The sequence below is a fragment of the Heptranchias perlo genome, chromosome 30 (genome assembly GCF_035084215.1).
Source record: "Heptranchias perlo isolate sHepPer1 chromosome 30, sHepPer1.hap1, whole genome shotgun sequence".
In the NCBI taxonomy this organism is placed as follows: Eukaryota; Metazoa; Chordata; class Chondrichthyes; order Hexanchiformes; family Hexanchidae; genus Heptranchias; species Heptranchias perlo.
This window is the reverse complement of record NC_090354.1, coordinates 16,095,983-16,168,071: the sequence shown is the minus strand read 5'-3', so window position 1 is coordinate 16,168,071 and position 72,089 is coordinate 16,095,983. Positions and strand designations below refer to the sequence as shown.

The 72,089-nt window shown below is 41.4% G+C and overlaps 1 protein-coding gene and 2 non-coding genes across 3 annotated transcripts; 2 read left to right on the top strand and 1 right to left on the bottom strand.

Annotated features, from left to right (window-relative positions):
- Window positions 1-12,400: 12,400 nt before the first annotated feature.
- Window positions 12,401-12,472, top strand: trnaq-uug (transfer RNA glutamine (anticodon UUG)). The gene has a single exon. It is a non-coding gene; the product is annotated as a tRNA-Gln (tRNA).
- A 1,518-nt stretch (window positions 12,473-13,990) lies between these two features.
- Window positions 13,991-14,062, bottom strand: trnaq-uug (transfer RNA glutamine (anticodon UUG)). The gene has a single exon. It is a non-coding gene; the product is annotated as a tRNA-Gln (tRNA).
- Window positions 14,063-27,857: 13,795 nt separating this feature from the next.
- LOC137300066 (beta-1,4 N-acetylgalactosaminyltransferase 2-like) lies at window positions 27,858-54,246 on the top strand. The gene is given in 13 exon segments (XM_067969162.1): window positions 27,858-27,869; window positions 29,569-29,765; window positions 32,072-32,200; window positions 33,966-34,072; window positions 34,163-34,171; window positions 34,174-34,199; window positions 36,408-36,588; window positions 42,936-43,022; window positions 43,122-43,309; window positions 49,584-49,656; window positions 49,659-49,723; window positions 50,277-50,499; window positions 54,035-54,246. Coding segments are annotated over 13 exon segments (1,509 nt in total).
- Window positions 54,247-72,089: the final 17,843 nt, after the last annotated feature.

The following is a 72,089-nucleotide window of genomic DNA, read 5'->3' as shown; positions in this document are numbered from 1 at the left end:
TGGCACCAGTTTTTTGCGTCTGCACCAAACCAAATGAAAATGACATTTTTCTGGCTTTGAAGTGTAGTGTTTATTGTATAGATAGTGAAACCACAAAGGACATGCCCACACAGTAACTGACAGCAAATAAGGCAGACCATGATAGCCCCTGGATTAGATTCCAAGCTTATACTCACTCCCAAGTGTTAATTACATACAGAAGATAATGAACAGTGTGCATTGAATTGCAGTGAAATTGAAAATTTCAAGTTTGATCTATAAATGCTTCATTTTGCCAATCCATTCATTGTATATAAATTAACTTTGAAAAGTGTAAGCTCAGGTTTAACCCACCTCTGAAATAATTGGCCAAATCTTTCAGGAGCGCATGCCGTTAGTTAGACTCTTTTCTGAACCATTCAGCTCGAAATAATTTTGCACTGTAACTTGCTGGAAGTGCAAGCTGATAACGGCGTGGCAAGGGCAACGAGGCATCTGGGACCTTAGTGAACGGCAGGATCTACGGTGTATCTCCTTAATCAATGACATTTAAGGATTGGGAAAGAAACAGAGGAACGACGGAGAAGGAGGGTGAATTAGAGTAGGTGAATTAGAGTCAAATCAGGTACAGAAAGAGAAATAGAGAGAAAGAAAAAATGGATTAGGAGAGAAAAAAGAGACAGAAAGGAAAAGTAAGAAAAAAAATAAAAATTTAACATTTTTAAAATCTCTAAGAATGATTCACTACCTGAAGGAATAAGACTCAACAGTTTCAAGTGTTCTCTTTCTGGGCCTGAGAGGTTGATTGGCATTGCATTACCAATTATCAAGTCATTGAAAGGGTACTTACACTTTTGAGTTCCAGCCCTAAATTTCTGTGGCGAGTTTAATGGGCAATTAATGTGCAAATCCAGCAAGTTCTTAAAAATAATGGGGAGGCTAAAGGCAAGATGCTGTTTGTGTGAAGCAAACGGCAGAGCGGCGTAAATCGACCGGCAAGTTCTGGAGATTCGTATCTCTTATTATCCTGAATTTGCTGGCTGATTTACGCATTAATAACAGCTTGCATTGTTACTATGCCGTTATTTTTCCAGCAAGATCCAGCCCATTATATGGACCACTTTACTAATTATTAAGTGTTTGAAGCAGCAATGATTTGATTTCTATTGCTGCAGAAATGTTTCATCTGTTTCTTTGGGCCCGATATTAGGAGGGAGGCGAGTTGCCAGCGGGGGGGTGGGGGGGCGCGTGGGTAACCCGCCCAGTAAAATCGGTGGGGGGGAGGGCTGCACGCACACTGATTCGCATCTTTGGGGAACCCAGAAGTGGGCAGGTTGGACCCGGGCTCCGGACCTGCTCCGGGAATCCCCAATTTTAGGAGCCCCCCCCGTCACGAACGCACCCGCTTGGCTATCCGAAAATTGACCCCTTTATGTCTTTCCAATTATTCCACTGATATAACTGAGCCTCCCATATTAACCAGAGCCTTCCACTTTCTACCCATGTTTCAGAGATCTGCAGCATTACTTGGGCCGAGCAACATAGAGATACTGGGAATGATTTTCAATTGCCGGCCACCAATTTCTCAACTGACAAATGGATAATCGGAAGTTGATTTGGGAGGTGGGGGGGCATCTCGGCTGCCCCATTAACACTCAAGGCCTGCCTGATGCAATTTTCAGACGGGCCTGTAAATGGGTGAGCAGCTCCAAAGTGTTTCCTTATTCAAATTAAAAAATGAAGTTGAGTTGTCAAAAATTGCTCTTCCTAATGCTATCTATCCATAATGAAGGTACTTTGGGTTTCACAATGGTTTAATTTCAGCTCATTTTGTATGATGACACTACTGAACGCCATGCTTAATCCCTGGTCTATGGTTGTGGGAATGTCAGGCACCCAGTCAGATAGAGCACAGGTCAGGGTGTTGGTACATACACAATAACTTTCTGGAACTAACTTCTGTAGTAACACTACAAACATCTCCAAAACAGGTAGTAGCTTGGAAAGAAATATTTTCACAGGTGAATTCTTATGTTTCTATCCACATGTAAGGGAAAAAAAAATAATTTTGGGAGGAGCTGCAAGGTTAAAACATCACACTCATAAAACTACTGAAAGAGAGACAGAAGCTTTTATTTATTAATAAACCTTGGGTGAAGGGCCAACTCTCATGATGTAGAATGCCAGCACAGGTGAAAGAAGCAGAAGAGAAAATGAGTTAAAGAGTGATTAGGCGATACCATGTTTACGTTTTAAAACCCTGTAAATCATAGCAGAATGAACCACGAGAATCATTCCCAGTTTAAAACACCTTAGCTGCCCAGATAGGCATAAGTAGCTGGATCTATATGCTTTAGAGAAGCCTAGACTCAGAGACGAACTGATTGAGGTCTACAAAATAATGAAGGGACTAAATTGTGGACACACTGGTAAATTACTTCAATTTGATAGGTTGGGGTGGACCAGGTGATCATGCAGGTATAAATTATGCAAAGGAAGAAATAGATTGGATATTAGGCGGTTCTTCTTTTCCCGGGGAGTTGTAGACCTGTGGAACAGGCTGCTGGCTTGTGCGGTGAGTACTGATTCACAGTACTCAATGCTGCGGCGGGGGCGGGTGGAAAAGATTCAATGTGGTCTCCTGAACTAGTTTCGATCATCTGGAGTGTTCGGAGAGGAATTTTCCAGACTTGTAAAATTTCCCGTCAGGAATTCCCCCTCCCCCGCCATCTTCCCAGCTCCTGGTTAAAATTTAGGCCCATATGTCTGTTACAACCATTCATCAATCAAACAGTAAACATGAACTAAAAATATAGGCCGTGTAAATTTAATGATGTAACTCACAGGTTTGCACCTAGACCCAGTGCAATATTCATTATTAATTGCATATTAATAAATCACTTTTTACAAGTAATTATATTTGATTTTCTATCAATATTTTATATTGTGATCATTTACCATATTCAGCCCACAATCTTGTTTGATCCATTTTGTGAAAGTATTTTGTGTAATGAGAAAAGAAATGTATTAATATGTTTAGGTGATTTCATCATTCAGATTCTTTGACAACCGAACTTTGAGAAATGCAAAGGCCATTCCACCTTTGGTAGGTATGAAATAAATGGAATCCAATATTGGGTCTTCACATCTTTTAGTGGAGAGTGCTATCCGTTGTTACACTTTAACATTTAACACACTGTACATGTGTAAATGGATGCAATAGATGTAAGTGATGTAACTAAAGACATTTATGATAAAGGCACTATTCAATATTATTTTCGTATGATCAGTTTTTAATACATTACAGCATGATGCACAATTAATACTCCCATTGAACAAACACAATTTTCTCCACTCTTGTAACATTAGGGGGTCAATTTTAGGATGGCCGAGCTGGTGCGTTCGTGACGGGCGTTCCTAAAATTGGGGAATCCCAGAGCGGGTCCGGAGCCCGCCTCCGACCTGCCCACTTCCGGGTTCCCCAATGACGCGAATCGGTGAGTGTGCAGCCCCCGCAGGCGGGACTCCTACCGGTAATTAAAGCCGGCGGGATGACAGTTTAGATAGTTAGGGAGGTACTTGAGATCGTTGACAGACCTCATTGGGAAGAGATTTTAGCAGGGATGTGATTTTGGACTCTCCTCAGCGTGTTTCCATGCTGTGGGAAACACTCCCTGTTGTTGCAGACATGTTTCAGTCAGCAGCCATTGGGAGATGCAGAGGATTCCTTGACAGTTGGGGGGAATATCTCATTCATTGCAGCAGGGCACTCTGTCACCTCAGACAAAGTTTTGCCTGCCATAGCGTTGTCGCCACACTCAAAATTATTACATCATACCCTAAACTTTGCTGTCCAAACACATTTACCTATTTTGCGAACCCCCTCACACTCATACCGTCAGGATGGGGGAGGGGGGGTTCCATTGCTGCATTCATCACTCCATTGGAGGACAAGCAACATCACCAGCCTCGCCAGGCACACCGTCCACCTCCGCCACATGGAGCTACACAACACAGTGCTGCGCAACAGGCACCTGCACAAAGTAGTCGTGAAACTACACATACACTCACTGTAGGGTGACCCAATGGGTGGCATCAAGGGTGTTCATGGAGAACCTCATGAAAGGGCCTTATTGCACAAGCTAGTCAAGAATGGCTAAGACGTGGCAGTAGTGGTGACAATATAATATGTAATGTGAATTGATCAGAAATCAAATATAAGTAAAAACCATTACAAACCCTCAAACACCCTTGTGAATCCCCTTCATGCTCACAACACATTGGCCTTATGCTTCCTACTACATACAGGTGATGCATGCCCTGTGGCTGCAGCACAGGTAGTGGCAGGTTGGGTGAGGCTGACCGTGAAAGAGATGCATCAGAGGGTGAGTATGAGACAGAGCCATGAAATTGTATGAGGATTGGGTTGAGTGGTAGTGGTGGGATGAGTACTGAGGAGGTGAGGAAGTGCAGGTAAGATGAGGATGAGGGTTCAGTGGGTGTGAGGAGTGATGTGATAGAGTAGTGTCGGCAGTGCAGAAGGAGATGTGGGATGGGGGCAGTGTTGTGGCAGACAGAGTGTAGGGGAATGAGTAAGAGTACTCACTTCGGCTGACCTGGTTAGGTCATTGAAGCGCCTCCTGCACTGTATGCAGGTGCGTGATATGTTGGTGGTGCTGGTGACCTCCTCTGCCACCTCGAGCCAGGCCTTCGTGGTGGCAGAGGCAGGCCCACTACCTCCCCTCCGCTAGGTGGAGGATCTCCCTCCTACTCCTCTTCCTCCTCCTCCTCCTCCTCCTCACACCATCCAATAAGACCAGGAGTGAGGCATCATTAAACCTGGGAGCAGCCTTCCCCTGGGCCGCTCCATGCTGTAATTTTGCCTATTTTCTGCAGCATCAGTCAGTGGAGGACTGCCCCTTTAAATAGGGCTCCTCCAGCTGACAGCCTATGATGCGGGTGCGCAGTCCGCCCACTGCGCAGCTTTCCAGCGCGAAACCCAGAAGCCAGGGTAAGTGGCTTCAATTTACTTATGATCGCGTGGCAAACCCACTGATTTCGCTGGGCGCGTTACCCACGCGCCCAGTCGACTCCCCGCTGCCAACCCGCCTCCCTCCTAACATCGGGCCCCAAGAGTTCTGGTATCCTGACACATGTTAGCAGATATCAAATATTAATTACAGCAAACGAGGGAGAATTTGTTTTCAATTTCACACTATTTGAATTCTTTAAGACAGTTTTTATTCTTATTAAAAAGAGAGTTTTTCAATGTTATGATTCAAATTTTTAAAGACCCGTATTTTCCTCGTTATTAAGCAATTAAAATTTTTTTGAAATGTTACCATCGTTTTGCATGTTGAACGTGAGCAAGAAAATGTCTGTTCTCTGACCCAGCAGTTCTCCAGTATTGACAGTGTTCTTTGACCTTCATGAGTCATTGAGCCTTTTGGCAATTTCTGAGCCTGTTCAATATACAAGTATTTTCCCACAGATTTTTAAATGCTTCTCCTTACAAGGCTGTTTTTTCCACAAGTCAAGTGCCAGCTAAATCACCATAGCCACCATCTATTTCTGTATCATTCTAAATGGGTACTATCATTTTTATTGAATTTTATTCATTGTGTTTCATCTGCCTTTTTCTTTGAATGGATCTTAACGTCTCAAATTCCTTTCAACAAATGATCCATCAACCTTCAACCTCCAACCCAATCTTATAATTCTGCAGTGTGTTTCGATAACTACCAAACCAACACAATCTATTTTATAAATGCATAACTTTTCAAATTGTTATATTAGCCTTAGCAAACATATTTTGTGCAGTAAAATTAAATATTTGGGTTATTCAAAAGTATACAATGGAAATAAAATAATCATTCTGTTTGCATAACTTTTCTAAGATGTTTGATTTCCATTTTTGAAATATCCTTTTCTGGTAAATAACAAAAATATTTCTTAAGAATCTTACACATGATTGGTTTGAATTTTACATTATGGTATCATTAACAATTTTAAGAACACTTGCACATGAAATTAACAGCAAAAAAAATTCCCTTTTGAACAATCTAGCCAGGCGTACCTGAAAATGAGGTGCCAACCTGGTGAAGCTATAACACAGGACTATATGCATGCCAAACAGCGAAAGCAGCATTCTACATACAGAGCTACCCAATCCCACAACCAACGGATCAGGTCAAAGCTCTGCAGTCCTGCCACATCCAGTTGCAAATGGTGGTGGACAAGTAAGCAACTAACGGGAGGAGGAGGCTCCATGAACATCCCCATCCTCAATGATGGCACAGCCCAGCACGTGAGTTGAAAAGTCAAGGCTGTAGCGTTCGCAATCCATCTTCAGCCGGAAGTGCCAAATGGATAATCCTTCTCGGCCTCCTCCTGAGGGTTGGTGAGTGTGTGAGTATGAGTTGAAGGAGGTGTTGTAATGTGTGTGCAGTGATTGTAAGAGAGTGAAGTGAAGCAGGGAAGGGGGAGTATTGTGAGTAATGAGTCTGGAAGTGGTGGAGGTATGAGCAGAGTGTAAGAGAGCAGGATTCTTACCTTAACAACTCTGGTGAAGTCAAACTTTTTCCGACATTGCAGCCATGCCCTTGGAGCTGCTGCTTGCATTGACGTCCTCTGCGATGTCTGTGCTGGTGAAGATGTTGCCTGGAGGACTTTCTGCCTCCTGGGAGGGGGGAAGAGGATCTCTCTCATACTGCCCACCATCAGTACCAGGGCCTCCATAGCAGTATCAGAGAAACTGGGTGCCCTGTTAGTGCTTCTTTCAGCCATTTTTCTCTTTCAAAGCTTGCCCTGTTGTCTGCAGCCAGAGTGCACTTCCCCTTTAAGAGATGCTGGCTGCCTTTAACTAGCATCAGTCAAGCCCGATTTCTGGTTCCCCAAACAGGCATGGAGGCAATGAATAGTGTGGGTAGTGCTGGCTGCACACCTGACTCATTATAAGACACAGCACAAATATTACATGCTGTATGGGTCAAAACTGACAGGCACCTGCAGTGCGCGCCTCACCCCCTGCGTGCCCATTTTCGGGCGCAATTGAATTTCTACCCATAGGTCTGAATCCCAGCCTAAACCGATCAAATAAAGGTCTCCAGTTTTTCTGCTGGCTAAATGGACTTAAGTGAAACAGGTCTGAAACAGTTTCTGAGTAAGCACAAAACTGGTTGAAATTTACCTCAAATTTGCACCTTAATTGTAATGAAAACTGGTGCATGAAAAACAACACATTAGTACAGTAGAGGGCGCTCTTGGGCAGATTAAGTAGCATTGTTAGAAAAGAGTTCAAACAGCTTTACTCTGACCTGACCTGGAAGTGCTAGAGATTAACACTTGACACCAAAAGTGGGAAAGTACTCCATTTACCAGCACTATTATCTCTCATAAAAAAGAGGAAATACATAACACACCCATCAATATCTGAAAGAAAAGGCAAGTTAGCATTTTGGGTATGGTCCCTTTGTCAGAACAGGATCTGCACCAGAAAACAGATGGACATGCTGTGCATTTCTTTCACTTTCTATTTTTATTTCAGAATTCCAGCATTTGCAGTTGTTTTCGATATTAACAACTGTGGAGAGTGCAAAAAAAATTAAATCTCTTATATAATTAAATAGAACCTTGAGTAATGCAACAGGAGCTAAAGTATGAGAATTTACTGGGACGGTGGTCACTCACTAATCTACTGTCACATTCTTCTCAGCAAAAGTACTCTTCAACCCATTGGTTCTTTGATGCTGATTTATTTTGATATTTTTTATATATTTAGATTTATTCCCATTCTTTCCAATACAAAAGGTTCATTTTAAATGGGAGTTCCTGTTTTTAAAGTCCCCTTATCACATTACCATCTCTTGTTTTTAATATGTGAAATTTTAAAAATGATCTTGTGATGTTTCCTAATACTTTTTTTCACAAGCAGGACCTACATCAGGAGTGTGATGGAATACTCTCCACTTGCCTGGATGAGTGCAGCTCCAACAACACTCAAGAAGCTCGACACTATCCAGGACAAAGCAGCCCGCTTGATTGGCACCCCATCCACTACCCTAAACATTCACTCCCTTCATCACCGACGCACTGTGGCTGCAGTGTGTACCATCCACAGGATGCACTGCAGCAACTCGCCAAGGCTTCTTTGACAGCACCTCCCAAACCCGCGACCTCTACCACCTAGAAGGACAAGAGCAGCAGGCACATGGGAACAACACCACCTGCACGTTCCCCTCCAAGTCACACACCATCCTGACTTGGAAATATATCGCCGTTCCTTCATCGTCGCTGGGTCAAAATCCTGCAACTCCCTTCCTAACAGCACTGTGGGAGAACCTTCACCACACGGACTGCAGCAGTTCAAGAAGGCGGCTCACCACCACCTTCTCAAGGGCAATTAGGGATGGGCAATAAATGCCGGCCCCGCCAGCGACGCCCACATCCTATGAACGAATAAAAAAAAACCCGTCTGTCCCAGGATAATTTATTAACTTGTGAAGATAAAAGGGTGAACCACAACTTCCAGCAGAGTAGCAGTTTATAAGAGTGGATGCACTCAGCTCACACCAACCGCACAATCTGCACCCCACCACCAACTTCCTAATGTTAGTTGAACATAGTATTTGGACACCTTTTAAAGGAACTGTATTGCTGAATTTAGTGTAATTATTGATTGATCAACTTCATGCAGTTGCAGAAATCACTGCTTTTCATTCCTGCACTTCAGCAACCTAACCACTTCTCCCACATGACAGGTAACACACTTACAAGCACAATAGTGACATTTTCACCATCACATGAATTAAAATTAAATCTCTATTCCCCGGAACATTAAATAATAAATATTTTTAAAGCAAATATTCACGAGAGAAAGTGCATATTTAAAGGCATGCAGTTGGCTGCACGCCTGTTTGGGGCAGCATGAAATCGGGCTTGACTGACGCCACTTCTTAAAGGAGAGGTGCAGTCTGGCTGCAGACAGCAAGGCAACTTTAGTGAAATGTAGAAATGGCTGCAACAGGTCCAGAAAGGCCACTCTCTGGACCTGTTACAGCCATTTCTACATTTGAGGCCACTCAGGTTCTCATATGAGAGATATGAGTTAGGAGTCTTACCTTAGCAACCCTTGTCAGGTCATTACATTTTTGCGACATTGCAGCGAAGTCCTCGGGCCAATGCTCTTGGCTCTCACCCGCTGTGTCACCTCTGACCACTTGTGCCGAGTAGCTTTATTTGAGAGCTTCCACCCAATGAGTGGAAATAGCACATCCCTCCTCCTGCTGACCTTCTCCACCAACACCTCCAAGGCAGCCTCAGAAAAGTAGGAGGCCCTTGCAGCTTCTCATCTCCCCTCCCATTTCAGCTTCTGTAAATTTGAATTGAGTTGACATCAGCATCTGTACACCTCCCCCTTAAGAAGTGCAGGCTGCCTTTAAATGATGTCAGGGATGCCCTATTTTCCCGTCTCTCCCGATTAGGAGATCTGCAGCACTAGTAGTACTGGCAGCCTGCCTATTTAATTTGAATAAGATCTGCGCCCGAAATGGGTTTAAACCGATCTCTACTCCGTTATTTTTTATGCAGCTCTTTATCCATATGCACATACTTTTTTTTTAAACAGCAGATCAGGTGCAAGATCAGCTGTTATAGTACGTGCTGGTGAGAGACTGGAGAATGATGTAGTAAAAAGGGATTAACTTGATTCATTCTTCACAATAAATAAATCTTCTGCTTAAAGGAACAGCAAAAAGATTAAACAATGTGGTGTTAAATTAATTTTATTCACTACTAAGCAAACTGAAATAGAAAGTGGGGGAAGTTAAATTGATCAAATTCAGGGGATATGACTTGCTTTTGTTACACGCAACTGAATGCTGTACTTCAGTCCTTTACAGTGAGGTTATACTGTACTAATTAATGATTTTATATATAGTTGGTGCTAGTTACTTGGGATATAATTAATGGCTTGCACTTTGGCAGGTCTTTTTCCCATTGATTTGCAGTACAGGATGTACAAATCTGCTATTGCATTATTCACACTGTTAGATCCTGTTTAGGATCTACATCAATCCCCTCTAGAATCTAGAGCAGGCAAGCTGCCAACTAGTTGGGCTAGATTTTCATTTTCACTGTCTTTGGACAATTTCCCAGTAACTGTCAAATGTAACATTTTTCAAGATCATTTCAAATAGGTGAAGCAAGAAGGCTCTGTGTTTTCCTTAACTGTAAATTTAAAGGCATTAACTACATGTTACACTTCCACAATGCAATAATTTTACCTGTTAAATGTTTTGATTTTCTTGTACAAAAATATCAGTGCAGATAATTTTCAAAATGAATAAATAACAAACTGAGATAAAACATTTTTTTTTAAATTGCAGCATTCATTTTAGTATTAATACTGGCAAAAAAAATGTTTATTTATCTCATCTTCTCTCCTACTCTTTTCTACATTGGTCCAATTCTCCATAATGTGTCTTGGACCTTTTATCTAGGTTTCCCAGTTTAGAACAAAAACTCAAGTGGGAGAGGAATAGCTAATGGTCGCTCCTGAGCAGACTGCCCAACTGCCTTTATAGTAATCTGTTTGTCTTTGGAGTGACATTTTTTTATTGCTCAGGTTTAGGTGGTTGTTGCAGCAGATTTATAGTCCTAAGGTTAGGGAATTTTGCCTAATTTGCAGAAGTTAGAATTTGATTAAATTAAGAATGAAGAAGTTAGTCTATTTGCAGAAGCTAATGTTTGCTTGCAGTAGCTATTAGACATTGTTTACGAACCCTGCAATGTAGTCTTCAAGCAATTACACTAACGACATAACAAGCTTGTTTGATAGGAACACAATGGGTGGAGTATGGTTGGTAGGCATTTCCCGAAAGGGGGATGTATAATCTTATTAATGATCACACTGTGAAGAGACTGAGCACGACAGCTGGAACAGGCTGCGTAACCGCAAGGCGGTTGAGATAACAGGATATGCCTGATGTATATTCGTGCTCGCAATTGGGGGGGTGGGGGTAGTACCATGCAACGCATGATGGGATTAGATTGTGAGCTCACGTAACAAGGGACTGCCCCTTGGAATGTGGAGACAGGAAACCGGGATGCGTAAATGTTGTAACTTGTTCAGAATGAGTAGAGTTCTCCCCTTGGGAAACTAAGAGGGGTCTCTCCTTGCATATGCTTGAATAAACGATCGATCAACCCTTACTGATGTGTCTGCGTAGTTGATGATCGAAAATCACCACTACAGCGGTGCTGAAAAACATCTAGAAGCAATACAAGAGCCAATGGAGACAGAATAAGAAAGAACGCTATTGAATGCGGTCTGATTGCTATATGACTACATCAGTTATAAATATCCCTGTTTATTTGTGCCATCAAGACTACAATAATGACCAACAGCATCTGAAAATTGTGGACTGCAGTGAAAGTACTGCATAGCAATCAGACCACATATAGGGCAGGCAAGCTACCAACTACTTGGGGTAGATTTTCATCTTCACCGCCTGGGCAGTAATCTGGCAGAGCAGATCACCCGCCCTTTATAGAGCCCACCTAATTTTTATTTTCACTCAAATCAAAGGCAATGAAAATCAGGTACTTTCTATAACTAGCAGCCGATCCACAACTCCATGGCGGCAAGTTAAAAATCTACCCCATTATCTGAGTATAATTAAATAATGGCCGCCCACTTTAAGTGTTACCAGTGCTGGCAGTTTCTTTAGCAATTTATTAGTTTTGCAGTGTGCATGATTCTCAAAAATGCAAGGGAGAGAAAGATCATTTTTCTCTCTTTATTTCTATCTATTACAATAATGCAAAATCAATAAGTAGTTAACTAAATCATGAGTTGGCAACCCTATCTGTTATCAGTCCTTTTTTTTTGAGAGGTTAATCTGGACTCCCTTCTGTATGTTCTTGGGCATTAAAAATCTTGTGGTATTACTCAAAGAACAGCGGGGAATTCTCCTAGTGTACTGGGCAACATTCCTCCTTCAAACACCACCAAAATACAACTACAGAAATACAGAGAGGTTGTACAGAAACAGGCTATTCAGCCGAACCAAACTATGTCGGCGTTTACCCTCCATGTGAACAAACAGTCCCAATCACATTCACCTGTTCTGTTCCTATACCCCTTTATTTCTTTTTCCCTCATCCACCGATCCAATCTAATCTTGAATGTTCACATCAGGTATCAGCCTTAGCTCAGTGGTCACCTCTGAGTCAGAATGTTGTGAGTTCCTATCCCACTCCCGGGACAAGCGAATGATCAAGGGCTGATACTTCAGGGCAGTATCTGCTAGTGCCCTCCCATGTGAACACATTGGAGTTTGTGGTATCAGTGTGAGTTCCATGGTCTAACACTGGACTTTCAATCCAGTGATCTGAGTAGTCACCTCCTCTATTTTTATGTGGTCCCATGGTGTAATGGTTAGCACTCTGGACTTTGAATCCAGCGATCCGAGTTCAAATCTCGGTGGGACCTTACATGTTTTAATGATGGTTAGCACTCTGGACTTTGAATCTAGTGATCCAAGTTCAAATCTCAGTAGGACCTTGTCTTTCTGCTCACAGTACCAGCATATAAACTAAAATTTGAGTTCAAATCTCAATGGGACGTCCCATGTTTACTTGGGAAATCTAATGCCACCTTTATGAATCAATTTTTTAAAAGCATACATCGTTTAGATTTTGTTTTATTTTAAGCTTCTTTCAGTTTAATTGGACCACATGTTAGACTGTTGCGTTACTGATTCCCTTCGAAAGGGGCACTTGTGGTACTTATTTCTGCCAGATGACACTGGAGCAACACAGTGCCACCCATATCGGTGCAATTAAAATAGGCATCCCTCATTGGCCAGGGAAGCAAGAATGCCAGCCTAGGGAGTCCCCTGTCTTCTAACGTTAGCCTGACCTTGTAAGAAACGGATGAAGGCTCCATCTCTTACAAGTAAGGTCAGGACCCGGTGTATCTTGGTCACAGCCTTTTTCCAAGCCGCTCTGCTGGATTCCCACCGGAGTCCAGCTGAACTGCTGAAAATTCAGACCCATTATATTTTTACCATTGCACATTTCATATTTCCAGTCATTTCAAAGTCCAGAGTGCTAACCATTACACCAATGTTCCCTCTTCTGTGGCATCCAGTGCAAGTGCCATTGAATGGTATCCATCTCATTTCATAAAGCTTTTTATGTAATTATCAGTTTCTCTTTATGTTGATAATAGAATATATTCATTTATATTAAGTACTTTAAGTTGAAGGTAGGGCCGATATACAGCACTTAAGGCTGTCATTTGCTATACAGCAGAGAGGTGACAGGTGATTCCCAATCCCACCGTATGACTGCGGTGAAGGGTTGAGAAGAGGGATTGAGCACCTTTTCAGAAGAATAAAGTTAAATAACACGGCAAATCGCTTTGGTATTGTCACATCTTATATCATCCATAAAATATCCTGAAGGGTTTAAGATTTATTTTAAGAACTACTATCTTAAAAAGAAAGAATGGAAGAAAGACTTGCATTTACATAGCGCCTTTCAGGATGTCCCAAAGTACTTTACAGTCAATGAAGTACTTTTGAAATATAGTCACTGTTTTAGCTTTAAAATGTTACCTATTTTGTAGAGTTGTTTAGTCCTAAACTACTCACGGGGCAGTACAGGATAGTTAAAAAAATCACTGTGCACAAGTGCAAAACAAGAACTGGGTCAACTGCGCCTGAACACAGCGTTATGTGAATAACAGCAATCTTAAACAAGGACATACTATAAACATGGCACACATTTAGAAATGTAAGGAATCTTACAACACCAGGTTATAGTCCAACTGTTTTATTTTAAAATCACAAACACATTTAGAACACAATAGTAAAACAGAAGAATTCGAAAGTCCGAAAAAAGTGGCATTACTGGATTAAATAAAGACTACCATTAATAACAATGCATTAACATACATTGTGATTGACCCTTTATCCATTTCTGAATTTATGTACAAAAATATGTGAGGTCCCACCGAGATTTGAACTCGGATCGCTGGATTCAAAGTCCAGAGTGCTAACCATTACACCATGGGACCGTCTTGTGAGCAGCTGCGGAATACGTCCTTTAATAAATAACATTTCCATCCCTTCCCGTTCCACGAGTTAATTCAATCTAATTACAAAATGTGCAGCAAAGGACTTGCCTTTAATAAGCGGCAAATTCAGGGTTTTCAGCTTCATATCGTCTCCTTTTCCCGATGCGACGCTCACAGACCCGGAACTTGCCGAACGCTGGTGACGTCACATTGCGCTCGGCTCTTTCCGCTGCGGGAGGAGGCGGAGCCCGAACCCTGCTCACTCCCGCCAGCCGAACAATCGCGAGAGTTACAAACACGCCTCGCACGCTGGCGCGAAATTTAAATTAATGAACCCCAGACAAGAGTAATTTACATATTTAAAAAAAAACTAGGGAAGATACAGAGAAGAGTTAGATGCCCAGTAAACGTAGTTTTTTTTTAAAAATGGTTCTGAATTTAACTTTTATATTAGTAGAGTAATAAATCTACCCCTGAAATCTTTTTCAGCTTCACAATGTCTGATGGTTGAGTGAAATAGCTATCTACCTACAATAGAGTTGCCAACTCTGGTTCGAGGAATTCCTGGAGGTTTGATCAGATGACAGTCCGACCAGATGACATCTGACCATGTGATGTCTGATCGCCTGGCATTTGATCACATGACATCTACAAATGTTATTGCATTTACCTTATAAAGGTTGGGTCCCCTGTAATTGAGAATCTTTCCTGGTGGTTTCGTACCAGCAGTTGTGTGCAACAAGTTTAAAGAACTAGGAGGCCACCTATGAGCAGGCGAAGAGGAGAAACCGAGGGCGGGGAAGTGGGGAAACCAAGGGTGGGGAAGAGGAGAAACAGAGGGTGGGGGTGCGATTAGCAGAGGAAACCAGAGGTGGGAGGAACTTTGATTCCACCAGTAACTAATGGTAACTTACTGAAATTGCACTAATAACTAATAGTAAAGTGGTAACACTGCAGTTATACAGGGCCTTGGTGAGACCACATCTGGTGTATTGTGTGCAGTTTTGGTCTCCTTATCTGAGGAAGGATGTCCTTGCCATGGAGGGAGTGCAACGAAGGTTTACCAGACTGATTTCTGGGATGGCAGGACTGACGTATGAGGAGAGATTGGGTCAACTAGGCCTATATTCACTAGAGTTTAGAAGAATGAGAGGTGATCTCATCGAAACATATAAAATTCTAACAGGACTAGACAGACTAGATGCAGGGAGGATGTTCCCGATGGCTGAGGAGTCCAGAACCAGGGGTCACTGTCTCAGGATACGGGGTATGCCATTTAGAACCGAGATGAGGAGAAATTTCTTCACTCTGAGGGTGGTGAACTTGTGGAATTCTCTAGCACAAATGGCAGTGGAGGCCAAGTCATTTGATGTATTCAAGAAGGAGATAGATATATTTCTTAATGCTAAAGGGATCAAGGGATATGGGGAAAAAGCGGGAACAGGATATGGAGTTAGACGATCAGCCATGATCATTTTGAATGGCAGAGCAGGCCCGAAAGGCCGAATGGCCTACTCTTGCTTCTATTTTCTATGTTTTCTAACACTCAGATTCCCCTCATACCAACAGTAATAAAATAACTCACAGATCGTCTATACATAACTGGTAGTAATAGGTGTAATGTCCCGATATCCTACCTATAACTAGTACTAATCTTATAACCCACTGTTATTCACCCTGAAACCATAGCCAGAATCCCCCTGCACTGCACAAGGTGCCACTTTTAACAGGCCCCATCTCTCTTCCTATCTCATTGGACTCTGGTTGCGTGTGAAGGTGACAACTCTGAATTGGGAACTTCACTCAGAGCTGATCTGTACTTGGACTTCACGTATCAAAGCCGAGCGGCACAGACCGATCTGAAACAAACCAAGAGATCACACACAGGGCAGTGGGCCCAGTATTTGGGGCACTTCTCACAGGGCACATCGTCCGAAACTCAGCTCAGCACCAACATTTCTAAACCATTCCCTAACCTTGGACTCGATGAAAGAAAGGTTTTGTAGAATGATAAAAAATACAGCACAGGAACAGCTGCTGGCACTGTCTCCTGTAACCCCATTCCCCGACAAAGGTCTTTTTATATTCCTCCTTTTCAAATATATTCCCTTCAAAATGAAGTTTTAGTCTCTACCTCAATAGCCACATGTGGTGAAGTATCCCATGGTCTAATAGGCCTCAGTTCAAGAACTTTCCTCCTCCCTAGCCCCTTGTTTTTCCAGTGAGAATCCTTGGTTTCCAATCCCTAGTTCCTCATTCGCCCACCAGTGGAAATAGTCTTTCACTATGTAACCACAGTAAGGTCCCTAGGTTTCACTTACCCCTTTACTGGCTGCTCCTCTCTCAGCGCCGCTCTCACTCACTCACCGCATTGCTGCTGCTGCTTCTGGCTCTGCGCAAAATGCTGTTCCCCACACCACCATCAATACATTTTCCCCCTCCCCTGCTTGAGCCTCAATCCCCGACCCCTAATCCCCTTTTCTCTCCCGACCTCCCATCCTCTAATCACCCATCCCATCTCCCTTGCTCCAAAAGCCCCCTTTCTCCATCTCTTCCCATTGCCCAGTCTCCCTCTCCCCGAGCCCCCATTTTCCAGTCTCCATCTTTTCTCCCCACTCTCAAGCACCCCCCGATCTGTGCCCCCCCATTTCAGAGTCCTCCCCATTTCAGACCTCCCCCGATTGCTGAAACAACCCCCCCACCACCATCCAATGCTGACACCTGCAATTCCCTGGCCCTCCCAATTCCCGACTCTCCAGCCCCCTCCCGACTGCACTCCACGGGCACCCGGCGGTGGTCAGATGATGTCACATGCTGCCACTGCCCAGTTGTTGGGGTTATTGCAAGATTTCAAAGAGTGTGTCTACAGAGTTTCATCTGCCCAACTCTGTTACAATATCTGAAATGCAGCTCGCCATAGAAGACAGCTTTGGGAATTCTATAATGAGGCATGTGAACAACATGCCCAGACTAACGCAACTGGGCCTTTATGATTGTGGCCTCATCTCCAGTTATATTGCAGCACTTGAGGACATCAGTGTTAGGTACCCTGTCCTGCCACCTGATGCCAGCGAAACGCCATAGACAGTGCAAGTGGAAATGGTCAAATCACTAGCGGTAGCAGTGCACGCTCCGATCCATATAGTAGGGTGGCGACGACAACAACTTGATAGATAACTACTTTTGTTGGCAGACCATCCCCTCGTTCCTGCCAGAGTCTTTGGTCGCTTGAGTTTGCCAAAAGCAGAGCTGGTCTACCCATCCGATGAGAAATGTCATCGGCAATTAGGGCATTCTGAGAGAGAATGCTATCCATGTAGCAGAATCTTCCGTGACCTTAAGTGGTACGTTACCGATCGTAACCATAGGGATTGTAATTGGATGACTAGGTATGAGCTGGACCATGACTTCTGTCTTTTTTAAAGTTGATTGTAAGGCCAAAACGCTGTGCCGCCTGAGCAAAGCAGCTGGATAAACAGCTGAATGTCCTCGGCTGTTTGAGTGAGTAACTTGCAATCGTTGGCAAAGGGCATATCACATCTAGTTGAACACTGTACTGGACTTACATTCCACATAATGTCAAATGGAAGTGGTATAAGACCAGCTCCTCTGATTCTTTCTGGTGTCAGGTTGGACTCTGATTGTAGATTTAAACTATGTTAGCATCTTAAAGTTCATGGAATCTTACAACACAGAAGGAGGCCATTCAGCCCATCGTGCCTGTGCCTGCTCTTTGGAAGAGCTATCCAATTAGTCCCACTCCCCTGCTCTTTCCGCATAGTCCTCCAAATTTGAATGGCATTCTTAGAGGTAGATATGTCTAGCTACTAGCCATTTACCATTATAACTGCCTTAACATTTATAGGAAGGAACATTCCTTTCACACAGAGGTAAGCATGCAATTACAGTTCTGAAACTAGATTTTGTGAATATTTGTATCTATAGACCTGGCTGTTTAAAATTGTTTTTGATTTAATTCGAGAGCAATGCCTTAGAGAGACTTCTAAACTTAATATCCAATTTGTATGGCATTATGGAGTTGGGTTTTGGTAGTCTGCTTTGATAATATAAAATAATAAATTCTGATTTGACCCGTATTTGATATTTCAGATTATGATGAAATAAACAATGAAAATTCCAAATTGTGTCCATCCTTAATTGTTCACAACACACAGTCTTGATAGGATTATGTAATTAAGTCATACATTGGAATACATTTTACTTTTGAATCAGTAAGTAGTCCCATGATATTACATAAATATTGCAGAAAAGAACAATACTACTTTATACATTAAAAGTCTGGAGCAGTGACATAATAAGAAATTTTCCAAGGCAGAGTTTTAATCAAGAGCACAGCAGATTCCTCTTGTGTCCAGATGATGCTTACCTTGTGCTAAAAATCAAGAGTTACTTGCAAAGTCCAAGTAAGAACCAGTGAGAATTTATCTTTTTTGACTACAAAGCAATGATAGTCTGAAGTTGGAGTCTGGTACTGAAGTTCTAAAGTATCATTAAAAGGTATTCATCTGAATTAAGACATTTTATAAGAGATTCTGGACACTTACTATTGCTTGTTTGTCTGTCAGTGTTCTCCTGTTTTGTGCTTTAAAAATTGCTGGTCATATAGGGAGCAAATGTTTTTTGTAGAATCCCCCTTCCAAAACATAATGGACTTTCTCTCCAATTACTTTGTCAAAAGTGGGGACATTAGTGGTGTTATCGAATAGGGTAAATGTCATTCTAACTTCTTAACTGTCCCATTTTAACCTGGATGTCCTGATATTAAACAGCACATAATTCCTCTCTCTACATTCAACCACCTTTTCAAGACAATGCAGATTGAGAACTGCCAAATTACCTCGGACAAGCACATTGATTAAAAAAAGTTAAGTTACAGCCATGAGTAAATGTACAAATATCTCCCTTTAAAACAAGAAACAGCACCAACCTTGCAAGTATCTCCCTTTAGTTTTAGTTATGGATATTCTGTGTCATTGCTCAAGGTCAGTCATTATATGTATCATTAGTGATAGAGAATGTCCATGTTGCTCATGGGCGTTAGTCAGCAGGGCTGATACTTCACTGGGAGAGGCTTGTAAGGTTCAGTATGTATCACACAGGTGAAGATACTATGAAACCAGTTGCATGGCTTTCCGCACAGCAAGATCACTGTAACTTGCTTAGTATTGTGTATTCTTGGAAGGTATGACTGGGTCATCTCACCTTGCCTGCCCTGGTAAGGTCATTAAACCACTTTCATCACTGAATTGCCATTTGTGTGGTAGTCATGCTGGCACTGAATGCCCTGGCCACCTCCTGCCAATGTTGCTACACAATTCAGACTGTTATACTCTTTAAGAAGATTATTTGAGCAGGCCAGGTCTCAAGACTCTTGATGCACCCATTTTATATGGGTCCCCTGAGGGCATCTCACTCTCCAACCAGTATTCAGTTCTGAATACTGTGAGGGAGAGGGTTCCTCTGCAGAGTGCAGCCAGAGCCAAGATCATAGCAGCATGGGTGGCCCAGCTGTACGGGGTCGGGGGGGGGGGGGAAGGAGAAAGGTCAGGAGAGCAATAGTGATAGGGGATTCCATGGCTAGGGGAGTAGACAGGCATTTCTGCGGCCGCAGACATGATTCCAGCATGGTATGTTGCCTCCCTGGTGCCAGGGTCAAGGATGTCACTGAGCGGCTGCAGAACATTCTAGGGGGGAGGAGGAACAGCCAGAGCTTGTGGTCCATATCGGTACCAATGATATAGGTAGATGGAGGGATGAGGTCCTGCAGGCAGAGTTTAAGGAGTTAGGAAAGAGATTAACAAGCAGGACCTCAAGGGTAGTAATCACCAGTGCCATGTGCTAGTGAATATAGAAATAGGAGGATAGAGCAGATGAATGCGTGGCTGGAGAGATGGTGCAAGAGGGAGGGCTTTAGATTCCTGGGGCATTGGGATAGGTTCTGGGGGAGGTGGGACCTGTACAAACCGGAAGGGTTGCACCTCTACAAGGCCGGAACTAATAACCTTGCAGGGAGGATTGCTAGTGCTGTTGGGGAGAGTTTAAACTAACTTGGCAGGGGGTTGGGAACCTGAGAGGAGATTCAGAAGGAGAGTAACAGAGCTGGAAGTGGAAGGCAGAAAAGTAGTAAGTGAAATTGGAAGGCAGCGTAAACAAAGGCCAGCAGCAAATAAGGTCAAAATAGGAAAAAAATGTTAAAAAGGCAAAATTAAAGGCACTTTATCTGAATGCACGCAGCATTCGCAACAAGGTAGATGAACTGATGGCACAAATAGAAGTAAATGGGTCTGATCTAATTGCCATCACGGAGACATGGCTGCAGGGTGACCAAGGCTGGGAACTGAATATTCAAGGATATTCGACATTTAGGAAGGACAGGCAAAAAGGAAAAGGAGGTGGGATAGCACTGTTAATAAAGGATGAGATCAGTACAATGGTGAGAAAGGATCTTGGTTCAGAAGATCAAGATGTAGAATCCATTTGGATGGAGCTAAGAAACAGCAAGGGGCAGAAAACATTGGTGGGAGTTGTTTATAGGCCACCAAACAGTAGTGGTAATGTAGGGCACGGTATAAAGCAGGAAATTAGAAGTGCATGTAACAAGGGTAATACAGTAATGATGGGGGACTTTAACCTACAAATAGATTGGGCAAACCAAATTAGTACTAATACTGTGGAGGACGAATTCCTGGAATGTATACGAGATGATTTTCTAGATCAGTATATTGAGGAACCAACCAGGGAACAGGCTATTTTAGATCTAGTATTGTGCAATGAGAAAGGGTTAATTAATATTCTTGTTGTAAAGGAGTCCTTAGGGAAGATTGACCATAATATGATAGAATTCTTCATTAGGTTTTTAAGTGATGAAGTGCAATCCGAAACTAGGGTCTTAAATCTAAACAAAGGAAACTACTAAGGTATGAGGCGCAAGTTGGCTGTGGTTGATTGGGGAACTACATGAAAAAGGTATGATGTTAGACAGGCAGTGACTAGCATTTAAAGAATTAATACATAATTTGCAACAAATATATATTCCTTTAAGGCACAAAAACCCAATAGGAAAAGTGGTCCAACCGTGGCTAACGAAAGAAAGTAAAGATAGCATTAAATCATAGGAAGAGACATATAAAGTTGCCAGAAAAAGCAGTAAGCCTGAGGATTGGGAGCATTTTAGAATTCAGCAAAGGAGGACCAAGAAATTGATAAAGAAAGGGAAAATAGAATATGAGAGTAAACTAGCGAGAAACATAAAAACAGACTGTAAAAGCTTCTATGGGTATGTAAAAAGGAAAAGACTAGCAAAGGCAAATGTGGGTCCCTTACAAACAGAGATGGGAGAATTTATAATGGGAAATAAGGAAATGACAGAGAAATTAAACAAATACTTTGTTTGTCTTCATGGAAGAAGACATAAAAAATCTCCCAGAAATACTAGAGAACCAAGGGTCCGGTGAGAACGAGGGACTGAAAGAAATTAGTATTAGTAAAAAAATAGTACTCGAGAAATTAATAGGACTGAAAGTCAATAAATCCCAAGGACCTGATGATCTACATCCCAGGGTTTTGAAAGAGATGGCTATAAAGATAGTTGATGCATTGGTTGTCATCTTCCAAAATTCTATAGATTCTGGAATGGTTCCTGCAGATTGGAGGGTAGCAAATGTAACCCCACTATTTAAGAAAGGAGGGAGAGAGAAAACAGGGAACTACAGACCTGTTAGCCTGACATCAGTAATAGGGAAAATGCTAGAATCTATTATAAAGGATGTGATAACAGGACACTTAGAAAATAATAATAGGATTTGGCAGAGTCAACATGGATCTATGAAAGGGAAATCATGTTTGACAAACCTATTGGAGTTCTTTGAGGATGTAACTAGTAGAATAGATAAGGGGGAGCCAGTGGATGTGGTGTATTTGGATTTTCAGAAGGCTTTCGATAAAGTCCTACACAGGAGGTTGGTGAACAAAGTTAGAGCACGTGGAATTGGGGATAATATACTGGCATGGATTGAGAATTGGTTGACAGACAGAAAACAGAGAGTAGGAATAAACGGGTCTTTTTCAGGTTGGCAAACTGTGACTAGTGGGATACCGCAGAGATCGGTGCTTGGGCCCCAGCTATTCACAACCTATATCAATGATTTGGATGAGGGGACCACATGTAATTTTTCCAAGTTTGCTGATGACACAAAACTAGGTGGGAATGTGAGTTGTGAGGAGGATGCAAAGAGGCTTCAAGGGGATAGAGACAGGTTAATTGAGTGGGCAAGAACATGGCAGATGGAATACAATGTGGAAAAATGTGAAGTTATCCACTTTGGTAGGAAAAACAGAAACGCAGAGTATTTTTTAAATGGTGAGAGATTGGGAAATGTTGATATTCAAAGGGACCTGGGTGTCCTTGTACATGAGTCACTGAAAGCTAACATGTAGGTGTAGCAAGCAATTAGGAAGGCAAATGGTATGTTGGCCTTTATTACAAGAGGATTTGAGTACAGGAGTAAAGATGTCTAACTGCAATTAAAGAGGGCCTTGGTGAGACCACACCTGGAGTATTGTGTACAATTTTGGTCTCCTTACCTGAGAAAGGATATATTTGCCATAGAGGTAGTGCAAAGAAGGTTCACCTGACTGATTCCTGGGATGGCGGGATTGTCGTATGAGGAGAGATTGAGTAGACTAGGCCTGTATTCTCTAGAGGTAAGAAGAATGAGAGGTGATCTCATTGAAACATACAAAATTCTTACAGGGCTTTACAGGGTGGATGCAGGGAGGATGTTTTCCCTGTCTGGGGAGTTTAGAACCAGGGGTTCTAATAAAATAAGGGGTAGGCCATTTAAGACTGAGATGAGGAGAAATTTCTTCACTCAGAGGGTGGTGAATCTTTGGAATTCTCTACCCCAGAGGGCTGTGGAGGCTTAGTCATTGAGTATATTCAAAACAGAGATCGATAGATTTCTAGATATTAAAGGCATCAAGGGATATGGGGATAGTGCAGGAAAATGGCGTTGAGGTAGAAGATCAGCCATGATCTTATTGACTGGCGGAGCAGGCTCGAGAGGCCGGACGGCCTACTCCTGCTCCTATTTCTTATGTTCTTATGAGACATATGTTGTGGACAGAGCTTCGCCTAAAGTCAGAAGGCTTGACATGGGAACTGATTTGAATAATTATGCCATTTTAGTGAGGTTATAGTGTAACTTCACTTCCCAAATCATGCATCCAAATACGGCAGCTGTGAATCAAGTGAATGAGTTGCATACCCAACTTTACAAACTGCGCACATGCAATCGAAGGCTCCACCAGTTGTGCAGAACTTCATAAAATCGCCCCAAATATATATTCCTTCATGGTACCAATTAAAACACATTACACTGCACCCTTTTCCTGGGATGTTTTCAATCAATAACTCCCACACCAAGGTCACATAAACAGCAATGAGATGATGACCAGATAATGATCCAAAGCTTCATTACTGCTACTATACAGAATTGCTATGTCTTTATGCACACTTAGCACGTGCCTTATCTTAAATGTACAAAGGATTGCCATCACTGCATGCTTTAATAAGATTTCATTTGTCAGGACTGACCAGTATATTTCAATACAATTTGTTGCTGTAACTAACTTAGAATTTTATTGTTTATTCTAATAACATCAGTTCCCTTGTTACAATAATAACAGACATTCTTAAAGTATCAAAATATGGTGACACAATTCCAGTGGAAATGGATTACATAAGTAGAAATGATTAATGGTGCTAGTCTGATGCAAACATAATTTTGACTTCAATTATTTATCAGGTAAATTTTGCAAGGCTTCACTCCAGCCGTGGAGACATACTCAATGGGAGCATGGATTAAATAATTGGGATGGAGATGAATGTGGCCAAGTTGATGGTTCCAATTTTCCAGTAATTAAAATTTACCAAATTTAATCTATTATACACAAACTCAACAATAAAATGCTTCACTGTGCTTTTACAGATGTAATAATGCATTGTTCAATGCGCAGTCCTTCAATTTTTTTCAAGAGTTTCACTGTCATCTGCACTAACATTTTGTTGTTAGACCCTAGTCCTCTCTAATATAGAGCCAATAATACAAATTTGTAAAATTATAGCTGCTCTCATTGTCCTTTCATTTCATGGGAGGTATTCTATTCATTTGATTCATAACTCTACAAATTTGTTTCACCTGCCAATTATGCCTAATTTAATTTTGGAGGATCAGAGAAAAGAGGTGTACTGGGCTTTTGAAAGGCAGAAGTGGGCCCCACCCACTAAGTTATTGCTTATCATTTTGTCAACTGTTTTTATACTACCTATTGTAAACTTGCCTCTTCACAATCATACAAAGTACAGATTTGACACCAGATTAAGTAAATAATATTTAGTATCATTGTATAGTAAATTGTAGGGGACCCAAACCGAACCTCTGCGTGGGACCATCGCAAGGCAAACGCTGCCTCTGATTAATGCACAAGGAAAATTCGGATAAAACTAACCAGTAAGTTAGAAAAAAACTTTACAGACAATACTAAAAACTGCAGCACAAGTTTAAGAAATTTACTTCTTAAGGCCAGCTAAACATGCATGGACAGGTTTTACGTAAGAGAGCTGTACCACAGAAGAGGAGCTGATCAGAAATTAAATCAAGGTGTGGGAGTCATTAACGTCATCTTTAAGGGTATAATGAAGGTCACACAGGTAAGCAATATGTTCTCAAAAAAAGGCAAATTTCATTGCCGTAAAATGTGATACACTACGCACTGGGCACATATCGGGTTTTATGGCGCCATTCCTGGCCAGCAAGGCTCCGCATCTCCAGCACAGCCTCATAAAATTCACCTTTATCTCTTTTGCTTACTATGACTTTCATTGCCACTTCACTGGCCATTATGTGTTTCATACATCTCAGGAGACCCTTTTTTCTGCAATAAATAATACAGCAGCAGGCAGCCCAGCACTGTTGCTAACTAACCTACAATGCAGTAGCTCAAATATTCCAACACCTGGAGTGGTTTGTTCCAAACCACCAGGAAAATGGACCCCTACACTTCCACAAAAACAGCTTAGTTAGAAACCTTTAGCATGGCTTTACAAGAGAGGGAGATCAGTTACCGAGCAGTAACTGGGACAAGGATTAGAGGAAGTGACTGAAAGCAAAAGGCAGGTTTTGAGAAGGCTATGGAAAACACAACAAAATACTACAAAGTAGAGGAGTTTAGGAAGAGAATCTATCAATAAGAGAATAGGCTAGCGGCACATCACTCCCGCCTCTCTGTTGGAGAGCAGCTTGGAGGAGATCAATGACGTCTTGCAAGCCCACATCCAATCTGCATCCCAGCTTGTGAAAGCTGGTAGAAATATTGGCAGCCACAGTCTGCAAGGCCTCAGTCTGGGCCTGCCCAGGGACTCATTTGTGCGAGCTGATACAACTTACATAGAGGCAGCCAAATGCTCAATGGAAAATTGCATGCTCGAAAAGCCCTGCCACATCACTCCATAAATGGTGGACTCCTCCATCCTCTATGTCAATGTGGAAAGTATTCCTTGCAGGACTGCCAGTACCCTGCAGAGTTGCTGCTAAGCATTCTCCTTTTAATTGATGGCCCCATGGGTTGAGCATCTCTGTCAAACTGACCAGGACTTGGAGAGGATTGTGCCTTCTGACAACTGTCCCTGCCACCACTCTCTGCTCATGCTCACTTGTGCTGTGCCAATCACCAGGTGATATCGCATTTTACATGCCCTATCAATGTGCTCGTATCTGCCCTGGTGCCTGCAACGCTCAGCTCCTCTGAGACATCATCGTCCTCTCCGGGCAAACATAGAAACATAGAAAAATTTATGGCACAGAAGGAGGTCATTTGGCCCATTGTTTCTGTGCCGGTCGAAAAAGAGCTACCCAGTCTAATCCCACTTTCCAGCACTTGGTCTGTAGCCTTGTAGGTTATGGCACTTCAAGTGCATATCCAAGTACTTTTTAAATGTGATGAGGGTTTCTTCCTCTACCGCCTTTTCAGGTAGTGAGTTCCAGACCCCCACCACCCTCTGGCCGAAAAAGTTTTTCCTCAGCTCCCCACTAATCCTTCTACCAATTACTTTAAATCCATGCCCCCTGGTTATTAACTTCTCTGCTAAGGGAAATAGGTCCTTGCTGTCCACTCTATCTAGGCCCCCCCCATAATTTTATACCCCTCAATTAAATCACCCCTCAGCCTCTTCTCTGGGCTAGGCTCATGTTCTTCACGTGACAGACCTGGAAGTGAGAAGACAAGAATAAGATTTAGTAATGGAACTTTACAAATATTGAAATGCACATGATTAAAGTGATTATATTTGATAATGTACTGTAGTCAACTGAAGGTGACTTTGTCTTGTAGGAGATGTAGGTCTGAGAGGTTAATGCTGTCACCCTGCTCCAATGGATCACCAATCTCGCCATCTCCGATGCTGAGCAAGACAGAGGTGCTGCTTATTTCAAGAGCCTCCTCCTCCACCGGGTAAAGTTCCACGGCTTGGGTAGGGGTCCACCGCCAGTCCTTGCCCTCTTCCCCTGCAAGGATGGCTTGACAGGCCTGTGAACGGCTCAGAGGCATATGTATATCCGAAGGATGCAGTGCATGTGGTGGGGGTGACAATCAGGCAGATGCATCATGAGTGGGACTGGCATGCATTTGAGGAACATGTTGACAGTGCCATTTGAGGATGTGTGCTAAGAATCAGGGGAGCTGACTGAGGTGTTATCAGTCATGAGGATTGGGATGAGTGACAGTGGTGGATGGAGGAAGGGGAAGGTGAAGATGTGAGGGGAGTGAGGATGAGAGTATGTGCATGTAAACGGAACGATAGGTGCTGCTGAAAGTGAAGTGGGTGTGAGGAGTGTTGTGAATGGAATGTGATTGACAAGACAAGCACTTATATTACCTTAAAACTTGAGCAATTGAATAGCAGATGGAGTCACAGCGACTGAGTGTTGCAGTGTAGTCCAGTGGAGTAGTGTAGTCTTGACGGCAGAGAAGTCCAGGAATTTGGAAGCCAAATTTGAGCAAGGATCCAGTGCTCACTACTAAGGGGGAAAGATTAATTATTGTTTATACTCATTGCCGTAAACCGATAACAAACCGAGCCTCCAGAAAGAGGAAGTGACGATATCAGAAACACTGAATCTTAGTGCAAAGGTTTGTTCTGTTTGCCTAAGTAAGGATTGTACTGGAAGATCTACGTTGAAATTGCAAATATTTTTAAGCTACTTTGTTCTTTGGCGTTGATCATTCTTGGATTGATAGACATAAGGAATATTATCTTTTCCTTTAGCAGCTGCTCGATTATTGACATAAACATAAGGTAGGTCAGTTTGTCCTTAGCAAAAGTAATTACAACATATTGTTTTAAATGCATTTTTCTTTTTATCGATAGTCTTTTAATTTAATTCATTTAGAAACAAGCCTTTAAATTGATGTGTGTTCTGCAATGCTGGTGTTTGATTTTCCGAAGAGATGTAACAAATCTATTTCCTTGTTCCCTAATGCAGAATTGGTCTTCTGCATTTTCCCTTACTGAAGATTACCTATTCTTTTGAAGTGGTGTGCCAGGAGAATTATGCCACTGCCTTTCTTTTCAAGGGGTGCGGGTGGCCGTTTGAGGAAGAAAAACTGCTGTTTTCTCAATCAGCTCTTGACTGCTTGTATTACACAATGTTGGAGAATTAAAATTTTAATCACAATTTGTCTTGTCAGATAATGTAATGGAGCAGACATCTGGAAGATGGTTGACAATGTAAGCCTAGAAATTCGGACCTGTTTTTCAGGCACCAAACAGCCTCCTTAGCCTGCAATATGCCAGTCATGCTGTGTCATAAATTGGATAGCCAAGTGGTGTAGGATAGAATACTAGAGCTTGCTCTTCAGATGCTTCCAAGCCTTTATTCACCAAGATCAACCTCCCTCACCCTAGATCAGCTCTCATATAAATCGATACAAGAGAGCCCCCAATTGATACGCACCACCTGAACACAATTAACACAAATTAACATAAATCACATGGATACAATTAACACTAAGCACACACTCATTATGAGCCAAAAGTGTGCCGCCCACCGTATCGGTAAAGGCCAAAAGTCGTCGTGCAGTGTCCACGCCTGAAACAAGCATTCGGCCCTTTGTATATGTAAATAAGGGGCCTAACGCCTGTTTGAGTCCCCCCTGCAAGATTGGTGTGCCCTTAGGCAACCAGCGTCGGCAGATAATTACGAATGAGGAAGGCCATTCAGCCCATCTTAATTCATCCATCTAGAATGATCCTAAAGCCCCTCTCCACTCCCCCCCCCCCGCCACCCCGACCCATTGCAGTGTGCAACTCTTTCTAAAATGATTCCAGGGATTTTGCATCCATTATTTTATCTGGAAGTCTGTTCCACAGGTTGATAGCTCTTTGTGTGAAGAATTTCCTGATATCAGTTCTAAAATTATCTTTTACTAGTTTGAACCTGTGTCCCCTAGTTTGCTCTCACAATTTAATTTAAAGTAATATTCCAGGTTTATTTAACAATCTTATGTACATCTGTAAGATCACCGCTCAGATATATCTTTTCCAAGTTAAAAATCCCCTTTGTCCAGTCTTTCCTCCTAACTCATTTTCCTATCCTAGTCCAACACTAAGCTTTGAGGCATCGCAGGTAAATAGTGAACAGCACTTAATCACACTTTAACAAGGCTAGAGAAGGTTATTGAATTCCCCGATGTGGCTGCCCTGCTTAATATGCTGCCTTTGTAATTGAATTCAATGGTAATAGCAAATGGTTAGTGCCATTCGCTTAAAATAGGCGGATGCCCAGGGATAAGCATGGACGGTGTAAGTGGTGGGGACTGTACTTAAAAAAGAAAAAATTTGCAGAGCTATGGGGAAAGAGTGGAAGAGTGGGACTAATTGGTTAGATCTTTCAAAGAGCTGGCATAGGCACGATGGGCCGAATGGCTTCCTTCTATGCTGTAAGATTCTATGATTCTATGAACTCAGCTACAATTTAGGCATTGTTTTCTTTAAAATCTGTGTGCATTAATTTCCTAACCTAAGTAAAACTGCTTGGTGCCTGCTGTTCTAGTAAAAATGTCAGGTTTAGTTCAAACATTCAGTGGCCTCAATCTTGAGCAGGCATGTACAACAGTACAACAGCATACTTGTCCAGACACCAAAATCTCATCTGCTTAGACAATTGTTGAGACTGATCATACAGTAAGAAGCATGAATTATAATAGCTCTCCAAAACCCGTAATTTGTATTTTCGTCATAGATCTCATATTTTTGCTCAGCTAAAATCCCCCTTAATTTTGATAAATAAAAATACTATGAAAAGCAAAATCCTTATTAATGAGTCTCAAAACAATAAAGTAGAAGTCATTCTAAAGGCTTTGAAATGATTTTACATATATTGCTTAACTCAATATTTTATTCTTAATTTGGCTTGTTTCTTTTTCAGCATGCAACACAAAACTATTTGCGGAATCATGTTGATTTAATGGTGGTGTTTTTGCTCCTGCCTCTCACTAAAATTAAATTAATAACATCATGGAATTTAATTCCTGTTATGAAGATGAACAACCCCACTACTAACCTGCACTTAAACCTCACACCATGGGAAAAACTAACCTTTCTGTCTCCATACGGAGGAAGCTGGTAAGCCTTGTTGTATAATATTTATTACGTGAAATGAATCCCATTTTAGAAATTTTTTAATCTATTCTTAATTCTGTCCTTGGAATATTTAAGGAATTTTGTATTGTGTCCACCAGTTGCAAGTTTGCTTTATTTAAAGCAGAATATTGTCAACACTAAATCCATTGCTGAACAGTGCTTTTACAATTGGTGGAGATGCCCCCACTCTGATGACCCACCCAGCACCAATGAGAGATCCGCTCCTGGAGATCCCGTGTACCAGCCCCCAATATTACATGAATGAACGGAGCATCCTCCAAACCGCCAGGGCTGATGGACAACATGCCTGAGTTGGTTCACGATGCCACAGCACAGAATGGCTCGACTTGTCTTTGGAAAGCAATACCATTAGTGAAAAAGTTGAAGGCAGGGTAAGAGATAGCAATGGTTTGGAAGAGAGTTCTAAAGAGCAGGAACACAATGGCTGTGGGAAAGTGCCATGAGCAAAGTGTTATTCAGCAGTCAAGGCAAACAACTGATAAGTAGCTGTTTAAGAACAGGATTGAAAGCTAACAGGAAAAAGATAAATATAAATGATTAATACTTTATGGAATAACATGACTCATTCATTGCTGGAGGCAATTAGCCCCAACTTGATATGGCTGATAAGAAAACCCCACTTGATGCAGCTATCAATGCTTCAGCTAATTAGTCACTTTGTATTTGAGAGAGTTCCAAAAATTCCATCGAAGGTATGAACCATCGACATAGTGCTATAATGAAATAAAACTGTAAGATATCTGACTTTCTATTTGCTGAAAAATGCCCTTAGAAACTAATTTTTTGGTTAATCACAGGCTATTTTTAAATGATACGGATCCCAGCTCTAAAATGGACAGTGGGTTGGTGGGTTCAGAAGAAAAATTATGAACATTACTGACCTTCAAATATGTTCAAATAAAATGATAAAGTGGATGATATAGGAAAGAAGTAATGAAAAAAGTAGCATAGCAGAGACCAAGAGAGAAAATGGAAAAGGAATATAGACAAAATAGAAGTACTAATCTTAAAGTTATTTATTTTTAATTCAGGATATCTTAAATACAGTACATATTAATACTATGACAGAGAAGGTTAAGAGGGGATTTGATAGAAGTGTTCAAAATCATAGATAAAGTGAAACTGTTCCTATTGGTGGAAGGGTCGAGAACCAAAGGACACAGATATAAGGTGATCGGCAAAGGAACCAAAGGCGACATGAGGAGAAACGTTTTTACACAGCGAGTAGTTACGATCTGGAATGCGCTGCCTGAAAGCGTGGTGGAAGTAGATTCAATTGCGGCTTTCAAAAGGAAATTGGATAAATACTTGAAGGGAAAAAATTTGCAGGGCTACGGTGAAAAGCGGAGAAATAGGACTAACTGGATTGCTCTTGCAAAGAGCCGGCACGGGCTTGATGGGCCGAACGGCCTCCTTCTGTGCTGTAACCATTATATGATTCTATGATCCAAGACAGTAATAAAGTTACTCCTGACATCTCCACATCATTTTAATGCATATTAAGTGATTCTTCAGCTTCACAGTGCATGAGCTGACGGAGTTGAAATCTGCCACATTTGTGATGACAATGATCTTCGTTAATTCTTTTAAGTATACAGCAGTTAACATCTGCATATCAGAATGTGATGTGCGTTCACGCCAGCGTGGAGAGCATAAGTCAGCACAGAGAAGGATGAGAGATTCTCTCAGCATAATCATAGTCAAATTTAAAGTGACCAGCCAGATGTTATAAATAGATTAGTTAAAAATACAGAGATTTTCTTAAGATTGGAGATGTGACAGACAGCCAATTTATCACAGAGCACTCAATACTAGGCAGAACAAGTCAATTTGTTCACCTAAACATTGTTATTGCTGATCTTTGAATTTATAGTCTATGTTCTGATGACAAAGGCAACCAAATAAAACTATCCATTTGAAAGTGCTTTGCTCAGTATTTGCGTGTCTCAACCTATGGCTAAATACTCACACATTCCTACCCAAGAGCCTAGGACAGAATGGAATAGCAGAGAAAGCTACATCACTGTGAAGAAACCCAAACCACTTTTAACTGTTCACTTGCCGTTCTCAATTGAGAACGCCAAGTGAACGGTTAAAACCTATCCAAACAAGGTTGACAAGGATAGAGGCAATAGTTGAGTGAATCTGTCTTATGAATCAATGTAGCGATACATACATTGAATGTGATTATAATGAATAACAGATATAGGAATGTCATTTTCTTTTATTTGTCACATTGGCTAATGTCAACTTTAAATCCTCCACAGGTTGTATGGCAAAAATGTTTGCAGCTGTAACATTGGGAGATTATTGCCTTTAGAAAGATCTTATGATCAGAAAGATATTTTATCAGTCAAAGAAAGGAGAAAACTACAATATGAAAAACACTTAAAGAGGTATCTAATTTTGAAAATGCCGTTCTTTGGAGCAATTAGTAACTCTCACAAAGCACACATTTTGTATTTTTTCAGTGGGAAATGGAATTCTTCCCATTTCAGGCACCCAGTATCAGGATCAAGGCGATCGAGTGGCCTCCCCTGGCGTTAACTGAGCTGTAACAGCCTCAAAGTGGGGCCACCGGCCTTATCGCCCATTAACACCAGCGATGCCATTTTAAAATGGGCCTGCTGCCAAGTGTCCAGGGCACGGTTCCATGGCGATGGAAAAGAAGAGGCCCTCCAAAGTTAAGTCGAATTATTTTTGTGGGCCCCGGAGGAGCAGGAGTGCCGGTGCCGCCCGTGACCCCGACCCTCCACAATCGCGACCATCCCCCCCACTCCTCCCCCCTCGACTTACCTTCCTAGCGACAGCTCTGGCCTGTTTATCTGTGCTGAATCTGGTGAGCTGCATCGGAATGCCTGTTGGGAGCCCCCGCAGTTCACCTGGCGAATGTAAATTAGGCCGGAGCCTCAAAATCACAGGGATTACTTTGCCGCCCGAATGGGCGGCCAACCAGCACACTCCGCCAGTCGGCCACCCAAAGGTCAATATATACCCCAAGTAATCCTAGATTAGGATGCAGATTAAAACTCCCGCTGCTCTTCCTCAACAATATGCTTCAGCCCCAAAATGAGAAGGGATCCCCCTCCCCATCCCGTGCTTCTCCACCATGGAAGGGAACTCAGGATTATTCTTAATGGATCTTGCTGTAGCTTATCAGCTGCTGCAATAACATTTTGGGGTCAGTGCAATTTTAACTGGGTTTAACAGCAGACATTTGGGGGTAATTTTAACGGGTGGGCAGTAAAAATAGTGGACCACATCCCGGCTCCAACTTCCAGGTTTGACCCAGGCATGTTTGGATGCGCACACACAACAGACACCCAGAAGTCCTGCCCCCACTTATAGCCGGTGGGCCGATACTTTGTTATTACAAAAGTTAAACAACTTTAACCGTACCTGGTCAGGTTTCCCATCGCTTCCGATTCACGTTAGGTGAAAGTTGGGAAGAAGGGCTGGATCCATGAGGTGAGTGACTTTATTGCACTGCTTATGGGCCTGGAGGAGCAGGAGTGCTTCTTTCAGGCCCAACAAGCGCTCACCTGGCGCAACATGACCCCGCAATCAGCTAATCCCAAACTCCCCCCACCTGATGTTAGACCCCCCTTCCCTACTGATGCTGGACCTCTCCCCCCGGTGCTGAAACGCCCCCCCCCCCCCCCACCGGTGGTGGACTCCCCAGATGGTGGCCTCCCCCCACGACCCCACCCAACATCCGATCCCTTCTGCCGATCTGCAAGCGACCTCCGATCGCGTCAAGCTCTTCAAGCGACCTCTGATCTCTTCCCAGCATCAGCCACCGCCCCCCACCAACCCCATCCACCCACCGCATGTCCTCCATGGCACACGGTCCCATCCTCCCTCTTCTCCGATCCCCGGCCTTCCTGACCAACAGCCAGCCAGCCTATCAATGAGGCTAGCTGCCGGGCGCAAAACCCGGAAGTAAAATTTATGACCTCATTAAGGTCGCGATCGCAGATTACGATGCGCCAACGTGCCTTCTGGTTTTCACGGCTGATTATGTTCCCCCATCGCCCCCGCCCCGGTCCCTTCCCGCCTCCATGTTAAAATCATATGCTTGATTCAAGTTAATTGTAGATGAAAACAAAAGTAGAGTGCATGTACAAAGTTGTATTGTTATAATGACCTACTTCTATACAGGAATGAATCACCCATGAAGGATATAATCATAGCCCAACCCAATTCTCCTCTAAGTTTTCCTATCCAAGGAGTCGAAGTAATGCCACTACAATCGATCATCATCCCAGGTTAGAATATCAATTTCATTTTCAGTAAAGCAATGAACATTATTCATTTTTATATTTTCATTTCATATAAAACTTAATCTCTTCCTTCAGGTTTAGGTGTGCATCATCCAAAAGACAGAACTATGTGGTATGTAAAATCTTAAATTTCTCTTTTTCTCCAAGTTTCACATCTTCTGAAGACACTGACTCACTCTGGGCTACAGTTCCACAGCTATTGGTAGACTTCCTGCACCGCCTTCAAGGTGCTATTCTCGACATGTGTGTCCAGATGATGATTGCCAACAAGGTATTGAGTGTCAGTTAGGCTTGGCTCAGAGATAGCACTCTTACCTCTGAGTCAGAAGGTTTTGGGTTCCAGCCACATTCCAGAATCTGAGCACACAATCTAGGCTAACACTTCAATCCAGTGCTGACAGTGCTGATTTGTTGGAGGTGCTGCTTCCTGGATGAGATGAGTCCTGTTAGGTCAAAATCATTTTTGCACTAAAAAAATTGAATTATCCATTAATTTAAATTAAGCACATACATAAGAGTAAAAAGTGGGAATTTAGTGTGAAAAAATGAAGAAAAGTAGACTATATTCAAAGTGACACTTCAGCACTATTCACTATTGTATTGCTGCCTCATAAGGGCAAAAATATCTAAGGGCCAATTTTGCTAGGCTCCAAATTTTGCAAAAATTGTAAATGTTCTTTGAAGCCAAGATGCCTTCCAACACAAGATCCAGATGTTTGTGCAGTGACGGTGTTTGCAAATTTCAGAGGATTGCAGGTATTGTGGTGTTGTCTTGCTTTGGTCTACTTCCATTATTGACAGGTGGTCTTCCAGACCTACAATAGAAATGAAAATTGGACAGTTTCAACAATGGGTGGCTGATCGGCAATGCCAGTTTTATGCCCAGGCAGCAAATTGAAAATCTACCCCAATGTGTAATGTTTGCTTCTCGTGTATATCTGCATGGGGTATGTGAGAAGAGGGACAAGGCATAAGAGCAGAATGGTTTAACATCTAAGATTGGGGAGGCCAATGCTTCATCTTTTTACTGCTGTCTCTATGCCCTAATATGCCATGAGTCAATGGCCTGTGATTTGTGAGCCTTTCTCCAACTGGAACCCATTCCTTTGAATTTTGTGCCATTTTGTGGTGCAAACAGAAAAAGTATTCATGAGAGGCTTTAAGTTCAAAGGGCACATGCACAGTGACATACATGTGCCCAACCTGCAGGCCAACCTGCGTGTTAGTAAGTGATCATGCATCATGCAGCTAGGCTGTGTTACAAAGATTTGATATGTTTAGCTTATGGAAGATGCGAGTTTCACAAGGCTTTCAGTTGTATGTTGCATCTTGAATATGTGCCGTGCAGAGTTGTGGGTATGCATGACATGCAATGACGGAGATGTAAGATTCTGTAAGCATTTGGCATTGGTGAGCTGTAAATGAACAAATTATCAAGCAACACTTTGTGGCATGGAATGTGTGGCTATCTACCTGAGACATGGTACTTTTGGGTAGTATTATCTTGCCAGATTCCTTAAAGTATATTGTCTTCTTCTACATCTATTGCCACGGGCTGCAGGTACTGTAGACAACACTGAGTCTGGGCTCTACCATCTTCCAGGTTTATTGCATTGTCATCTTGTGGTAAGGATACCCTGGAGTTCTAAGTTCCACTTTACCAACCATCAAACAGGAGATCAGGGGCAGTGCCACTCCACCACTTAGATACAGTCTCTGTTTTGCAACTCCATCTTGGGTTTTCTGTCCTTGCATTCTTCTTCTTCCTCATAAAGCCTTTATAAAGGCTGAAAACTTGTGAAAAATATTTCTGAACCTTAAAAAAGCTTAGACTTTCCTGTAAGTAGATGCATCCCTTTAAATGTGAGCCGCAAGCCTATCCCCACATGCAGTCACACTTCCTACCCAAGGTACCAGCAGCACACGGAGATTATTTAAATTATATTAATAAACCGAGCTCACATTATCCAGCAAGTCTAGCTCCCCGCTGTTGTGCAAAACACATCAGTCAATGTGATTAGATCCCGGTGGGCTATTTAACCAGGATTGCAAAATTGGACCCATAAGGTCTTCTATTATTTGAAATAATACCAGTCTCCAATCCGTTGTACACAGAATCTATATTTCCCCTGAAATTCTATGATTCAATGAATCACAGTTCAAAGTTTCAGAGAATAAAGGTTGTGGGACTTCACTTGCCAAACACTGACTGCCACCATTTTCCCAAATGCTCACTTACATAAATATACTGTATAATGACAATATTGTATGCACTGCTTGACATTTGTGTGAGGTAAATTATCTATTTTTTGTTGCTTAGGTTAAACTGAAAGCTACACAAGGAGTATTTAATACAATTGCTGTAGCCCCTGAGGGTGTGTTAAATGGATTAGGTGAAAAAGAATTGACATTAACAAGCTCAAGTTTGGAACTCATCAATACTATACTCAATTATGTTACTTACACAAGCAAAAAGTATCACATTAATACAGCTGATATAGGTAAGTACAGCCTTTCATGTTTCATTTGTTAAAGTAGTTTTGAATTGCCTTTCAATTCAACCTGAATAAATCCCCCTACTTGGCAGATTCCAAACCTTCACTTCATGTTGTAGACATTAAAAACAAAAACATTTTTTATTTAGTTTTTTGCTCCCTATGATAGGAGACATTCCAATCTAACAAAATGAGGGCTCTTCCCAGATCTCTGCCTGTGACAAATTATGACCAACCATTAGAGGCTCATGAGAGTGCTGTACGGTTACACTTTCTCAGAATTCTTTTTGATTCCACTCCACTTCCTGATCGGAAACACCTTGGACTGGATTTTAACTTGAAGCCAGGAAGAGAGCAGGGGGGTGGGGGCGGGGGGGGTGGGGGGTGGAAGTTTATTGGACCCGAAAGTGAAGTTGGCGGGTCGGAATGTGCAATCGCAATTTGTAGGATAAAAATGTAACTGTCGGGTTTCACACCCAACAGCCAGCTAGATTGACAGGCTGGCTGCCCGTTGGGTGGGAAAGCAGCCGGGGAGAGATCAGAGTTTTTGGGGCTTATGTGGCGGAGAACAGGGTGAGATCAGAGTCTTCGGAGCTTGTATGAGCAAGGTCGGGATCTTTGAGGGTTGTATGGTTGTCCCGATTTCAGTGATGAGGCGGAGGGGGGGGGGGGGCGGAGGTGAGCAGCCATCGTTGAGGAGGTGACCAGTTGGCCATCGTTGGTGAGGTGAGAAGTCAGATATCATTGGGGAGGTGAACAGTCGGAGATCGTTTGGGAGGTGGGAAGTCGGGGATGGTTGGGGAGATGAACAATCGGAGCTCGTTTGGGAGGTGAGAAGTCGGCCATCGTTGAGGAGGTGAGAAGTTGGAAATGGTTGCGGATGTGAGAAGACGGAGATCGTTGGGGGATCTCGGACATTGGAGGGGGTCTCGAACATCGGAGGGGGTCTCAGACACCGGGAGGGTTCTCGGACTTTGGGGGGAGGGGGTCTGATTGTGGCGGGTAAGCTTGTTGGGCCTGTAGGAAACACACCTGCTCCTTCTGGCCCATAAGTAGTGCAATAAAGGCACTTACCTCATGATCCGGCTCTTTTTTTTTATTCGTTCATGGGATGTGGGTGTCGCTGGCGAGGCCAGCATTTATTGCCCATCCCTAATTGCCCTTGAGAAGGTGGTGGTGAGCCAACTCCTTGAACCGCTGCAGTCCGTGTGTTGAAGGTTCTCCCACAGTGCTGTTAGGAAGGGAGTTCCAGGATTTTGACCTAGCGACGATGAAGTCACCGCGATATATTTCCAAGTCGGGATGGTGTGTGACTTGGAGGGGAACGTGCAGGTGGTGTTGTTCCCATGTGCCTGCTGCTCTTGTCCTTCTCGGTGGTAGAGGTCGCTGGTTTGGGAGGTGCTGTCGAAGAAGCCTTGGCGAGTTGCTGCAGTGCATCCTGTGGATGGTACACACTGCAGCCACTGTGCGCTGGTGGTGAAGGGAGTGAATGTTTAGGGTGGTGGATAGGGTGCCAATCAAGTGGGTTGCTTTGTCCTGGATGGTGTCGAGCTTCTTGAATGTTGTTGGAGCTGCACTCATCCAGGCAAGTGGAGAGTATTCCATCACACTCCTGACTTGTGCGTTGTAGATGGTGGAAAGGCTTTGGGGAGTCAGGTGAGTCACTCGCCGCAGAATACCCAGCCTCTGACCTGCTCTTGTAGCCACAGTATTTATATGGCTGGTCCAGTTAAGTTTCTGGTCAATGGTGACCCCCCAGGATATAGATGGTGGGGGATTCGGCGATGGTAATGCCGTTGAATGTCATGGGGAGGTGGTTAGACTCTCTCTTGTTGGAGATGGTCATTGCCTGGCACTTGTCTTTTCACCTCCTTTTCACTGGCAAGATTCACAAGCCCTGGGAAACCCATGCTGGAGGCGTTAAGTTTAAAGGTCAGTAAAATTCCAATTTAAAAAGATCTAATTAACATCTCATAAGGACGTTAATTGCTGTGATAACTACCCACCCAACTGAACAAATTAAGGTCCAGACTGCATCCAAAAGTGCCTCCATTAAACCCGGAAGTGGGCACATTGGACCTGGGTTGCATTTGCACTCAAAACATTTATCATTTTAATTACCCACCCACCCCCAACCCACCCGTTCTTGGGGATTAAAATTACTCTTTGCCTCAGCTCTGAATTTGACCATCCTGTGGAGAATCATGGGTGTAATCCCACCACACTGTATCGCTCTAATCCATCATGTTGGAAATTCTTATTTAAACTACAATTAGGAACATAGGAACAGGCGTAGGCTATTCAGCCCCTCGAGCCTGTTCCGCCATTCATTGAGATCATGGCTGATCTGTGTCCTAACTCCATCCACCCGCCTTGATGCCATATCCCTTAATACCCTTGGCTAGCAAAAATCTATTGATCTCAGATTTAAAATTATTAATTGAGCTAGCATCTACTGCTTTTTGTGGGAGAGAGTTCCATGCTTCTACCACCCTTTGCATGAAGAAATGTTCCCTAACTTCTCTCCTGAATGGCCTGACTCTGATTTTAAGGTGGTGTCCCCTTGTCCTAGACTCCCTACCAGTAGAAAAAGTTCTCTCTATCTACCATATCAATTCCTTTCAAAATCCTAGAAACCTCAATCAAATCACCCCTTAACCTTCTGTATTCCAGGGAATACAAGCCTAGTTTATGTAATCTCTCCTCATAATCTAACTCTTGGAGCCCTGGTAACATTCTGGTGAATCTGCGCTGGATTCCTTGCAAGGCCAATATATCCATTCTAAAGTGCAGTGCCCAGAATTGTACACAGTACTCCAGATGTGGTCTAACCAGGGCTTTGCATAGCTGTAGAAAAACTTCCTCCCCATTATATTCTAGCCTTCTAGTTATAAAGGCTAACATTCCATTAGTGTCTTTAATTATTTTTGGTACCTGACTACTACATTTTAACGATCTGTGTACATGGACCCCTAAATCTCTTTGGATCCCCACTGTTCCTAATTTTTCACCATTTAAAAAATACTTTGATCTATCCTTTTTTTGTCCAAAATGGATGACCTCACACTTACCTGCTTTGAAATCCATCTGCCACAATTTTGCCCACTCACTTAATCTATCATGACTCTTTGTAATTTTATGCTCCCATCTACACTACTTACTAAGCCACCAATCTTTGTGTCATTGGCAAACTTGAATATATGGCTCTCTATTATATAGAATTAAAGCTACAATTCCATGAGCTTTAATTTTAACTACTAGTCTCTTATATGGAACCTTATCAAATATCTTCTGGAAGTCCATATAAACTATATCTGTCGACTACCCTGCCGACTACTTTAATTACATCCTCCAAAAATTAAATTAGGTTCGTTAGACATGACCTACCCTTTACAAATCCATGTGGGCTCTCTCTAATCAGCTCAAATTTCTTTAAGTGCTCAGTCACACTGTCCTTAATTATAGATTCCAATAACTTCCCTACAACAGAAGTTAGACTAACAGGTCTATAGTTTCCTAATTTCTCTCTCTTACCTTTCTTAAATAATGGAGTTCCATTTGTAATTTTCCAATCTAAAGGGACAATTCCTGAATCAAGACAGCTTTGGAAAATTATGGCTAAAGCATCTGAAATATCTTCTACTTCCTTTAAATCCTGGGGTAGAAACCATCAGGTCCTGGTGAATTGTCAATCTTTAGTGCTATTAATTTTTCTAATACTGTTTTCTTGCTTATGTTAACTTTAGCAAGTTCCAGTCCTTGATTCATTAAAAGTTTCCCTGGAATGTCAGGTATATCATCCTCTTCCTCTACTGTGAACACTTACACAAAGTAATTATTCAACAAGTCTGCCATTTCCTTATTTTCATTGGAAATATTATCCACATCTGTTTTTAAAGGGCCCACATTACTCTTGACTACTCTTTTCCTTCTAATATAATTGTAAAAACTTTTTGTGTTAATCTTGATATCCCTCGCAAGTTTCTTTTCGTATTCCCTTTTTGCAGCTCTTACTATCTTTTTGTCTTCCTTTGCTGTTCTTTATATCTCTCCCAGTCCCCTGGATCTATACTATTCTTTACACTTTTGTATGCTTTTTCCTTTAGTTTTAAGTTATCTCTCACCTCTTTTGTCGACCATGGCTGTTTTATTTGGTAAGTAGAGCTCTTGCCCCTTAGGGGTATATACTGGTCCTGTATTAAGCTAAATTCTTTTTTCAACATCTTCCACAGTTCATCTGTAGTTTTACCCAATAATAGTTTTGACCAGTTTGCTATCATCAGTCTCTGTCACATCCCATTAAAGTAAGCCTTACAAAAATCTAGAATCTTAGTAACTGTGTTAATTTTACTCCTTTTCAAACCTAACATTGAATTTGATCATATTATGATCAGTGTTAGACAAATGTTCCCTTACTGTTAGATTATTATCTAAGACTGGCTCATTACTCATTACTAAATCTAGTATGGCCTGCCCTCTTGTTGCTTCTAGAACATATTGCTCCAGAAAACTATCTTGAATGCACTCAAGAAACTCACTACCTTTCTGACTTGAGCTACTCTGCTCTTCCCAATCTATATGAAAATTAAAGTCTCACATTAAACCAACCCTGTTGCTGCTACAAGCTCTCTAATCTCTGAATTGATACATTCTGCCACATCATTGCTGCTATCAGGAGGCCTGTAGACAACTCCCATTACAGTTTTAAGTCCTCTCTTATTCCTCAATTCTAACCATAAGGTCTCCACTGGTTGCTTTCCCTTACCTATATCCTCTCTTACTAACATTTTAATCAACAAGGCTACTCCTCCTCCTCCTCTTCCTCTTCCAGTTTCCATATCCTTTCTAAAGACCTTATAACTTGGAATATTTAACTCCCAATCATGATCAGCTTGCAACCATGTCTCGGTAATGGTCATTATGTCATACCCTTTAAGCTGCATTGGAGCCTCTAATTCACTCAATTTATTTCCTATACTCCGTGCATTAGTATATAAAACTCTTATTTGGGTAAGAGACTCTAACCTGCCCTTCTGCCCTGATGCTGTCTTTCTCACATTATTTTACTGATCACATTTCTTATTTGTCACCCCTGCTGTAACTACTTTAATTATTTTAGTATTCCTTTCACCTGAGGTATCTATATCACTGTTTGTGACCTGAACTCTGCTCTCATCCATTTTTTAAATCTTTAAACTATCATTTCTACTATTGTTTCTGACTGAGACCTCCCCCAATTTATTAGTCCCTTTTACCACCCTATTTGTCCTTTCCGCTAGCACCTTGTAGTGGTGCCAGTGTGCCATGAAATGGAACACCTCCTTCCCACACCACTCCTTTAGCCACATGTTCACCTTCCTGATCTCTGTATCCCTATGCCAATTAGCATGTAGCTCAGGTAATTTTTTTTTCAAAAAATATACTTTATTCATAAAATTTGCAGCAATACATACAATACAGTTGTCATATCACATTCCAAACGTACACAATACAGATTATACAATTTGCAGGTTCCATCAAGTACAGTTCAATGAACACATTGGACATAATTACAGTTATTGACACTCTAGGGAGCCTCATTGCAATACACTCAATACTCATTTTTGATAACAGGTACGTTACAGATTCATTACAGTTACATTACATCAGTTAGAATTTTATATTCTGCCCAAAGGGGTTTTTCCCTGATTGCAGCCCCTCTGTATACAATGGCGGGAAGGCTCTAAACGGTTGCCTTTCCCCACAGAGCCTTTGCGGCGGCCGCACCCATCCTCAGTGCGTCCCTCAGCACGTAGTCCTGGACCTTGGAATGTGCCAGTCTGCAACACTCGGTCGAGGACAGCTCCTTGTACTGGAAGACCAGCAAGTTTCGGGCAGACCAAAGGGCGTCTTTCACCGAGTTGATGGTCTTCCAGCCGCAGCTGATGTCCGTCTCAGTGTGCGTCCCCGGGAACAGACCGTAGAGCACAGGTAATAATCTTGAGATTACCACTCTTGAGGTCCTGCTTTTTAATTTAGCTCCTAACTCCTGATACTCCCTCAGCAGGACCTCAGTTCATATCAACAGGGACGAGCAAAGTCATTCTTATTACAGCCTCATCTTTGAGCTCCTCTACCAATGATATAATGGACGATTCACCAGCAAGATGGTTGTAATAATGGGTTTAACAGTAAGATTCCCCACTGCTTTTAAAATCCAGAATAAAATATGGTTAGCTTTTAATTTGCATGTATCCCATAAAGGAGCAAATGGCCTCTGCTATTTCTGTTACAGTCAGTGAAATGTTATAAATTTGCTACACAGAAAATGTGTTGTTTGGTGCATATTTTACATATTTTTCTTTTTATAAAAGTGTATTTTCAGTTTGAAGAGCATACCGCTGTATTTCCAATCACTATCAGGCAGCCCCCAATGCCACGGTTATTTGATCCCGGAGCAGGTAACTTTGGTTGGAATTTGGGTGACAAGCATCAAAGATTTCAACATTTCAATACAATTTGTTTCTTCAACTAACTTGGATATTTTTTCCTTATTCCAGACAGTGACATCAATTCCTTGGTTACCATAACAACAAAGACGTTCTTAAGATATCATAAGCTTCGAATCTTGATAAATAGCATTCGGAATTTTTACCCAAACATGACAATAATCATTGCAGATGACAGTGAAATTCCTGAAAAAATTGAAGGCCCCCACATTGAACAATACATAATGCCATTCGCAAAGGTACAGTAAAGATTTTCATATTCAATTTATGTATTATACAGACTTCAAATCAAAATTAGATTTTAAAGCACAATTAGGTGAATTGGATTCATATCAGACGAATACCATGTAACCCACTTACTGTCAATCTCAATGTTGATAGTTCCAATGTTTCCAACAGTACAATTTGATAATTATTCACATTATAAATGTGTAGCAGAGGTCACATTTTCAAATAGGTCATGATCATAATTTTTTCTCAGTGTTACTGACTTTCTTGAAAGCATCTGGATTCATGTTGAAAATGGTTTTCCTAATTCAATTCACTGAGTTTTATTATAAAGAGAATATTTGGACGCCTAAACTCCGCAGAGACCACAGGGGCAGAGTTTAGTTTAGTTACATCACCTTCGGTACAGATTTGGGTTCCTCATTCAACAGTCTGCATCTGAAACACACCCCATATGATCTGAAGTCTGCATCTTTTTGCTTTCTGCCCTTGCACCTGTGGGGATTAGCAATTATTCTAATTGCAACAGTGCTTGTGGAATAAGCAGAATCTCGTTCCTGAGCTTCCACAGACACTTTTGATAGACTGAGAATATTATATAAAGACCAAATCAAGTTTATTCACAAAACCATGCAGACTTATAAAATAAAAATCACAGAATTCTGCAATAGAGAAGGAGGCTCTTGGGTGTCAGCCTTCGCTTAGTGGTAACACTCTTGCCTCTGAGTCAGAAGGATTGTGGGTTCAAGTCCCACTCCAGAGACTTGAGCACAAAAAATCTAGGCTGACACTTCAGTACAGTACTGAGGTAGTGTTGCACTGTCAGGGGTGCTGTTTTTCGGATGAGATGCTAAGTCAAGGCCCCAACTTCCTTTCAGGTGAACAGAAAAGATCCCATAGCACTATTTGAAGAAGAGCAGCAGAGTACTCCCGGTGTCCTGGCCAATATTTATCCCTCAACCAACGCCACTTAACCGATCATTTGGTCATTTACCCCATTGCTGTTTGTGGGACTTTGCTGTGTGCAAATTGGCTGCAGTGTTTCTCTACATTACAATTGTGACTATGCTTCAAAATTACTTCAATGGCTGTGAAGCACTTTGGGATGGCCTGCGGTCATGAAAGGCACTATATAAATGCAAATTCTTTCTTCTTTCTTTCTCTGAATGAGGTATCTATTTAGTCCCATTCCGCTGTCTTATTGCCAAACCCTTTTAAATTTTACTTTTTCAAATATTTATCGAAGTCCCTTTTAAAAGCTATTATGGATTCTGCTTCCACCATTGTTTCTGGTAGGGCAATCCATGTCCTAACAACCTTCTGCATAAAAAAAATTCTCCTATCCAATCCTTTCATTCTTTTGATGATGATCTTAAATTTATGTTCTCCAGTTACCAACTCACCAACCAGTGGAAATATTAGGGGCGATTTTCAAATAGCACCCGAAACAAGCGTGAAGTCAGCCAAACGGATGCTCCGCCCGACCATTCGTACCAGCATGATGCCAGCGAGCTGCAGGCACCAAGCGGGTGTTTCACTGCAGCTCACCTGCTCTGGAAGGATGGGAAATTGGCCAGCTTACCTGCTGAGCCAGCCAGCAGGTCATGGCTGGGGAGTGGTGGGAGGTTATCATGGAACTCCTGCTCCTCCTGAGACCACCAAAGAAAATTGAAAGTTTGCTGGGCCATTTTGTGATCGACCTCCAGTGCTCCCTTAAAGGACCGCTCCTTAGGCCTCTCAACACCTGGTAAAATGGGTGGAGCGTGCATGGCTCTGCCCATTTGTACCTGAAAATTGCAAACGTGGTACATCAACCAACTTAGGACCCCAATTTGCACATTTAAACAGCCTCTCGCCTGTCTTGGGCAGGAGAGCTGGGCGCCCATTTACTGGCCTACCTGAAAATTGCATCAGGCAAGCCTTGGGTGTCCAAGTGGTAGCCAAAGTGCCCAACCAATTTTCTTTTTCCCCTCGCCTGTTTTCAGGTGAGAAATGGGCACGTGGCAGTTGAAAATCGTTCCCATTTTCTCCTAATTTACTGAGCATGCAGCAGACAATGACAAATCTGGATACTCACTCAGGGGTGCACTGCAAAGCTCCTCCGGAATGGTCCTGGCGGTGGAAGCGTTGCTTGAACACGCCAGTTGTTTGCTCAGTCACGTTTATCATGGCGGCATGACTCTCGTTGTAGGCCTGCTCAGCGGCTGTGCCCGGATTCCTGACAGCGTTATGAGCCATGTCTAGAGGGGAAAGCCCTTGTCGCCCAGTAGCCAGCTTGTAACATGACAGCCAGGTTGGAATAAAGACGGCACAGAGGACTGGCACAGGATAAAAGGGTCATCACAGCTGCCAGGTTAACGGGCACAGACATGCATGATGCGCTGCCTGTGGTCACAAGCCAGCTGGACGTTGAAGGAGTGGAATCTCTTTCAATTGAAAAAGCAGCCAGGCTGATGATTGGGAGTATGCAAGGCAATGTGTGTGGTGTCTATGGCACCTTGCTCCTTGAGGAAGTCTGCCATGCGGGCAAAGCCTAGTACTTTCTTGACCTGCTTTACTCTGTCCACAGTGAAGGGGCTGTAGTTGTTTCTCATGGCGTGGAGAGTCTCAGTGACCTCCCTGATACATCGGTGTACTGCGAACTGGGAGTTGTCGCTGATGTCACCTGTTGTAGCCTGAAAGGAGCCCATGGCATAAAAATTAAGGGCCACAGTGACCTTGAAACCCACAGGCAGTGATGTCCATGCCCTGGTTCAAGGCTCAAGTTGTGGCTGCAGCAGGTGATAAAGCTCAGTGATAACCTGCTTGGTGAAGCGAAGACACCTGAGACATTGCTGCTCAGTAAAGTTGAGGTAGAAGAAGTGCTCCTTGACTACCCGCTGTGAGTATGGCCTCCTGCGCAGTGCCCTCCACCTCCTCCTCCATCCTTTGGCAGCTGCTCTGTGGTGTCTTGCTTGCTTCTCCCCCTTGTCCTCCAGCCCCGAAGGCAGCCTTATAAGATCACCGACTGCAGCCAAACTATCTGTAGGGCGGCCAACAAAAGTGCAACGCCAGCAAAATCTTGTTCTCTTCAAACAAAATGAACTTTGCAGAGTGATAAAACACACCAATAAGCATCCAGATGTCAAGCAGTAGCCTGAAATGATAAACCAGCAACTAATCTATAAGTACTGCATGATCCCTTTAAATAGCGCTGGTGAGGGGGCCTTCCTGCCAGTTAACACCACGTCGTGCTGTGCATGATGTGCATGAGTGAAGTGCTGGGGGCATTTGAAAATTTATAACGAGTCCAGAAGAAGTGCAAGGCCCTAATTTAAATAAAATATTTGGCCCTTTAAATAATACAGACATGCGCTCCTGAGGTCAATGCATTGACCATAACAAATCTGATGGGTGGCGCACTTCAGGCTGGAAATGTGCTTGCGCTTCTTGCCCGCCACATTGAGACCTTAGTAGGCCAGTTGGCACTCCTGCTCTGCCAGGCTCCATATTCACATAAGTAAACGTGAAAAACTTACCTTGTTGGTTGCAGGCGATCACAAAGTCTGGTTTTACTGAGTGTAGCCAGCACTGACGTGAGCTGCCTTAGGGCAAACCAATCTTGAAGCGTGGGCCTCCAACAGGCATTTGAATATAAAATGGAACCTTATATAAGTGATTCTTTCACGTAAAATGGTTTCGCTTACTATTTCTCAATCTTAATCTCTAACAAAGTGACCAATTGGACAGATAGATGTTCAACAAGGTTTGTTACAAAAATTCAGATGTGTGGTAAAAGGGAAATATAATAGTATGAATAGAAAGTTAGTTAATGGACAGGATCCAGTTCTGATTGGACTAAAAACATACTGCCATGGAAAGCAATGCTGAACTTACTGTTGAAACCCCTCCCCTTGCTACTTATCATAACTTTTTCCTCAGTCTATATTTGGATAATTAAAGTCACCCATTATTATGGTTGTGCATTTTTCTCTAATTAATCTATATATCACCCTACTCCATCTAGAGTACAAGACAATTATGATTCCTCACACATGATTCACCAGAGCTCTTATCCGCCCTTCTCCAGCAGTTAAAAAAAATATTTGGAATGAAATAAAATCTATAAAAGTGGCACAGTGAATGTTAACAGTCTCATGCATCTTGGTAACAGAATGTTGTCTTAAGCCACATCCCTCAGATAAGGAGTTTCATGTGGGTACAGTGTAAACTTTTAATTGTAAAACTGATGTAGTCAGAAACATTATTACTTTATATGTAATTTTAGTTATTTGACAATACCATGCTGTTACCTGTAGCCCACCTATGTGATGCTGCTGTACTCACCTATATCCCAGTGCTCTGATGCACCAGTTGTGTATTAAATGTGCATCCCACTATTTAGATCATTAACTGCACTCTAAATAGGCAGCCTTTCTATCTCTAAATATGTGACACCAACCAAAGCTCATTACATCAGGCATGAAAGTGGCCATGGGTCACATCCATAAGAAATAATATTTTGCCATTACTGATTTCATTTTCAGGAGTTTTCTTGGTAAAACCATAAGAGAAAAGTTTGTAGGTGGCAATAACTTCATATTACAGAAGAACTAAAAAACGAATTCATCTGTTTTCCTGCTTCATAGAAATTAAGTGGATATGGGTTACTTTTATCCACTTGATTTCTATGATTGAAAACAAATGAATCTTAAAGATAATGGGATAGAAATTGCTCAGAGTGGCGAACCAACACTCCTCGCCACTCCATAGATTTATACTAACCCACTAACTTACCGTGGTCTTTTCTTCGGGCACTTCCTCGAATAGGAAGCGGAGAAAAGCCCAGCGTCAGTTCAGGCGGAGCTAGGACCCTGGGGGAAGTGAGAGGAGCAATCTCTCCCCTCAACCAATCACATTGCAGCATTTCTGACAGCTGCGTTCACTGTCTCTGCAGGCTTGGAACATGAAAACCAGGAAGTGAAAAGTACAACATTTTAAATCAATGTAAAAACAGTTATACACAGCAGAAAAAGAGAGGGTAAGAAATAATTGAATTCAAGAAAAGAGACAGAAAGGAAAAGTAAAAAAAAATTAATTTTTTTAAAAACATTTTTTAATTACCAAAAACTATTAAAATATGGATTGATGAGACACCACATTTTTAAAAGTTAATTTTTAGTTGTTTGGCGGTCATCAAGACTTACCACACTGTTAAAACTTAGTTTAGAGCTGGTATCTTTAAGCGTACCTGTTTGATGATGTAATTAGTTACTTTTCAGCTGGGCAGATAAGCACGTTTACACTTTTTCAATGATTTCTCTGATTGCAGTGTGCGATGGCCCTTTAATTCGAAGCTGTCATATCGCCAACAAACCACTAGGAGTAAGTTCCAGATTTCTGCGTTTCACTGCGCGTGTGCAAACGCCGGAACCTGCTCCTCCATTTCACCACTAACAATGGAGAGCGCTGTAGAGTTCTCCATTATTTCGGGAGCGATTTCTGCCCCATTATCAAACAAAAAAAACAATGGGATAGCAGTTCACAGTTTTAAGACAATGCACAGCCATTTTCATATATTAAGTTAGCCAGTTTTAACATGCATTCACAACAAAACCATATTTGACAATGTTTCATAATGCTGGAACTTGTAAATTCCTGATTTGGCTTGGAAGGCTGGGATCAATTTACAAAATTCTATCCCATTAACAGCTACACAATACAGGTCTTGGCATTTAATCCTGCCATTTTAGGGTAATTAATTCAACAAAGAACAAAGGCCTTCTTTGGGGTAAAGTAAACACAGTCACCTGACTTTTAATTGTTATTTGGAAAAATGGTGCTGGTATTTTTTCACAAATGAAACAACACAATTATCCCAATTTGTGACATGTAATTTTAGAAGAATGTGTCCTTCTGGTTTTGATTTAATAAGAGTTAATATTCCTGCTGGCAGTGAGGTTAATTGTGCCTTTTCTCTATTATTTATCTCAATTTGTTTCCTTATTGTAGAAGGGTCAGCAGCTTTAGGTGAGTTGCAGTCTTTGCTACTATTCTTGTTCTCTGTTAACTTACATGTCAGGTTTCCCTTCTATTCCACATTTTGGACAGTGTCCTTCAGCAGTAAAGACTGAGAGATGTACAAGCCTTTTAGTGGAGGGAGGGAAACACTAGGGAGCAGAGCAATCCTTCTTCTATTGCTCTCATGTGTCTTTAAATAAGCATTATCATTTATGTAGCATTATTGAGACCAAACCAATTTGTCCACATTTACTGACCTTGAACTTCTTGACATTTTTTTCTCAGGGATGGTTTGCTGGAAGAAACTTGGCAGCTTCTCAGGTCACAACTAAATACCTTCTCTGGGTGGATGATGATTTTTATTCACAAAAGCAACAAGGTTGGAAAAGCTGGTAGATGTATTGGAAAAAACAAACTTGGATGTGGTAAGTATGGAACTGGAGGGAAGTGGAGACGTGTGTTTCAGATACTTCAATCTGATAGCCATTTCAGTTTAAAGCTTTCCCAAAATGAATCATCATTTATATAGAAGATATAGCTATTGATTTTATGTTGAATTTTTGTAGCAGCAAAAAATGATTTGCACCTATTAACTTGTGGCCCCAAGTCATTCATGGAATAATGAAAGAATGAATATATTGCCTTTCATGACCTCAGGAGGTCCCAAAGTGATTCACAACCAATTAAGTATTTTTAAATTGTAGTCACTGTTGTAATGTAGGAAATGCATCAGTAAGGTAACACTAGCGGAAATGAGGTAAAATGCTTCCATTATAAAAGATCTGAAAGACAATTCGCTGTAGTCAAAGTAAAAGAAACTTACAAAAACTTTACTCACTACTTTACTCATGTCTGCTTCTTTAAACTTACCCCAGAGAGGAAAACATAGACCTTAATGTTTACAGATATGGTAGATAATATGAAAAAACAGAGACAATGTACCATTTCTCAAATAACAAGAAATATAATTTCCTATAGGTTGGTGCCTCTGTGGATGGTAATCGATTCCAGTTTAAGATGTGGTATGAAAAAGGAAATGATGATGGAGATTGCTTGTTTTCCCAGTCTGGTGGCTTTCAGGCACTGGATGGGTTTCCAAACTGTGTGGTAACCAGCGGTGTAGTGAACTTTTTCCTGGCCAGGACAGAAATGGTACTGAGTGTTGGATTTGATCCTCGATTGGCACGGGTAGCTCACTCAGGTAAATGAACATTCAATCGTGCTGTTTCTCTGTTCATAGTGGTACTGGATGGTGATAATTAGGTTTTAATCAGGTTTGTTTGTCTTCATGCCTAGGTAACTACCTTAGTGAAGCAATATGTACCATGGACATGGTTTCAGGCAGTCTATTTGGTCTGACAAAATATTAGACTTGTTTTATCTGTAGATCATATGACTAAAAAGCAAAGATTAAAATGAACTTCAATATTTTGAAAACTGTTTGTTAATCGGAATATTGCAACTTAATGCTACCTTTTGTCTGTTATCTGAATGGTTAATTCGGTTAATTCAGTTAGTTCAGGAATCTTTACAACTGTTAATGTTTGTCATATTTTACCATAGCATTAATGTCTGTATCTAATCTATTGATTAGCATTTTGGATGATGTTTCACATTCAGCTGAAACTTTCAGTTGATAACCTTTAGAAATCATTGGTTAGACCTCAACTGGAATATTGTGTTCAATTCTGGGCATTACACTTTAGGAAGGATGTCAAGGGCTTGGAGAGAATGCAGAGGAGATTTACTAGAATGGTACCAGGGATGAGGGTCTTCAGTTATGTGGAGAGACTGGAGGAGCTGGGGTTGGTCTCCTTAGAGCAGAATAGGTTAAAGGGAGATTCAATAGAGGTGTTCAAAATCCTGAAGGGTTTAGATGGAGAGAAATTGTTTCCTCTGGCAGGAGAGTCGATAACTAGAGGACACAGATTTCAGATAATTAGCAAAAAAACCAGATCGGAGATGAGGAGTTTTTTTATATGCAGCAAGTTGTTATGATCTGGAATGCAATGCACGAAAGGGTGGTGGAAGTAGATTCAATAGTAGCTTTCAAAAGGGCATTGGATATATATATGAAGAGGAAAAATTTGCAGGTCTATGGAGAAAGAGCAGGGGAGTGGGAAATAATTGGATAGTCCTTTCAAAGAGCCAGCACAGGCACAATGGGCTGAATGGCCTCCTTCTTTGCTGTACGATTCTATGATTTTGTGATAAACAATCAACATCTTCAATTCCTTTTCCTTTTTTAAACTTTTCTAGTGGACATTCCCTCATGTAATGCAAATGTTTGGAAAAGGAACTGATGATACTCATTAATCATACGTTACCTCACACTTATCTGCATTATAATGATTGGAGGTTGGAGTGTTTGATACCGACACTGAATGCAAAACCCAAGGAAAATGTTTCATTCACCAGCACTAATGTCTCTCATCTTTATCAGCACAAGATTTGCCCAGATGTTTACATGTTAAATAACTTTGCAGCAATTTTGGGGGTTTGGCCCAAGTTCAGAGATGTGACCTGGAAGATACATTGCTGAAAGATCCTATCATTTGTTTTTCATTCTTCTTTTGAGATCAAGTGGCCATTGTGCATAGCTTGGTGTGATTTTATTTATTCAAATTATGATGATAACCTTTGTAGAACCCCGGAATAATAAAGTTGTAGTGGTTCTCACGCAAGTGGGCAAAAAAATCAGCAGGTATATTTCAGTGTAAATAAATATTAGGCAATGTACATTGGGACAGGAAATATGGTGTTCTTATTTTAGGCTGGTGGGACTGTGTGATTAGGTGAAGTCCAACTCCACTATGGCACATGAAGTGCCTTCCCATTCGGGGCAACACCATTAAAATTATATTGAGCTCTCAATCAAAACAAAACTAAAAAAAAGTAGCTAAAATAACAAAAAATAAATCAAAATAATAAAACTAGGAGTTATACGGGTTGGTGGCCATTTGCAAAGGTGCAGAAAGAATTCAGACTGATCAGTGATCTTTCTCTAAACATTACAGTAAATATGAAACTGTCAGCGATAATGCTCATCAAATAAACAGATTAATCACTATGAAGATGAGTCAAAGCCTATTATTCTAACCTTGTACTGGTAAGACAATATTTGGATTATCTTGTGTGATTTTTTTTTGGCATATTAATAAGGACATTGATTCATTGGGGAAGGTTAAGAGAAAAGTAATAAAGTTGACTCCAGGACCTAGTTCTCCAAGTTATGAGGAGATGTTCACAGGTGTGAATTTGTTTTCATTCCAGGAAAAAAGTTTGAAGACTGACATGATTCAGGTTTATGAAATGCAGAAAGGCATAGAGGCTGCAGATGTAAGCAGACAATAGAATGGATGTTCTTCTGCTATACCACCCGAAATTGGACAGTGTAGTGGCAGAAAATGAAGGGAAATTGGGTGGGCAAGCATCTCCATTCCTACCAGTGCCACAATTCATTTGCTTCTCTCCCATGCCACAGGGATCTCTGCCTCCCAACCCTTGCCCACCTCACTGCATTTAAATGATGGCAAGGGGCAGGGCCTAGGAACCTGGCTGATTTTCCTGCTTCTACTACAGTCAACCCAGGGATGAACAGGAGAGGGCTGATGGTAGACCTGGGGCAGTGATGAAAAGCCCATTACTGCCACTGTTGGCGGGAGCGGGCCTAGTAGTGGGCATCTCTGCCTTTCTTCAGGGCCTGTTTCTGTTCCCGGAGGCATTATTAAATAAAGAAAAAAATCTTCAGGGTGTTTTTGCCCCTTTAACTGTGCCTCCCCCTCCTTTGGGTGCTGCAGCATTGCCGACTTTTTGCTCTCTTGAAGCAGCAGGCTCCTTCTTGGTGGCCTAGATCCTGCCGGGAGCCCACCCTGTATGTAAAATGAGGCCCAACTCAGAAAATAGGGCGTGTGACACAGCATCGTAAGGACGGAAGGTGGAAATCCTGCCCCAAACCTCCTCCGGTGGCAAACCCACACAGGATGAAAATGCAGCCCTACTCTTATACTATGACCACAGAACTAAAGGTCACAGGCTCAAAATTGAGAAGCCTCAATCAAGAAGAAAATTGTTGCTGGCAAAATTATTTGAAACTATGTTGTTTAACTCTTTCAAAACAAGGATCAGAAATCTTTGGTTGGGGATATGATTGAAATTTGCAAAGATGGATACAATATAAGATAACAAAATATTGCACGGGAGACAAAGGCCTCAATTTTAATCCCCTTCGGCCTACGAGAATGGTGCCTGGGAGGGGTTAAAATTAGGCTGAAGCCACCCGGCCATGCTCCGATCGCACTGGAACCTCAGCCCCCGATCACCTCGAACTACTGACTACCAGGGACCGCTCCTACGGGTGTGGCCTCCTGCCGCCAAATTCCTGCTCCCACCCGCCGGCCAGGTAGTGGATCAGGCTGGGTGACAGGCGGGACTCTGGGAACTTTTATATAAACGAGGCTCTGCCGTTTAGATTGGTCGGGTTTTTAAAATCAGGGGCAAGATCTCAGGATGGAAAAAGTCTTATGGATCACAGCCAGCCAAAGCCAATGAACTTGGCTTGATTTAATGGATGCAATAGATTTCATGATAGGGTAGATTATATATAGTGTGGGATTATATAAGTGGGATTGACGGATTGAATTGCCTTTTCCATTCCGTGCTATCTTAGCACTAAGTTTAGTTTTTCTATAACAATAATGATTTCACCAACAAAATTGAATTTGAATCAATCCTAGAATTTTTCATTGATGGTCTTGGCAGACTGCTTGTGGGATCATGCAATGATGTCGTCATTAGTCATCAGAAGAGGGACAAACCAACAGAGAATTCACTGAAAGCAGTTGAAGAAAGGTATGCAACATTTAGACGGGGCAGCAAAAGTGAAGTTGATTTCAAACTTGCTCTACATTATTTCAAAAACCGCTTAAAATGTTATACCAAAATGTAATGGCTATGGTTGAACACAACTCTAGGCTCCCTATGTGAACTGATGACACCCAACTCTATCTCACCACTAACTCTCTCGACCCCTCCACTGCCTCTGTGTTGTCAGACTGATTATCTGACATCCAACCCTGGATGAGCTGAAATTTCCTCCAATTAAACATTGGGAAGAGCGAAGCCATTGATTTTGGCCCCTGCCACAAACTTCATCCCCTAGCCAGCAATTCCATCTCCTCCCTACCCACTGTCTCAGGCTGAACCAGACTGTTCGCAACCTCTGTAACCGACCCCACATCCCCTCCATCACCAAGACTGTCTACTTCCACCTCCACCCCTTCCTCAGCCCATCTGCTGCTGAAAACCTCATCTATGCTTTTGGTACCTCCAGACTGGACCATTCTAATGCTTCCCTGGTCGGCCTCCCATCTTCCACCCTCCATAAACTTGTGCTCATCCAAAACTCTGCTGCCCATAAACTAACTTGCATCAAGTCCCATTTACCCATCACCCCTGTGCTCGCTAACTTACATTGGCTCTCATCCACCAACGCCTCAATTTTAAAATTCTCATCCTCATGTTCAAATCCCTCCTTGGCCTCATCCCTCCTTATCTCTGTAACCTCCTCCAGCCCTACAATCCTCCAAGAACTCTGCATTCCTCCAACTTTGGTCCCTTGTGCACCCTCCACTTCCTTCACCCCACCATTGGCAGTCGTGCCTTCAGCGGTCTAGGCCCTAGGCTCTGAAATTCTCTCCCTAAACCTCTCTACCTCTCTTTCCTTCTTTAAGAAGCTTCTTAAAACCTACCTCTTTGACTTCACCTGTCCTAATGTGTCCTTCTTTGGCTCGGTGTCAATTTTTGTCTGATTACACTCCTGTGGAGCACCTTGGGATGTTTTACTCTGTTAAAGGCATTATACAAATGTATTTGTTGTTGTTGTATTGAATTGTCTTTGCACTTGACGGCACTTGAATGTACTATTTTTGTAGATTAAAAGTTACAAGGATTAACCAGGTGCAATGGTTTCCCTGGGCACAGCGAATATCGCAGCCCGAAAGGAACACTTCCGACTTTTCCAATATTCACTGTGTCCACATGATCCGCTGCACCTGGGCACAGACCCAGGAAAATCTCCCCAATAATTCTATGGCCAACAACAACTAACTGGGTACCTCACTCAAATGGCAGTTACTCATGGGTGAGCCCAGATTGCAAGTGCAAGCAAGTTATTTTTCTATGGAGGGCAACTCAACCAAGCCTAATAGTATTTTTAACTAATGTCCACACAGAAGCATTTTCCAGCAGGGGGTCAATGGAAGTGACCACCTACGGGAGCACATGCTGATTTATTTCCTTTGCTACAAAGGGACACGTGTCAGTGGTAGCACCTCAACTGCTGTGCAGGTTGAAATCAGATCATGCAATAAAGATTGAGATTTGAACCTAGGACCTTCTGGTCTGTGTAACTTAGAACTATGTCACTCAGTGCCTTTCTCGGCTAGGCCATTGTGAAATCAATCATAAGGAATTCTAAAACACTAAATCGTTGAGTGGGAAAAGAGAACACAACAGGGTAAGAGTTCTGCTGATCACCCCATGTGCAGCAATATCATAACTGTCGTTGTGAGGGGTTCCTTAATTTGGTACTTCTAGTGAGGTCCTAAAGACAGGACCAGAGGATTTGATACTCCCTGGTTTGAAGAATTAGCTGTAAGCATTCTCTTTAATCGTCCTGGAAACCAGTTTTAATGGGGATTGTGCAGTTATTTGAAATAATCAAATAATAATATAAATAGCCTTTTGCCAATGTTATCATGGGCTATTTTTGGTACTTATAAGTTTTGGTGTATTGGTTAATATAATGTTTGTTGAATTCTGGGATCTGATATGTTACTTTTTGAAAAATTAAATACAGTGTGGTTGTTGTGAAATTTAATTTAATTTCGAACAATAGAAAATTTAAATGTTGAAAAATTATTCTTTCAAATAAAGTTTTTTGCGTGGTCAATGCAAATACATGTTGTGATTTGAATCAATAAAATTATTTGTATGACTATATTCCATATTGATTCTTGTTTTGAGCAACTTTCTCAGTCAGAACACTCTAGAGTGATGGATTTTATTAAACTGACAAAAATTATCTTATTGACAGAAATTAGCATTAATGAGCAAGCAAGTGCATAGTAATGGATGAAATCAAATCATTAGGCTTGAAGTTCTTGCATTAAGTTGGGGCTTAACGAGCATTAATTAAGGTTTTGAAGTGTTATCACATGCTCGTGAACCCCCAATTTTACTGATTATCTTCTATGCGAGATAGCAGATGCAGTAATGCTTGCACTATGGGCATTCAATAGAACAGAAGCAACAATAATATCCACCACTATTTTACAATTCTAAGCACCCACTTAAAACATTTAACTAGAAAGAAAGAAAGACTTGCACTTACGTAGCACCTTTCACGACCTCAGGACATCCCAAAACGCTTTACAGACAATCAAGCACATTTGAAGTGTAGTCACTGTTGTAATGTAGGAAACATGGCAGCTGGTTATGACCATGGAAGGAGCCTGTCAGACTGTTCATCCGCCTACAAATCCTTCCACTACTTCACATTCTCCAAGGGAAGAGTGTGAAGGTATGAAAACAACAAACTACCTTTAATAAGATGTGATCTCTGCTCCAGCCAGAGACTGGTCCAGCTGTCTTTTGAATGCATGCAGAAAGTCAGTATTCATTGCATGAGCCAGCAACTTGTTACATAGGTCTGGAAAAAGAAGAACTGCCCAACATCTAACCTTACCCTTGAGTAACTTATATGCATGACCCCTGAAGACATGAAATGTGCTATATAAATGCAAGTTCTTTCTTTACCATTTGGAAGGTAAGGAGTTAAATCGGTGCAGAGAGTTTACTGTAGCACTGGAACTGTGTCATTCTTTTGAAATTTTAATTTAATTCTGTTTTTATCACACAGCTTTTTGTAACTGCAATATATTAGTGATTCAGAATTTACTGGAACTGGCATCCATTACGTTCCCAACCATCTAAGGGTCCTGTTTTCTGTTACTTTTTAATGATAGAATCATCGAATGATATAGTACAGAAGGAGGCCTTCGGCCCATCATGCCTGTGCCAGCTCTTTGAAAGAGCTATCCAATTAGTCCTACTCCTCTGATCTTTCCCCGTAGCCCTGCAAATGTTTCCTTTTCAAGTATACAAAAGACGGAAGATGTTACCTGTTTCTGTGCTGTAAATTTTATGTAATGAGAGAATGAATGGAACTATTTGTAAATCCATAGTTGACACATAAATGTGCACAGGGGTTAGCAATTCAGAACAAATCAATAGGTTACAGATTGAGTTAGATAAATTAGAGGAATGAACCCATCTGTAGTAGATGTCTTTCAATGTGGACAAGTAGTGTAATACATTTGGGGCTATTAAACTCCTGGTATGATTATACTAGGACCATTGAGTATAAGAAGAATACAAAACTTAGGCTATATAAAGCTTTGGTATGTCTGCACTTGGAGTATTGTGCCCAATTTGCCAAAAGTGTCATCGACCTGAAACGTTAACTCTGTTTCCACAGTTGCTGCCTGACCTGCTGTGTATTTCCAGCAATTTCAGTTTTTATCGCCAGAAGTGTAGCATGTGGAATTAATCAGCTCATTCCCATAATTATTTGCAGCTTCAAGTGCAGCTTTGGCCTAGTGCGGGAGCTAGACTAAGGAGTGGAGGAAAGGATACCAGAAAATCTTGATGTGTGAAATTTAAAGAGATACAGCTACTTAAAGGAAGTTGGCTATATGAGAGTCAAAAATTCTTATAGCCTTTAGAAAGGCTCAAAAGACACTTCAATCCTGTGGCAGCATGCAGCCATTGGTAAGGCTGAAGGCTGAAGGGGGAAGAGAAGGGAAAGAAGTGCCGGGCAAAAATGAAGTGAAAGGAAACTCAATATGGAGGAATGATAGAGTCGGCAGGCAAATGACTGAACAGCCTCACACCTGACCCCCCTGTTTAATATCTGGAGAAGTGGGCATTATGCTGCATGAAGTGAGTGTGTCAGAAAGTTTCCCTTGTTGACAGTCCAGGGTACCTTCTCCTTAGGGCAGATATGCATCATGCCTGCAATAAGCCTGAGGCATAAAAGGTATGGGCTGAAGTGCCATTGGCTTTGCAGTGCCTCTGCTGGAGTTTGGTTACAGCCAGATTGCAGCATATAGCGCATCTCTGTCACTGCCTTAGTGTTAATTTGGACCCTACGCAAACAAAATGTTTTAGACAAATCCAGGTAAGTGCTACTCTGTCAGTGTTTGCAGGTTGGATGCTAAAGGCAGGCTCGCACTGTCTCCTGTAGTAAAACCTCAACTGCCTGTCATCTGTCTGTTGCTCCCTCTCTTCCTCCTAAAAGCATAAAAATAGCAGGATTCCCATAACCCCCATTGTTGATATTCGTAGGACTTAAGCAACATATAACAATAACAGAAACCGTGGCACAAAGTTTGCTCAACGAACTGACCAAAAAAATGAAACGCAAAAAACACAAAACAATTTGAAAAACGTCCTTTAAAGCTATTAGATTAACATCCTCTGGTCCCTTAAGTTTATACTTTCATATTTAATAGCTGGTTAGCAATCCTGAATGCCCTTCATATATGGGCATATGTAAGATGCAGGACTGAGTATGAGATGCAGTGTAAATACTGAGAAATAGCAGGTACGTCTACATAACATTAATTTTAATACTGTAATGATGCCTCTGTCCCTTTCTAGCAGGAGCTTCCCATACATTTTGCCTGCAGGAGATGCACATTATGGGCAGAGTTCAAAAAAATCTGATCTCCACTAGTTCCGTCCCTACGGAGCCTAAAATTATGGATCACATATACAACCTGAATCTAAAATAAAGTCTAAATGGAGAAAGTGGGAAACAGCAACTACTTGTTGCTGAAAAACAAAAAGATTGTTTATTTTGTTTTTTGCTCCCTGTGCCAGGAGACATTCCCATCTAACAAAATGAGGGTTCTTCCCAGATCTCTGCCTGTAACACAATTTGACTGTCCATTAGAGGTTCATGAGAGTGCTGTGAGAACCATAGAACCATAGAAAAGATACAGCACAGAAGGGGGCCATTCGGCCCATCGTGTCTGCGCTGGCTCTAAGAACAACCAGGTGCCCATTCTAATCCCACCTTCCAGCACCCGGTCTGTAGCCCTGCAGCTTACAGCACTTTGGGTGCAGGTCCAGGTACTTTTTAAAAGAGTTGAGGGTCCCTGCCTCTACCGCCAATTCGGGAAGTGAATTCCATACACCCACCACCCTCTAGGTAAAAATGTTTCTTCTCATGTCCCCTCTAATCCTTCCGCCAATCAGCTTGAACTCTCCGCTAGTGGAAACAGGTACTTCCTGTCTACTCTATCTGGGCCTCTCATAATTTTGTACACCTCGATCAAGTCTCCCCTCAGCCTCCTCTGCTCTAAGGAAAACAACCCCAGCCTATCTAGTCTCTCCTTGTAGCTGCAATTTTCAAGCCCTGGCAACATTCTTGTAAATCTTCTCTGCACTCTCTCCAGAGCAATTACGTCCTTCCTGTAATGTGGTGACCAGAACTACGCACAATACTCCAGCTGTGGTCTTATCAGCATTTTATACAGTTCCATCATTACATCTCTGCTTTTGTATTCCATACCTCGGCTAATAACGGAGAGCATTCCGTATGCCTTCTTCACAACCTTATCTACCTTTACTGCCACCTTCAGGGACCTGTGCACATGCACTCCAAGGTCTCTCACTTCCTCTACCCCTCTCAATATATTCTCTTTTACTGCATATTCCCTTTTGCTGTTTGCCCTCCCTAAGTGCATTACCTCACACTTCTCCGGGTTGAACTCCATTTGCCACTTTTCCGCCGACTCCACCAACCCAGGTTACACTTTCTCAGAATTATTTATTTCCACTCCACTGCCTGGGGGGAAACCCCTTGTCTCAGCTCTGAATCTCCCCATCCTGTGGGGAATCTTGAGTGTAATCCAATTACACCCTACTGCCCTAATCCATCATGTTGGAAATTCTGATTTAAAATACAGCTAATTGCAACAGTGACCAGCAAACTCATTCTTATTACAGCCTCTTCTTTGTGCTCCTTTACCACTGATGTAATGGAGGGTTCACTAGGACCAGCAAGATGGTTGTAGTAATGGGTTTCAATACAGAATTCTTATCACTATTCAGTAAGGTTATCTGCTGCTTTTTAAGATCCATAATAAAATAAATTTTCTCTAAAAAAAACTTTAATCATTAATTTTCCTGTCCCATAAAAGAAGTTCTTCTTTATCACTCCTCTAATTTTGTTTTAAGCTATCAGTAAATTTATTCATTTGGAGTTTTGTACATTTGTTGTGCAGAGATGTTTTATCCAGTGCTTATTATTCATTTATTAAACTTTTTCCTTTTTTATAAAACTGTATTTTCAGTTTGAAGAGCATACCGCTTTTTTCCAATCATTATTAGGCAGCCCCCAATGCCACGGTTATTTGATCCTGGACCAGGTAACTTTAATGAGAATTTAGGTTACAAAAATTAAATGAGTAACAAAAGCCAAAGATTAGCTGATTTTTAAGGCATAACTTGAATTACCTGTGCTAACTTGTGATATATATTAATGACTTGGACTTGGGTGTACAGGACACAATGTCAAAATTTGCAGATGACACAAAATTTGGAACTGTAGTAAACAGTGAGGAGGATAGTAATTGACTTCAAGAGGACATAGGCAGGCTGATGGAATGGGTGGACACATGACAGATAATAGTAGAATAATAATAATAATAATAGAAAATCAAGGGGCTAAGGGGAGGGAGGAACTAAAAACAATCACTATCACTCGAGAAAAAGTACTAGGTAAACTAATACTAATGGGTCTAAAGGCTGACAAGTCCCCTGGACCTGATGGCTTGGATCCGAGGGTCTTAAAGGAAGTGGCTACAGAGATAGTGGATGCATTGGTTGTAATCTTCCAGAATTCACTAGATTCTGGAAAGGTCCCAGCGGATTGGAAAACCGCAAATGTAACACCCCCATTTAAGAAGGGAGTGAGACAGAAAGCAGGTAACTATAGACCAGTTAGCCTAACATCTGTCATTGGGAAAATGCCAGAATCCATTATTAAGGAAGTAGTAGCAGAACATTTGGAGACTCATAATAAAACCATGTTGACTCTCTTTGATTGTATGAAGGGGAAATCATGTCTGACAAATTTATTAGAGTTCTTTGAGGAAGTAACGGGCAGGGTGGATAAAGGGGAACCAATGGATGCAGTATATTTGGATTTCCAAAAGGCATTTGATAAGGTGCCACATAAAAGATTACTGCACAATAAGAGCTCATGGTGTTGGGGGTAATATACTGGCATGGATAGAGGATTGGCTAACTAACAGAAAACAAAGAGTCTGGATAAAAGGGTCATTTTCAAAATGGCAATCTGTAACTAGTGGGGTGCTGCAGGGATCAGTGCTGGGGCCTGAACTATTTACAATATATATCAATGACTTGGATGAAGGAACAGAGTGTCTTGTGGCCAAATTTGCTGCTGATTCAAAGATAGGTGGAAAAGCAAGTTGTGAGGAGGACACAAAGTGTCTGCAAAGGGATATTGACAGGGTAAGCGAACGGGCAAAAATTTGGCAGATGGAATATAATGTGGGAAAATGTGAAGTCATCCACTTTGGGAGCAAAAATAAAAAAGCAAAATATTATTTGAATGGAGAAATACTAGAAAATGCTGCGGTACAGACGGATCTGGGTGTCCTCGTACATAAAACACAAAAAGTCAACATACAGGTGCAGCAGGTAATCCGGAAGGCAAATGAAACATTGGCCTTTATTTCTAGGGGGGTGGAGTTTAAAAGCAGGGAAGTCATGCTACAACTGTACAGGGTGCTGGTGAGACCACACCTGGAGTACTGCATACAGTTCTGTTGCCCTTATTTAAGGAAGGACACACTTGCATTGGAGGCAGTTCAGAGAAGGTTCACTAGGTTGATTCCGTGTATGGAAGGGTTGTCTTATGAAGAAAGATTGAACAGGTTGGGTCTATACTCATTGGAGTTTAGAAGTATGAGAGGAGATCTTATTGAAACATACAAATTCTGAGGGGACTCGATAGGGTAGATGCTGAGAGGATGTTACCCCTCATGGGGGAATCTAAAACTAGGGGGCATAGTCTCAGAATAAGGGGTCACCCATTTAAGATGGAAATGAGGAGGAATATCTTCTCCCAGAGGGTCGTGAATCTTTGGAATTCTTTACCCCAAAAAGCTGTGGAGACTGAGTCATTGAACACATTCAAGGCTGAGTTAGACAATTTTTTGATCAGCAAGGGAGTGAAAGGATATGGGGAAAAGGTGGGAAAGTGGAGTTGAGGTAAAAATCAGATCAGCCATGGTCTCATTAAATGGCGGAGTAGGCTCGAGGGGCTGAATGGCCTACTCCTGCTCCTATCTCTTATGGTCAGATGAAATTCAATGCAGAGAATTGCGAAGTGATACATTTTGGCAGGAAGCATGAGGAGAGGCAATATAAACTAAATGGTACAATTCTAAAGGGGTGCTGGAACAGAGAGACCAGGAGGTCTATGAGCATAAATCTTTGAAGGTGGCAGGACAGGTTGAGAAAGTGGTTAAAAAAAGCATACGAGATCCTGGGCTTTATAAATAGAGGCATAAAAGTATAAAAGCAAGGAAGTTATGTTGAACTTTTATAAAACACTGGTTCGGCCACAACTGGAGTATTGTGTCCAATTCTGGGCACCGCACTTTAGAAAGGATGTGAAGGCCTTAGAGAGGGTGTGGGAAAGATTTACTAGAATGGTTCCAGGGATGAAGGACTTCAGTTATATGGATAGGCTGGAGAAGCTGGGGTTGTTCTCCTTAAAGCATATTAATACTATGACAGAGAAGGGTAAGAGAAGATTTGATATAAGTGTTCAAAATCATGAATGGTTTAGATAAAGTGAATAAAGAAAAACTGTTCCCATTGGTGGAAGGGTCAAGAACCAGAGGACACAGATTTAAGGAGATTGGCAAAAGAACCAAAGGAGACATGAGGAAAAACTTTTTTACGCAGCAAGTAGTTAGATCTGGAATGTGCTGCCTGAAAGGATGGTGGAAGCAGATTCAATCATGGCTTTCAAAAAGGAATTGGATAAATACTCGAAGGAAAGAAATTCGCAGGGCTACGGGGAAAGAGTCGGGGAATGGGACTAACCGGATTGCTCTCACAAAAAGCCGGCACAGGCTCAAAGGTCTCCTTCTGTACTGTTTTTTTTTATTAGTTCATGGGACGTGGGCATCGCTGGCAAGGCCAGCATTTATTGCCCATCCCTAATTGCCCTTGAGAAGGTGGTGGTGAGCCGCCTTTTTGAACCATTCTATGATTCTATGAATGGTAAGTATTGAGCTGGGGCTTGGTTTGCAACAAATTTGAATAAATTCAGTAACTTTATTGAATCTCTATAAGTGGCATTTCTTGGGTCAGAATTTGATCAACATATATCAATGCAATTTGTTGGTACAACTAATTTCATTTCTTACTCCTTATTCCAGACGGTAACATCAATTCCTTGGTTACAATACTGACGAAGATGTTCTTAAGATATCATAATCTTCGGATCTTACTAAATAGCATTCAGAATTTTTTCCAAACATGACAATAATCATTGCAGATGACAGTGAAATTCCTGAAAAGATTGAAGGACCCTACATCGAAAAATACATGATGCTATTTGCAAAAGTACAGTAAACTTTTTTTTTGCTCATTATCATTTGCAACATTGATAATGTAAACCAAAATTAAGTTCTGGTCCTATTAATGGTTTCTAGCCTATATTGAATCAGTATAACCAAAGCTCCAATGCTTCCCACAGTAAATTTTGATAAATATCTTGAATATTCAATCTGCAAAAGAATTACAGTAGTAAAATATTACTCATATTTTATATAGGTCAGTCATTATCATTTTTGTTAAATATTCTTGACTTTGACAATGAAGGCTTATCTTCAAAACCTATTTTCTCTAATAAAACTGCACCCCTGTCCCAATCATAGTTATATCAGTGCTTTTCAGATTCTGTTTTCTGCTTTTGTCAAAAAACTCAAGAACAACCAAATGGATTCTCATTGATTGTCATAATAGGTTTGCACTCATATATACAAAACATATTGCCTTTCGCTAATTTTAGCAAAAAAAATGATGAGAATATAAAGCAGGAAACACTCTTTTATACATAAATCTATTTTAACACTAAAATTAACAATCAACAAAATATATTGTCTATATTATCATATAAAAATTCCAAGTGATTTAGCAAGTACAAAAAGAAAATCAGAGAAACTAAATTGTCCACATTTACTGATCTTGAACTTCTTGCCATTTTTCTTCTCAGGATGGTTTGCTGGAAGAAACTTGGCAGCTTCTCAGGTCACAACTAAATACCTTCTTTTGATGGATGAGGATTTTTTATTCACAGAAAAAACAAAACTGGAAAAGCTGGTAGATGTACTGGAGAAAACAAACTTGGATGTGGTAAGGGATCACTTTCGTAGCCATGTTGGGGAGGGGAAGGGATGAGGTGGCTACTTTTTACAAGATAGAGAAATCATATTTCCTACCTGACCTATGTATGTAGAAGTGCAAATGCCACCATTGCCACTTGCCTTCTCTATTTACGTCATTAACACCTTAACTCACGAATGTGATGCATATTTCCGCAAACATGCTTAAAAAGCAAGTTTGTACAGCATTACCTTGTAAGCCTATGTCAATAATAGAATAATAGAATAATATGTGAAGACAATTTTATGGGGCTGGATTTTGTTGTAAAAATAACAGTGAGGTTAACAGTGCTCACCGTTATTTATGTGCAAATCGGATAGTAACCTCCAGCACATGCGCAGTTAAACACGGAAATCCTAAAATTGCTGTTTGAGATACCCTGCTCCTCCAAAAGCTGCACGAAAATGGCATCTCGCCATCTGGCTCCCCATAGCGGCGTAAAGTTCCTGTACTTACATAATAGATACGGACTAAACTCGCCAAAAAAAGTTAGTTGTAAACAATTTTACAACACCAAGTTATAGTCCAGCAATTTTATTTTAAATTCACAAGCTTTCGGAGGCTTCCTCCTTCCTCAGGTAAACATTTACCTGAGGAAGGAGGAAGCCTCCGAAAGCTTGTGAATTTAAAATAAAATTGCTGGACTATAACTTAGTGTAGTAAAATTGTTTACAATTGTCAACCCCAGTCCATCACCGGCATCTCCACATCAAAAAAAGTTAGGACTAGTCTATTCCAGTGTAAGTACCATTTTAACAGCATGGTAAGTCTTAATTACTGCCAAACAACCTCTCCGGCACTGAAAATTAACTTTTACAAGTGTGGAGTCTCATTCCTTCAGGTATTAATTATTGTTGGACATTTTTTTAAAAATTAAATAATTTTTTTCTTTCTGTCCCTTGGGGCAGAAATTGCTCCCGAAATAATGGAGAGCTCACCAGCGCTCTCCGACCTTAGTGGCGAAATGGAGGAGCAAGTTCCGGCATTCACATATACGCAGTGAACCCGGAACTTGCTCCTTGTGGTTTACTGGTAATATGACAGCTTCAAATTAAAGGGCCATCGCATGCTGTAATCAGAAAAATCTTTGAAAAATCACCAACTTGCTTATCTGCCCAGCTGGAAAGTAATTAATTACGCCACCAAACAGGTACGCTTAAAAATACCAGGTCTAAACTATGTTTTAACAGCATAGTAAGTCTTAATGACGGCCAAACAACTAAAAATTAACTTTTAAAAACATGGAATCTCATTAATCCTTATTTTAATAGTTCTTGGTCATTAAAAAAATTTTAAAAATTAAAAAGTTTAATTTTTTTTACTTTTCCCTTCTGTCTCTTTTATTTAATTCAACTATTTGTTACCCTCTTTTTTTTGCTGTCTGTAACTGTTTTTACATTGATTTAAAATGTTGTACCTTTCACTGCCTGATTTAATGCTGCAAGGAGAGGTAACACAGCTGTCAAAAATGCTGCAATCTGATAGAATCGATCTCTCCCCTCGACCACTCACTTCTCCCAGGGTCCTACCTTCACCTGAACTGACGCTGGGTCTTCTCCGCTTCCTATTCGAGGTAGTGGCCGACGAAAAGACCACATTAAGTTAGGGGTTAGTAAAATCCATGGAGCGGTGAGCAGTGTTGGTTCACCACCCCGAGCAATTTCTACCCCCACATCTGTTTCTTAATCTAATCTTTCTTTCCCTTACTTTATTTTGTTTACTGTACCTGATTTGACATTGAATTCACTATTCTAGCTTACACTTCCTGGTTCAGTCCTTGCACTGCTCATTAACAATTCTTCAATCTGATTGGTTAAGGGGAGACACTGCTCCTTGCTCTGTTCACACAGGTCCCAGATGCCCTATAGAGGGCGCCACGCTGAATGGTTCTCTCATTTACAGGAACTTGCCATGTAAAACCCCGTAGAAAGTCTACGGGCAAATGTAAGTCTAACGAACGACTGGCCCCATTCGTTCACCGCTCACAGCAAAATCCGACCCAAGATGTTTGTCATTATCTGCTATTAGCTTCATTCGGCACAAAAATTACATGTAAATTGTAAAGGACAGAATGGTCCTGGCACAGAGGAACAATCATAAAGTCTTTTGGCTATAATACCTGTTCAGTTCAAACATAGGACAATCTTATGAATGGTATGAGGAATTCCTAAAGGCAAATTATAAATCACTATAGAATAAACACTAACTAGCATATTTTGATAAAGATCAACGGTCGAAAAAGCAATTTGTTAAGGTAGGGTATGGATGTTAAAATTTTAATGGCTTTCTTTCTAGCACATAGCCTAGTTATTGTTGCTGCTATATTAGCATATGAATGTTAACATTTTTATATGAAATGATTTTGTCTGCTATTTTGCAGATATTAGCCCCTATTTTAGTTGGTAACTACTTCCATTAAAATCACAAAACTGACATTACAATCCCACCATAATATCTAGACTATAATTCTTCTAATATTTTAAAATCATCTTCATAGTATGAAAAAGCTGAGAAAAAAATATATGTACCATTTTTCAAATAACAATATAATTTTCCTTAGGTTGGTGCGTCTGTGAGTGGGAGTCAATTCCAGTTTAAGCTGTGGTATAAGAAAGCAACTGATGATGGGGATTGCTTGTTTCTCAGTTTGGCAGTTTTCACGCACTGAACGGGTTTCCAAATTGTGTGGTGACCAGTGTTGTTGTGAATTTTTTTCTGGCCAGGACACAAAGTATGGAATGTTGAATTTGATCCTCGATTGGCAAGGGTGGCTCACCCAGGTAATTTCAATCATGTTATCTGTATGTTTACACTAGTGGCTCTGGCTGGGACTAATCAGGTTTTGATCAAGTTTGTCTATCTATGTGCATAGATATTTATCTTAGTAAACCATAACATGCTAGATTTTCTGTCCATTGACTAAAAATGGGCAGACATCTTTCCAAATTTGCAGGTAGTCTGGCTGGTGAAATAATAGACATGTTTTATCGTATATACTTCCTTTAATGTTTTCAGATCAACCGCATAACACAAAAGACTTTTCATGTAACAAAAAAATATAATTTTAGCTGGATCAAAAGCAAAATACTGCAGATGCTGGAAATCTGAAATAAAAACAGAAAATGCTGGAAATACTCAGCGGGTCAGGCAGCATCTGTGGAGAAACAGAGTTAAAGTTTCAGGTCGATGACCTTTCGTCAGTACTGGAAGTAGTAAAGATTTAACAGTTTTTAAGCAAGTACAGAGCCAGGGAAGTTGCGGGGGGGGCGGTGGAGATGGGGAGGAAAGAAAAAAAGGGAAGGTCTGTGATAGGGTGGAGGGCAGGAATGATTAAATGACTGAAAGGATGATGATGCAAGGCAAAGGGATGGTAATGGGACACGTAAAGAAACAAAAGATGGGTCTCGAGGACCTGTAAATGGCAATAGCAGAATCATTACCAGCACTGCTGTCAGAAAAAATGGGAGCAGTGGTTATGATCTGAAGTTAACAATATCAATTTTAGTTAGGATTAGTTTATTGTGTGAAAATGTGGTCACTCGATTTTCAAAAGGACACTGATCATAGAATGGTTACAGCATAGAAGGAGGCCATTCAGCCCATCAAGCCCGTGCCAGATGCATTGGAGGATGGAGAAGAAGGACAAGGATGATGCTGGAGCTTCACAGTATTAAAGAGATATGCAAATCTAAACTTGTTTTCATTAGAAGGAAGAAGATTGATAGGGGACATCATCCAGCTTTGGAAAATACTGAGACATAGATATTGATGCAAGCAAGTTGTTTCATTTGAAAATTATGTTGTGCATATATGCAAGAGACTCCCAGAAAGTACAAACGGAAAATATTAGAAATGTATAGGAGTCTGTCAACATTTGAAAAGAGATGTTAACATTTCAGGAGCAGATTTTTTTAATCAGATGAGGAAACTGGAAGATAAACAAGCCTCATAATAGGACTGAACAAAAGGACTTGGGGGGTGGGGGAAAGAACAGGAAAGAGAATGCTGACCCATATAACCATAGAAGGTTACAACATAGGAGAAGGCCATTCGGCCAATCACATCTGTCCTGGCTCTTTGTTAAAGCAATCCAAAATTAATCCCACTGCCCTGATCTCACCCTATAAGCCTGTATCTTCCTCTGTTTCGAATGTTTATCTACTCAACTATTCCCTGTGGCAAAGCATTCCATGCTCTAATAATTCTCTGCATAAAAAAATCTTATTTCACTCTCAGTACCATTTTTAAATTGATGACTTGTCACCAACTCTCAAACCAGAGGAAACAGGATGAATGTTGAAAGACTTATCAAAAATCTTCATAATTTTAAAAACTTCTATTAAATCTCCTCAGCATTCTCTGCTCTAGTGGAAATAGTCCCAGTATCTCAAATATCTCCTCTTAACTATAGGTTCTCATCCCTGGCATCATCATGGTGCATCTACTCTGCATATGCTTTATGGTTTTAATTTCCTTTCCATAAATGGAGGCCCAAAACAGTTAGTATTCACTTTACAACCTTCCAGACTCAACATTGATTTCAATAACTTCAGATCATAACCACTGCTCCCATTTTTTCGGTCAGCTCATTCTGGAAATGGTTCTGCTCCTGCCATTTACAGCTACTCCTGATCAATCTTTTGTTCTTTAATCTGTCCCATTACCACCTTCCTTGTCTTGCACCATCATCCCTTTTGTCATTTAATCACTCGTGCCCACTACACTATCACAGACCTTCCCTTTTGTTCTTCCCTCTCCCCCACAACACCCCCCCCCCACCCACCCACCCCCGCTTTCCCTGGCTCTGTACTTGCTTAAAAACTTTAACATCTTCCAGTTCTGACCTGAAACGTTAACTGTTTCTTTCTCCACAGATGCTGCCTGACTTGCTGAGCTTCTCCGGCATTTTCTGTTTTTATTTCAGATTTTCAGCATCCACAGTATTTTGCTTTTGAGTTAGTGTTCCAACAGTGGCGTAAGCAATACCTTGTACAAATTCATAATTACTTCGTGCCTTTTGTACTCTATGACCCTATCTAAAAAACATGAAATGCCACTGGTCTTTTTTATGGCTTTATCTACCTGCATTTGCACTTTAAAGAAATAATGTATTTGAACCCCTAGGTTCTGTTTTTTAATTCATTCATGGGATGTGGGTGTTGCTGGCAAGGCCAGCATTTATTGCCCATCTCTAATTGCCCTTGAGAAGGTGGTGATGAGCTGCCTTCTTGAACCGCTGCAGTCCATGTGGTGAAGGTTCTCCCACAGTGCTGTTAGGTAGGGAGTTCCAGGATTTTGACCCAGCGACAATGAAGGAACGGCGATATATTTCCAAGTTGGGAAGGTGTGTGACTTGGAGGGGAATGTGCAGGTGCCTGCTGCCCTTGTCCTTCTAGGTGATAGAGCCATGGGTTTGGGAGGTGCTGTCGAAGAAGCCTTGGTGAGTTGCTGCAGTGCATCCTGTAGATGGTATACACTGCAGCCACGGTGTGCCGGTGGTGAAGGGAGTGAATGTTTAGGATGGTGGATGGGGTGCCAATCAAGCGGGCTGCTGTGTCCTGGATAGTGTCGAGCTTTTTGAGTGTTGTTGGAGCTGCATTAATCCAGGCAAGTGGAGAGTATTCCATCACACTGCCGTTGAATGTCAAGGAGAGGTGGTTAGACTCTCTCTTGTTGGAGATGGTCATTGCCTGGCACTTATCTGGCACGAATGTTACTTGCCACTTATCAGCCCAAGCCTGGATGTTGTCCAGGTCTTGCTACATGCGGGCACGGACTGCTTCATTATCTGAGGGGTTGCAAATGGGGTTCTTCTGTTTATCTACACTATGTAGCATCTTTCCATTGAGTTTACACTCCAATTATAGTTTTTCCTTCCAAAATACATTACCTTACTTCTCCACATTAAATTGCATCTTTCTCCCGTGCCCATTCCACTAACTTGTCTGTGTTCTCCTGAAGTCTTTTACAGTCCTGCTCACTATTTGCCAACCCACCTAGTTTTTGTTGCCAGAAAATATCAATACAGTGCACTCTATACGCAAGTGTCTGAATCATCTATCTTCGATTCCTGTCTTTCACCCAACTTTCTATTCATTTTACTGCACTTTTCATATATGCCTGAAGTTTTACAACAAGCGTATGAGGCACTTTATCAAGTGCCTTCTGAAAATCCATCTTTCTACTACATTAAATGTGCATTTATAGTACAAGTGTATTGGCAGTGATGTGTTTTTTACTTTGCTCCAACACTAAGCTTGTGCAGTATTAATTGGATTTTAAGGCCAGACCTCACTCCAAAGCAAAATAGAATGAGTCACCCTCCGAAGAACACTCAGGTTCACTTTGGTCGTAGGTTAGGCTGACTCCAGATTAAGGCTGCATTTATGCTATCGCTATAGCATTGGTGCCAAGTGAAACCATTTTACATTGACCCACTGTTGTAAATGAACCCTAACCCTCCCATCATTGTATGTAATTGTATTTTGAATAACTCTGATGTTTTTGACTTTATTGTTTGGTAATTATTTCAACCACTTATTCTTTGAATAAGGGAGTTTTTTTGACATATCCATTCTATATTTATTTTCACTAGTTTCCATTTATTAGCTCTGCCAATTTTCTTGCGTAATTTAAACCAATAATCTGGGTTTACTTTACATATACCATTTAATATTTTATATATTTTGATGAGATTCTACTTAACTGCTTTCCTTTTACAATGTTAAACTTTAAACTTCTTGAATCTTTCCTCATATTTTATCCCATTTACAGTTGGGATCTGTTTTGTTGCTGTTTTCCGTACCCTTTCTAATTTAAGTTTTAAAAAATTTGTTCTTAAGATCTGGCTGCATTTATTGCCCATCCCTAGTTGAGATGGAAGTGATTCAAGTATATTTTTTGTGGCACAGTGACCTAAACTGAGCACAGTGTGTTCTAACAAATATCAACAGAACTCCACTGCCAACACTCGATAGAAGTATCAAGGAGGAAATCTGGCGGGGAGAAGAGTGTCCAATTCGCAACCCTCTTAATTGTCCAGTTACTGAAAATAATGACCTGAAAGTCAGATTGGGCAAGCTTACCGGTGTACAATTTACACTCACATTGGTGAAACTCTGCACCAGAAGTGGAGTCTCCAAATCTTTAATCCCAATATGTAATTGCTTTTTCACATGATCTATTCATTGAAAATAGTACCTTCACTATGACTCCTTGGCTCCATTCCAA